Source organism: Pipistrellus kuhlii, unplaced genomic scaffold (genome assembly GCF_014108245.1).
Source record: "Pipistrellus kuhlii isolate mPipKuh1 unplaced genomic scaffold, mPipKuh1.p scaffold_m20_p_12, whole genome shotgun sequence".
Lineage (NCBI taxonomy): Eukaryota > Metazoa > Chordata > Mammalia > Chiroptera > Vespertilionidae > Pipistrellus > Pipistrellus kuhlii.
The window spans coordinates 46934056-47006144 of record NW_023425427.1 but is presented as its reverse complement, the minus strand read 5'-3'; positions in this window follow the sequence as shown (position 1 = coordinate 47006144).

Here is a 72089-nt window from a genome sequence, read left to right as displayed (position 1 = left end):
ACTGAAAGGTCCCAGGTTTGATTCCAGTCAAGGGCATGTAGGTTGGTTGCGGGCACATCCCCAGTAGGGGGTGTGCAAGAGGCAGCTGATTGATGATTCTCTCTCATCGATGTTTCTAACTCTCTATTACTCTCTCTTTTCCTCTCTGTAAAAAATCAATAAAATATATCAAATAAATAAATAAATAAATAAGGTGACCAGACGTCCCGCTTTTGGTGGGACAGTCCCGCCAAAAGTGGGACTTCTGGCCACCTTATTAAAAACCGAATCAAGCCCATGGAGTATACAGAATGAGTCTTTGGGATTAAATGCCTGAAAACTAGAAACACCTGGCTGGGTGTGTGGGGGCTGAAGGTGGCGATGACAGTGGGGATTCACCAGGTGCAGCAGGAAATCTCCCCTAAGTGGCTGCTCAGGAGCCTGCCTGTGGTAGGCCGAGTAATCCCCCCAACACATCCCCAAGAATGTCCGCACCCGAAATCCCAGAACCTGGGGAAATGTTAGGTGACACAAAGGGGAATTAAGGTGCTAACTGATCTTAAAATAGGCAAATTACCCTGGATTATGTTTCGGACAAAATGAAAACAGCAATGGCAAGGGTGGGAGGAGGCAGGCAGCAGGAGGCTGGTATGATGGGAAGAAGGACATTCTTGGAAGGGAGTTTGTGGGGGACAGCGCTGGGAGGTAGGTTTTGTCTTCCTTGTTTTACTGGTGAGCCGACAGGAGCCCCCGAGAGGCTGAGTGACTTGCTCAAGACGCGCCAGCTGGGTGAGAAGGGAAACCCGGGTGAGAACCATGCTCACAACAGTTGCAAACAATCAGAGTGGCAGCTCCCAGCTCTGAGCTCCAGGGCCACAGAGCTGAAGGGACCCTGGTCTGAAGTCCAGGCTGATCTTCTGGCCACAGTCTTCTAAGTGGTGTGTCTCAAAATGTGATGTGCGCTCAGATCCCCCAGAGCCTGTTCATGTGGGAATTCTGAGCCCATTGATCTGAGGGGTTGGAGGGGATGTAGAGGGTGGAGTGTTGAGAGTCTGCATTTCTAACAAGTTCCCAGGTGATTGGGGAGGTTGGGGGTGGGGTGGGGGGTGGGGTGCAGATCTTATAAGAGCCAGGTTTGAGGGTTTTCTGATTTGAGAACTGGGTTAGCTATTAGCTAAATAAAGGCAGAAAAGGAAGGGCCTGGTCAAGCTTGTGGTCAAATCCATTGCCCCAGCTGAGCAAAGAGAGCAGCCAGGGGTCTCTTGTTCCCTGCAGAAGCGGATGTTATCCCAGCACCCTCTGCAGCCTGGTCAGAGGCTCAGTCCCGGAAACACGGGCCTAGCATGTGTGTCTGAACCTGGGTTCGGTTTCCAGTTGTGTAGCACTTGGCTCAAGACCAATGAGGGGGCTGAGCCAACTACAGAAAGCCATCTCTTTCGCAGTCAGTGTTTCCTGCCCGCCCCTCCTCCCTGGGTTTGGATTGCATTCCTGGACCCCAAGTGCAATTGTCCGGCTCTAAACTCCAAGTGTGAGGCTTGCTTTAAGGTTTCTGAGTTTCAAACAGAGCCTGGGATTTGCTGGAATTTTCTCCATTTAGAAAAGAAGTGCAAAGTATCTGCTCTGCTCCTATTAGACTCTAATAATTAGAGGGTTATGGTGAGAGTGCTTTGAAAAGGAGAAAGCAGCATTTCCCAAATGTGGTTGGAATTGGCTGAATGTGGAACAAAGACCCTGAGAACATTGACCAGCCAGTGGGAGGGTTAATCCCTCTAAGTTTCTTTCAGCCTTCCAAGTAATTTGGAAGAAAATCTCACTTCAGTGCTAGCATTCCCTAATTTCTCTTCCTCTCTCTCTCTCTCTCTCTCTCTCTCTCTCTCTCTCTCTCTCTCTCTCTCTCTCTTTCTTTCTCTCTCTATCTCTCTCTCCTTCTCCCTCTCCCTCTCATTTTAAACACAGAGAGGCAGCAAGCCACTATATGTACTTAGAATTTAATAACATTGTTTTGTTTTGTGCTTTTTTTGTAGTTGCCTTTAAAGCATAACGTTTTTAACTTAAGACAATCATAGGCTTCCCTTTAAAGGTAAATGTAAATAAAGCATGGATGATAACTTTTAGAAGTAGTAAGTAAATACTTGCATAGGCTGAATGCGGAGAGGGTAGAAACTAGGATGTGCAGGTGAGTCCATCTCCGATAATAACACGTGAAGTTAGAGGGTGGAGGCCTGTACTCCCGGGGAGACAAAGGCAGCTGGCACAGACATCTGGCCCCGGCCCACCCATCTATGGGCCCTCCATCTGACTGACAACCCCTCCCTGGGGTCCTCAGGCAGGACACGGAGATGAGTTGTGATTCCGGCCAAGAATATGCAGCTAAATCTGGACCACGGGCTGGTAAGTGTCTGCAGGTCCTTTTCTCTCACGGAGCCTTCGGGGGAAATAAACAAAGCAGCTATGTACCAGTAAAGGCTCATCACCTGTCCATGCCTTCCACAGAAACAAATCCATCGCTGTGCTTTGGACCTCAGAATTTTTTGTTCGCTAGGGCTAAAAGAGCTTTAGTGATTATAAACAGATATTGTCTATGTTTCTGTTCCTTTTTTAATTCCATGGGAATAGGCCAAAGGAGTTAAAGAAACTTTCTGAATTCTGAGACATCACAGAGGAGCGGAAACAATACCGGATCCCAGCCCCGCAGATGGGGATCAGCGCCGTGGCTCAGGCACTTGTGGGGTGACTGTGTCCACCCCAGCACCTCAGAGTGACTGCCTTTGGAGGAGGGTCTTTCCATGGCAGTTAACTTAGAAGGAGGTCTTTAGAACGGACAGTCCCTAGTGCAGTATGATCGGGGAGTTTATAAACAGAGGAGACGAGGACACAGACACACAGGGGAATGGCCATGTGAAGACACAGGAGGAAGAAGACTATCTACAAGCGAGGAGACAGGCCTCAGAGGAAACCAATCCTTAACCTCAGATTGTGGCCACCAGGACTGTGAGAAAATCGATGTCTTGTTTAAGCCACCCAGTCTGTGTCCTCTGTTATGGCAGCGCCAGCAAACTAGCCCCAGCACCCGTAGCCTTGGATAGTTTGCTCAATACCCCTGAGTCTCAATGTCCTCATCTGTGGACAGCAGCCACAGTGTTTGGACAGGTTCAAGCCTCGGACTAATGAGAGGGTATAGTCCTCTCATGGCCACAGGCAAGTCCCAGCTTGGAGGGCAGAGCCCTCCCAGCACAATGATAGCCAACAGCTATAGTTGTCAGCTTGAACCGATGGTCCGAACACCCGGCCCCACAGGTCTGGGTGATGTGGGCTCGATAGAGTTCAGGTGTGTGTAATTGAGTAGCTTCGAAACCCGAGAGAATGTTGTGACCACACCCTTACTTTGCCTTGTGGAATCTGGCTATTAAACAGACAGCTTACAGGCTGTGGCACTCACTGTCTCTATCAGCGTCCACCCAGACCCTGCTGTCTTCTCTTGGCTGTGCTGGCATGGCACACTCATCGGTATACAGGCTGGGGCAAAAGTGGGTTTACAGTTGTTCCTTTGGAAAATTATACAACAATAATAAATAATGCAAAAATAAACTCACATACAACTGTCCACCTACTTGTGCCCCACTCTGCTTAAATATGCTGATTCATGTAAAACACTTAGCACAGTTCCTGTTTCACCCTGGATGCTAAAATCATTGATAACCATTTTATGTTTGTTTGCTTATTCAGATCACTCTCCCTTCCCCTCCCATTTGAAAAAGAGCTTAAGGCCAAAAGTGATAGCTATTATTAACACTTCTTGGCCTAAAGCTTGTTAAAAATGCTAGTAGCTAGTTGCTATCATCATATAGCACCTTTACAAAGACAGGTGCTCACCTACACAGACCCTTGTGAAACTATTAAATGGCATCTTCCTGCTTGATAGAGCGCACTTGCTTTAAAAAGCATGTCTTCTCTGTGCCCCAGCGAGCTCCTGCTGAGGATGTGTGGAGTTATGGAAGGTATTTGAGGGGGCATGGCATGGGGTGGGGGGGGGGCGCTCTGTGTGGCCTGGGAGACACTGGATAGGTACAGAGATCTGTCAGTCACCACAGGGGAGCTGTAAGGAGCTGGGACAGGTGGCCAGTGACTCTGGGATCACACCTGGGCCCACACCCTTCCTCTGTTGCTCAGTCTTTCTGAGATTTTCCCAAGACTTCTTTTCTCTCTGTGTAACTTAGTTTCTTCCTCTATGGAATAGAAGGATAAAAACAATTCAGGGCTGTCTCATTTTTATACGGATTGTGTTCCTGAAAACCTAGGATAATTCAAAACTTAAAGGAGCCACTAATTTATAAGAACAAGCATATAGTGAGGTGTGTGAGAGAAACATGGATTGGCCCCTTCCACGGGATCAAACCCACAACCTGGGTATGTGCCCTGACTGGAACTTGAACCCATAACCATTTGGTGCTGAGGGTGACTTTCCAACCAACTGAGCTACCCATCCAGGACTGTATCTCTGAATTTTTACAAAATGTAAAAACAAGTTTGAAATGTATTTAGCACAATTAAGTCTTCCTAAATATCTTCTTTTGTTTTCAAAAAAGAGAGGACATTCAGGCCAGATGATCTGTTTCCCACTATGCTTTATGGGTCTTTGCTGGACACACTCCCAGCGGGGTGGGCTGCCAGCTGAGGGGGGGAGCTGGTACCCAGCAAAGGAATAGTTAATGTGCCTGTCACTTAAGTGGGGAGACCCAGTCTAAGCCGGGCGTTCAGAGTGGAACTGAAGCTAGCCTCTTTCATCAGAGATTCCCAATCACTCAGCATAAAACCCAAGTCGAACATATTCACCCTGAAACTTGCACAGCCATGTCAGGAAACGAAGCTGAGGGTCTCAGTAGACTTGGAGACACCTCTTGTGTGGTCACAGTCAGTTAGGGACAGTAAGGGGCAAAGTGTTTCCTAAGTTTTGCCCCATCCAACTCCCCAAAGCAGAGGATGCCCAACCCCTATCTCCGCATTGGCTGCAGGTGGGATGCTAAAACCTGGGACACTGTGAGGTTATGCTAAGTAGGCTGCCCCCCACCCCCACCCCCGCCCATGTCTCTAATTAGGAGATGAGTTCTTCTGATACCTGTGTTTCCCTGAAAATAAGACATCCTCCAAAAATAAGACCTAGTGCATGGAAAGATAAGACATCCCCTGAAAATAAGACCTAGTGCAACTTTGGAAGAAAAAATTAATATAAGACACTGTCTTATTTTCGGGGAAACAGGGTAGCAGAGCTCAATTAAACTTTAAGATACAGCTACAGTCAGGTAGGGGGAAGACTTAAACTCTTGTAGGAGGGAATGATTGGGCAGCTAAGTGCTGGAAGATCTCCAAGGCTCTGGTGCGCATGTCCTTTTGTTTGATTGTTTTAGCCAACTTCCAGTTATTTGAACTACCCCGGGCTCTATGGCAGAGGGGGGAGGGGGGCGCTATCATTTTTTGTGCCCCCAAATCTTGATGTTGGAACGTGGGAACTAGATTACTTCATTCTGCTCCTGGGAAAGGGAACAGACTTGTGGGATTTTAAATGAATGCATTAAATTGGTTGATTATCAAAAGAAAAGTGGGGAAAAAAAATAAACAAAGTCTTAGAAGATTTTGGCTGCCGTACAAGGGCCAAAGTTTAAATCCCTGTTCTCAATCATGTTAGATTTTGCAAAAGACCCTCAGTGTTCCCTTCCAGTGCATTCAGGTGGAGCAGGGTGCACCCTTTGTTGGGGGGGGGGGGGAGCACGCTCCTGGGACCCATTTCCTCCGGGACTCTCTTCATGTAGAGGGAAAGGCAAGAAGAGAGGTGGTAGCATGAAAAGGGGCAGCAGTCTCAAAATATTTTTTCTGCTTAAAAAAGTAGCTATATCTATACATCTTAGTAATAAAAAAGAGAGTGGTAAGATAGATTTCCTCATGTAGATATAGGACTAGACTGGTGCAGCCTTTTGGGAGATCAGTTTAGCAAAAACGTATCAATCCTTTACAAGCATACATGGACTTTGAAGAAGTTTTTCCCTCTTGGGGAGTCCATTTGAAGGAAATCGTCCAAAAGACAGACAAAGACTGACGTAGAAAGATGCTCTCGCTGCACTTCCTACAACGGAGACAATCTCAGAAATCGAGGTGTATTATCACATGGGAAATAATCGGTTATATTCCTGTCCGTCTCGCCCCACAGCAGGACCCTCTGTGGGTGATTAGAAACAGGCCGTGGAGGGAAACACTCCGGGTGTAGAAGTCGGCGGAGAGGCAGGAAATGAAGCGTATGCAATGGTAACAGGTTGTGAAACCACACACACGGGAGGACTGGGGTACATCCCCGTCACCTCGAGGTGGTAGGGCTCCGATTCATCCTTTCTCTCCTTTGGCATATTTTTTGCGGGGCAGTTGCAAAGTTTTCAGGATGGAGCCTGCCTTGTTTTTATAAACAGGAAAACAATTTACTTCCCAAACAACAAAATGCAAACAAATAGCTGCCAGAGCACAGGAGGCTCAGTGCTTTCTAGGAAGGCAGGGCCTCTGACCAAGGCGCCTGCCTCTGCGAGGCTGAGGAGCCCGGAGGATGACGGAAGGAGCAGAGCAGGGAGCTGCTGTGGTCGGCTCCTGTGCCCATGGGGAATAGTGTGCCTCTGTGGCCTCTTCAGTGGGGAGATGAGGTAAAGGAAATGCTCATCTAGTTTTAATCCCATCGGCTAATTACCAGACCTTTCTTGTGGTTTTACTGGGGCTCTTTTGACTAAGTGGGAGGATTTACACTGTTTGTATTTGTGTGTTGTACTTGGATTATGCCTTAATGTGTCACTCCGATGACAAAGGGGCTTCCAGCGGTGGGCAGGCAAGCTTCCCGCTTTAATGGAAAGCACATTCCAGCGCTTTATTTTATCTGTAACACGTAGAGCTGCTAGAACAAAGCGTTGCCCCTAAGACATGATCCCCGAGAGTCTTTAATAGGGACCAGACCCCTGTGAATGTATTAATTAAATATTTGAAGCAGCATGGCGTTAGCCGGCTGGGGCATTTTTATGAGGGGAGAGAATCCATTTAAAACCAGGGCTGTTTCGGTAACAAGAAGCTGTTTTGAAGGAAATGTTCTTGGGTGGGACTCTGCAGGTACCGGGCTGTGAAACCCCGGGACCAACTGGATGTCAAAAACAGACGCTTGGAATGTTTCAAATGATGTTTGAGCTGGTCCTTGCTGTGGACACAGTGCGAAGATGATTTTAAGACGGGGGAGAATCTTGAGTCTCTGATTCTACCAGGCTTTGTTAGAATTTCTCTCAGTGGTCCTGTGGGAGAAGCTGTGACCAGGCCATTTTACAAAAAATAAACTATGTAAATGACCTTTTCCAAGGGCATAAAGTTGATGGAAGAGCTAAGAACAAAACTCGATTTAAAGTTTATCCATTCTATCATATATCTATCATCTATTTATCCATCCTCTCTCTCTATCTATAATATATATATTAGAGGCCTGGTACATGAATTCATGCATGGGTGGGGTCCAGCCAGCCTGGCCAGGGGGAGGGGACATGAGCGGTTGGCCAGCCTGCCTACTGGTTGAACTGGTCAAGGGGACAATTTGCCTTTTATTATATAAGATATACACTGAGTGGCCAGATTATTATGTGTTCAGAGATCATAATAATCTGGCCATCAGTATGTGTGTGTGTTTGTGTGTGTGTGTATCATAATACTGTACTCTTTCTCAGAAAGTACTAGAAACAAATATGAGCTTACAGAGAAGAGCCTGGTCCAACTGATGAGTATTTTTTTCTAAATTCGAAGAAGTCAGAGGTCTTAGAATAAGGTTTACTATAGAAGCACAGAGTTAGCTGATTTCTCTGAGAGGTGGCATGTGAGTACACGGGAAGTGCACCTGGAGGAAGAGATCTCATCTTGGGTCCTGGCTCTGCCCCTTTCTGGTTTCTGTTACTTAGAGCAAGTCCCCCCCTGACAAGTTCCTTGTCTTCAGAATTAGAATCCCACTTAGTATCACTTAGGTGCTCAGGGAAGGCGAGGGAAAGCTGAGTTTGGTCCTACTGGTGGGGGTGAGAAGTAGAGAGAGGATTGTTCCCCAGTGCCCTGGGGACCATTCAGGTCTTCAGGAATCAGCAGATCAATGAGTTCCTAAGGAGCCTCCCCTTCCTGGCCAATGATGGCCAAAGTGACGACTGAATGAAGACATGTCCACATCTGATACTGGACCCCGCTCAAGGAAGTAATCATGTTATAATGAGCATGAGAACGTGGCTGGACATGGCTAATGCTGGTGTGGCCCCTTCTGGCATTCACTGCATTCCCTCCAGAGCCCATCTATCTGCTTCCTGGCATGGCCGGCCCCTGGAGGACCACCTGCAGTGTGTGCCCACCTGCCCACCAGCGTCCTTTTGTGTTCCCCAGCTACCCCCCCCCCCCCCCCACAGGCCATGATGCCTTATGCAGGAAACCTTGGAAGTCCTCTAAATAAAATATGCATTCATGTCGATGAAGGTCCTTTATGACCTGGAACCAAGGGCCACCCATGTACACGGGCTGATTTGTATTGTCCCTTTGATGGGCCTGCTCTGGCCCACTCTCCTCTGAGTCTTTAGAGACCTCCAAGCTTTCCCATTCAGCCATTCTTGATTCTTCAACTCAAGACCCCCTCCATCCCTTCTCTTACCCTTTATTTCTGCACTTTCTTTAGGCCAGTGGTCAGCAAACTCAGTCAACAGAGCCAAATATCAACAGTACAACAATTGAAATTTTTTTTGAGAGCCAATTTTTTTTTTAAACTTCTAATGCCACTTCTTCAAAATAGACTCACCCAGGTTGTGGTATTTTGTGGAAGAGCCACACTCAAGGGGCCAAAGAGCAGCATGTGGCTCGTGAGCTGCAGTTTGCCCACCACGGCGTTAGGGAGAAAATTGATGGGGATATACTATATATACATCTCAACCTCCAAATCCTCTCTCAGGCACTCCAGAACTATACACCTCAGATGCTCCCGCCCCCAGCAGGAGGCCTTGGTTGAGCTATTAAGCATGTGAAGTCACACCAGGAGAAGGGCAAAGGAAATGAATGTCAGGTTTGGCTTTGCCTCACCTTCTCATGCCTGCTAACCACCATGCCTCGGACTCTCCTCTCTAAGATGAAGTCACAGCTGTGTCTTCTCAGTGCTCTGTGGAAGGATTAAATAACTGAATACATACAAAGCACTTAGCGTGGTACCTAGTCCACAAGCTGCCGTGCTGTTACGACTGCTAATAAAAATAATTGGGAACAGAATGGTTTGAGATGGAACATTGCATCTCAGAAAGAACATGTCTTTTGAATCTCAGCCGCCTCGCTCATTTTAGTGTTTGTGGGAATCAACCCCCTGGAGCCTGTGTCCTTAACCTTCTAATGGACAGGATGGAAAGTCTCTAGGACCATGTCTGGCACGCACTGCGCATCCTGGGTATTTATTAGTCACCTACTTCTGCGGTTGCCTTGCCTGATCTCGCTGAGTGTCCGTAGCTGCTGCCTCCCCTGTGGAGTTTGCCTCCCCGGGCACGCGGAGCGGCAGGTATGCAGGCCAGCAGATGGGGGTTAAAGCCGGGGAATGTTGTGTACTTAAACTGACAGTGATTCACAACACATCTGCACAAATTGCTGAGAGTCCAAGCCTTTACCAAAGGGAGGGAGATGGGAGGTGGGAGGTGGGGGTGGGACGTGGGGCAGTGAGCAAAGGATGTTGCATCCCTGGGAATGTAAACACAGCGCTGTCCGTGACCTAAAAAGGCTCGGTCGTCGGGAAGGCCACGAAGCCTGCTGTCCATTGTTTGGGCTGCGCTCACCCTCCCCAAGGAAGCGCCCAGACAGCTACCTGTGCAGTGTCTGAGCTGTCACGGGCCGGATCCCACGGTGGGGGACTCTGCACGTGGAGACCCACCCCCCGCAGCTGCCACAGCTCTGTCTTGGGTAAGTGGCTCTCCTTGCAACAGAGGGAAATGTGCTTGGGAGGAGCCAGCTCCCTCTAACAAGGCCCAGTGAGAGACCTGGCCAAGTGCCCTGGGTCTGGGCCTCCCCTGCGCCTGTCCCTCAGGTAGGCAGGCCCACCCGCCTGGAGAGGGACTAATCAGAATAAGCCTGAGACCCTGGCCTCTCTCACACTCCACGTGCCAGATCCTTCCCCAGGCCCAGCTTACCTCACCTCCCCAATGTTTCAGACCTTGTGACCTCCTCCACCAGGCCCCTCGACTCAGATACTTTGGTCTCCATGTCTGGTTTCTCTCCTTGACCAGAATTAAGGTTGGAACTGTGGTGATGCTGACATGGTCTCGTGAATCCCCCTGGAACCTTCCTTGTTTTTAGAATGGGACAGCCCCGGATTTGAATCCTTTCTCTGTCCTTTAGTGTGTCAATTGCTCATCCAGCTTTAGTTTCCTCATTGGTAAAATGTAGAAAACTATACCTTTTCAAAATTGAGGTGAGGATTAAATGACATAGGCCAAATAACATTCATTAAATGATAAAATGTTGAAAAACATAAACATAATGCAGACACTGGTGTGTGTTCATACAGCAGCTATTTGTGTGTGTGTGTGTGTGTGTGTGTGTGTGTGTGCGCGCGCGCGCTTTAAAATATTTCCCTTTTGGTCTTTATGCACAAAGTAGGCAATGGACTAAAACATATTCCTTTTTTTCTTTAATGGTAGTTTTTAAATTTTTATTTTTTAATTACAGTTTACTTTCAATATTATTCTGTATTAGTTTCAAGTGTATAGAAAGTGGTTTGACAATCATATACTTTACGAAGTGGTCCCCAGGTATTTCTCGTACCTACCTGGCACCATACATAGTTATTAAAAATTATTGGCTATATTTCCTATGTTGCACTGGATTCTTTTTAAAGTTATCCTTCTTAGTACAGATAAAATGCCTCTGTTTTCTCCATGTGACTTTCCTGGGCCGTTTCACATTCTCACTGACTGTGATTCAGTTTGGGATGTGAGTGGTTGTGGTAAGATTGCTATTATTTTTTTAAAATATATTTTATTGATTTTTTACAGAGAGGAACAGAGAGGGATAGAGAGTTAGAAACATCGATGAGAGAGAACCATCAACCAGCTGCCTCCTGCACAGCCCCCACTGAAGATGTGCCCACAACCAATGTACATGCCCTTGACCGGAATTGAACCTTCAGTCCACAAACCGATGCTCTATCCACCAAACCAACTGGTTTCGGCGATATTAATTTTTAATTCCCACTTTATTTTTTTTTAAATGCATATACATTATATTTGCATATGTATATGTGATATATATGTGTGTGTACATATACATGTATGAATAAGTCTTTTTGCTTTTATTTATATTCTATATGAACCCTCCATCTAAAATTGGAGTGTTGAATGAGTGACACTGGAATTTTGCGGGTATCTGAACAGAGTAGTCCAAATGGGGTCTTTGGTTGGGCAAGGAAGAGCTGGGGATTGACCTCCTAGCACTGAACCCCATGCCCCATGGCCATGTGTGTTGTGCTGTCACCAACACGCACTCCCTGATGCTGAGGATGGCATCTTATTTTTCTTGTATTCTTTGTGTCTGAAACCTAATATTTGTCCAGCAAATGTTGCCTGATTTAAACAGTGTCCCTTGTATAATGACAAGCTTCTCTTTTCAATGAATGCATACTTTTTCTTTAAGAAAATCATAAAGTGATTTCTGATGTGTCATTAATAGAACTCAATGGAGTATATTCATTAAGGTTTTTCTCTTAATACCAGCATTGTGGCTTTCAACATTGACCTTAAGACAGAGCACTTGTTCGTGAGCCCTGAAAGAACTGGGGTGGTGGGGGGAACATTTGCAAGCTTTCAGAGACAAGTCACAGCCCAGGTTTTACCCAGAATGCAGAGCAGCAGCTTGCCTAGACTGGTCAAGTTAACCTGTGTTGCTTTCCAGGGTCACGTGAAGCAACCAGTCCTGTAGAAGTAATTTCTTTTGTGGCTGGTGCCCTTAGAAGAAGCCGGCCAAGAAGGCAAAGACACACAGGGGCAGTACCACGTGAGGGCCACAGCAGAAACTGGCCTTATGCACCCACAGCCAAAGAGCCCCAACAACTGCCAGCAAACCGCCAGAGCTAGGAAGACGATTCAGCCCCTGGGACCCAACTCAACACTGTTTTTACGTTTCTCACCTGGTGCTTCTCTTACGCTCCCTGTAGTTTCCACTCTTAGTCCAGCCTTGCACCTTCTTGGATCATGGAGCGGCAGGGTCTTCCTCACTCATCTTACCTCCCTACTTCTGAAGGTGACATCCTATGCTGCCTTTGAACTTCTCTGTCCAGAGCCTGCGTGTCTGGTCGCACAGAACCCCTTCCCAAAAGCGGCTGCTTTTTAAAAATTCTCATGAGGATGCTGAATGGGCCGAGATCTTCTCCTGGGATCAGCTGTCCTCTGCCTTCCCCATGCCCTCTGCCCTCAAGGTCACGGTGTCCTCTGTGGCTCCCTCCCTTGCACACAGAGCCTCATCTCCATCTCTGCCTCACCTGGCCCCACTGTGCTTCACAGTGCTAGGCCTTCCAGGGCCCTCTGAATGGATTCCTATGGCACCTCTTTCCCTGGTCGCTGGGGGACCCTCTGGGGCAGCTCTCTGTAGCATCCGAAACAATGTGTTCCTGTTCTTTCTTCTCACCCCAGCGTAAGCCTGCAGGTGTTGGTGCCACCACAGCTTAGCATCCAAGAGATTTCATTGCAGCAGCTAAAGCGCTAAGCTTTGCTTGTGATCACACATTTTTGCACCAGCCAGAGCCCACACATGCCTCCACAGCCCGGCAGTCAGCGGCATGTGGAGATCGGCGGCTGCTGATGGCGCTGGCCAAGGCGGGCCCGATGAGGGACGAGGCAGGGAGGGCCCGGTGAAGATCAAGATGAGATGCATCTGAAACAACTGACAAGAAGCTGTCCGTCGGAAATCAGAACAGCTGTGGGCAACTCCACGCAGCAGATGGGTATGCAGAGAATGCTATGCAGCTTTAATCCCATTTAACACGCCTGTCAGAGAATTGGGTCCAACGCAGTATTAATTTGGGTTTTAGGCATTGTGTGCTTGACAGAGTTCGGCCTTCCCCTGCATGCTGCGCTCAGCATGGCTAGAAAGGAGATGATTTCTGGGCCCTGTTTGCAGCAGAGAGCAGCCAGGCCACTGTGCAGGGCTGGGAAAGCTCGGAGTTCACACCGAGGCTGGTGCAGGGCGCAGGAGGCCCGGGGAGCTGGCTGAGAGGGCAGAGCTCAGCGGGGCAGTAGTGCTCCAGCAGTGGACATGCAGCCCTGATTTACGATCGCAGTGGGATGGCACCCGCGGGGAGCTGCGGGCTCACATTCTGAAGCCGTGAGTGCTTCTAGGAAGGCTAGATTCTTAGAAGCCCAGGGGAAAATTAAATATTTCCATTGTGGGCCAAGCCAGCGCACAGTTTCTGGCCAGAAAAGGCAGCTCTGCTGGCTGCAAGCCTTCAGAGGGACAGCATGATGGAAGAGGAGGTGGGGTTTGGGAGGCAACAGACCAGAGTTCGATTCCTGCCGTTTCCTCATTCATTTTTCCATGACCGTCCACGGAGTGCCGATTCTGTTGAAGGCATGTACTCTGTGAGAGGGAAAAACAACCCTTTATTTGGTCAAGCCAGGGTGGCTGGGGTGCCATCCCCACCTGTTCCTAACTGATACAGAGCCAGGCACACCCCCTGCAGGATATTGGTCAGCAAACTCATTAGTCAACAGAGCCAAATATCAACAGTACAACTATTGAAATTTCTTTGGAGAGCCAAATTTTTTAAACTTCTTCAAATGCCACTTCTTCAAAATAGACTCGCCCAGGTTGTGGTATCAATATTTTGTGGAAGAGCCACACTCAAGGGGCCAAAGACCCGCATGTGGCTCATGAGCCGCAGTTCGCCAACCACAAGCCTAGGATAGATGAGGCTGGTAATAGCAGGAAAAGCATGCTGGGACAGGTAGGAATAATGGTTAGCAACAACAAAACTGCTTGCCCTGCCTTCTGTTTCTTTGGTCTCCATGCATGACCATGGTATGCCACCTTCTGCTCATCCTCCCAGCTCCGGGCTCTCGTCTGGGCCCTTTGGCCTGTTGGTAATAAGCAAGCTCCTTGTACTATACCATTTTAAAACTGCTTTGGAATTAAGTTTTAATTGTTTGGCTGGCAAAGAGTAATAAAAAAAAAAGCTTGTTCTTAAACATAACTGCTGTGGGTTCATTCCATGTTTAAGATGACTTTTTTAAAACGCTGCGGGACACGGGACAAATTGTTAAAAATCGGGACTGTCCCGCCAAAAGCGGGATGTCTGGTCACCTTACCCTAACACTGCCTGTGAGGCATTGAAAACAGAAATCAAATGCCCAGAAATGTGTGCACGCTGTCCTCAGAGAAAAACTGTGCTTTTGTTTCTCTGTGATGGGACCTAGGGCCGTGGAGGGACATGAAAGAGGCAAGGCTGAGAGCACTGCCTGTTGTACTTTCATCTGGCCATGGAGAGCTGGCCCTGGGTCACAGGCTCCTTTGCTTGGTTCTCTAGTTGTATCCTTAGTTTCATAGCGTTTATAGCACTTTTTGTTTTATTTCAAAAGAAAAAATGTGCCCAGCCGGTGTGGCTCAGTGGTTGAGCATAGACCTGTTTCCCAATCAGAGCACATGCCTGGGTTTCGGAATCAATCCCCAGTGTGGTATGTGCCGGAGGCAGCCGGTCAATGATTTTCTCTCTTATCACTGGTGCTTCTATCTCCCTCCCCCTCTTACTTGATTTCTCTGAAATCAACAACAAAAAATACATTTAAGAAAGAAAAAGTGTAGCTCCTGCTTTTAAAAAAGTTCTCCTTTGCCATCTAGTTAGCATCCTAGTGCACACAGATGCTGACTTTGCAGTCACTGACTTGACTACGCCACCAGAAATGTGCTGTAAGTTTATTCACATGGGCAGGTTCAAACCGGCACATCTCGCTAGGTCTCTGCAGCTGTGAATGTACCTGAGCGCGCATTTGAAATTATTTAGAAGCAGGAGCTTTGAGTGAGGATGATTGCTGATTTGACTTGCAAAGGAATGGAGCTCTGGCTGTGTGTTTGTTTGTTGTTTCTGGGTGTGGAATTGGCAGAGTGAGATGGAGGAGGGCAGTGGTTATCACGTTTAGTTCGCACCCAAGCAGTCTAATGCAGCTGGTCCAGAGACCAGTCTGAGAAACGCTGATGTCCAAGGGAGATATACAGGGGACCAAGACGTAGATGCTCAAACCCACTAGTATTGAAAGGAGTTTGAAGTACAATAATAGTTTTAACCTGTTCAACTGGAAAGTATTTTTCTAAATAATAGCACCCAGTACAGGGAGAGACACAACTGGTGGCTGCTCTCTCGTGCTAAGAGGAGCTGGAACTGTGATCTGTCTCAGGGCACATGGCATGAGATAGGGCAGGAGGATTTGGTCCTGTGCGTTAAAGAGCCAAAACAGGTTTCCATCCCTCTAACCCAGGACGATGCTTCAAGGAATTTATCATAAAGAAGTAATCATAAGTGTGTGCCAAGTTGTACTGATATAGATACAACATTCTTTGTAGAGTTACCTATTTATTATATAAAAATAGAAATACAATAGTTTAAGTGTCCAACACAAAATGTGTTTGGTGAAACAATCATGGTGGAAGCCCTGAACAAGTATCTCAGTTGCTTAGAGTGTCATTTCATACTCCAAGGTTGTGGGTTCAATATCATCCGGTCAGGGCATAATATAAGAAGCCACCAATGAATGCATAAACAAGCTCTCTTTATCTCTTCCTCTCTACCAGTCCTCTCTCTAAAATAAAAATTTTGAAAATTATGGTAGATGAAACTGATGAAATACTATTCAGGTGATAGAATTATGTTTGTACAGTGAAAAATGTATCTTTAGAAAAATAATTTGTCTACACTTTTCCACATTTTTTTCAAAATCTCTATAATGAACATATCTTGACTTTTAATAGTAAGATACTAATGTGACTTTTAAAAGGGGAGAAAATACCTTTGGCATCTGTCAGGTCTGGATTTGCATTTCTATCACTGAAGGAGTGTGATTTGGGGCATTAATTTTGCTGTGTTTCACATTTCTCAACTGTAAAATTGAGTAAATGATAGCGGCATATGGGTTTGTCATGAGAATTAAAAGAGGTAATTATGTAAATGCACCTGACACATAAGAGTGAAAATGAAGGTTGGATTTTGTCTCCCTTTTCAAACTTTTGAAATCAGAACATATCCTAAACTCTGGCCGAAGATTAGAAGAACCAATTTCTGTTACACCAACTATGGACTTTCAAGGTGTTGTGGGGGTTTTGGGATACTTTTCTGGGAAAGGGCTTCGTAGGGCATTTTAGATATTGTTGGAATTAGAAACTAGAACTTGTCCCGACACCCTAATTGGCTAACGGCAGCCCCGGCCCTATTTATTCTCCTTTTGGTCAGCTTTAACAGCTTGGGAGATTTAAACAATTTTCCTTCTTATACAATTTTAATAAACAAAAATCTTCTGATCCTTTTCTAGAGAGGCAGTAAAGCTCAAATTATTAAAATTTTCAATTTCCTTAAAATCTCACAGAGTCCCTGAACCATTTACAATAGCATAAAAAATGTAAAGCATGTAGGAATAAATTTAATGAAAGATGTGACAGAATTCAACAAAATATTATTGGGAGAAAATTTTAAAAACACCCAAATAAATAGAGGGATGTACTATGTTTATGTCCTGAAAGATTTAATACTGTAGAGAGATCTGTGTTTCCCAGATTAATCCATATGTATGCTTGCCAAAAGATATAGAGTGTTTACAGCAGCATAATTTGTAATAGATAAAAATTGACAACAACCCAAAAAACACATCAGCGGTAGAATAGATAGCCCAACTGGAGTACTTTCCCCAAATAGAATGATATACACCAAAGATAATGAGCCTCCTTGCCATTCTCTGCGAGTCTGCTCCCTCATCACTTGCTTGCCATAAGCCTTAACCCAACTCTGTGTCTGTATTTGCTGATAGCTCCAGAGCCCAGTGCTGAGAATCTCTGTCTGTTGAAACTTCTCAGTTCACGTTCCAGAAGGGAAAGTCGACAGGCCACCATCATCATCTATTTCATCTGTGTCAGCATAGCTTACTGGCCGGACTTGGGATTCTGTGCCTTGGGTCAGGAGTCCACCCCTGATCCTGCCCTCGCAGGTCTAACCGAGGTGTGGGCTGAGGACAAAAAATTGTGTAGCACAAAACATAGCTGCGTCTGGCTGCCTCTTTCCACAGCTGGTGGCTGGGGCAGGAGCAGGGTCTTCTGTGTCTAGTGTCGTGACCTAAGTTTCCACACTGAAGGCTGCTCATCCCATAGTGTGAGACAGAAGCCCACCAAGGGCGGTCTCTTCATCTCTAAGAGTATAAAAGGATGAAGACACCACAGCCCAACATCCTTTGGCTCAGGGAAAATACCCAGGCCCACATGGGAGGCTGGTTCTCCCTCAGCCCTGGCGATGAAATGTAGTAGGCACTCCACATTTCTGAGCTTCATCACAGTTTTGACTAGACCCTCCCCGAGGTCCCCTTTGCCTATAAACTAGGGGTGTCGAACTCAATCAGAGAAGGGGCCAAAATCTAAAATCCAGCCTAAATCGCGGGCCGAATGGTTTCCTGAACAGTCATAAACTGTCATTGTGATGGAAACGCAGTGGAGTGCAGTGATGACAGCGCAGTGCGGGCCACATTGCAAGGCCTGGCGGGACGGATTTGGCCCTCGGGCCTTGTGTTTGACACATGTGCTATAAACTCTCCCACTCTACAACTGTAGTGTTGTGGTCAGGAGAGAGACCTGGCCTGCTCTCTGTTCCTCTTGTACCTCAAAAGTTGTTTCTTAATCCAGCAGACCAAGCGATCCTATTAAAATGTTAGTTGAACCAAGCCCATCTTCTCATCAAACTCTCTGAGGGCTTCTGAATTCATATAGGGTCAAAACCAAAATCCCTCATATGGCCTGGAATGTTGTGCAAGGTCTTGTCCCCACACTTCTTCTCTAGTCTCACCATCTGCTGCTTTCTCCTCACTCCCCTCCAGCCATAGGCTCCCTGGCTGGCCCTCAGTCAGGCCCAGTGTGCTCCTGCTTCAGGCTTGTTACACTTGCCCTTCCCTCGGCTCTTCCTGCACAACGTTACCCCCTCCCATCACTCTAGTGGTCTAGCAGCCCCCACAACAACTGCCATCTGTATTTTTTCATTGTCTACCCACTCCCACCCACACACTACAATATAAGCTTTGGACTTTGGTTTGCTCTCTCTCATCTGCTCAGTGCTCAGAATAGTGTCTTTAAAAAACAGCAACAAGCCGAAACCGGTTTGGCTCAGTGGATAGAGCATCGGCCTGTGGACTAAAAGGTCCCGGGTTCGATTCCGGTCAAGGGCATGCACCTTGGTTGTGGGCATATCTCCAGTGGGGGATATGCAGGAGGCAGCTGATCGATGATTCTCTCTCATCGATGTTTCTGACTCTGTCCCTCTCTCTTGCTCTCTGTAGAAAATCAATAAAATATATTTAAACACACACACACACACACACACACACACAAACAGCAACAAGCTGGGCTGGCAGGGCTCAGTGGTTGAACCAGGAGATCACGGTTCCATTCCCAGTGTGGGGCATGCAGGAGGCAGCCGATCAATGATTGTCTCTTATCAGTGATGTTTCTATCTCTCCTTCTCACTTCCTCTCTGAAATCAGCAAAAATATATTTAAAAATAAATAAAGAACAAGATGGAGTTCAAGTAAATAATGTAAACTTATAGGATCTTATAGGATAGTGTGTTGGTTGTAGATAGTTTTCTTTTATATGCGACATCTGTGCCAGTCTCTTGCTTGAGCTTTTCTTTTCTAAGATGCTGCTGGAATAAAAGCCCTCATAGACCCACATCTAATTCTGTTTGTCTGTGGCACCTGGCAGTGCTGTGAGACGGGCCTTCTGCGCGCTGATCATCTCAGCCAGTTGTAAAGGAACTCTTCACAGACGATCTGCTGGGTATGGGCAGGAGAAATAAAAAAGGAAATGCCATAAAAGAAACAGCAGCATCTCTCTGGTGAAACCCACTAGCCCAGGAGGAGAGGGAGAATAAAGACACACAGTCTCACTCTTGAAACTGCAGGAGAGCATATTCTGGGTAGGATATAACTCCCCAGACATCTGTTGGTGACATCTACAGTCAGGCATGCATCATTGGAGGGATCTGTAAATTACATGGGGGACAGTTTAATGATCTGCAAAGCAGTACATCCAGCCAGCACAGACAGCATCTCGAAATGGGGTAAGATAATTAATTTAGGTGTGAGAAGAGAATGTTGAGGTGGCTCTACAGGAACAACCCTTGGAAATATTAGCCTTGAAGGTGGGGTGGGATGGAGTGAAGAAGATGGTGCCACTTTATGTGCTTCAAGGAGGATTAAACAGGAGACAGGATGAGGCCAGCACAGCCTAAGGGGACAGAGGAGGAAATGATCCTTTCAAAAAGGAGAAAAAGAAAAGGGAAACTGGATTCTAAAGAGCAGAAGCCAGTTCCTTCCTCGAGCTTCCCTTCCATTTCAGAGGAATAAGCAGGAATAATAGCAGCCCAATGTGGTTGTCTCCAAATGCTTTTTAAAAGACATTCTAAGACATCAGTTTTTCAGGCTTTTATTGGGTTGGAATGTTTTTATTTTTCAAATGAGATTTATGTGGAGTTCCATAGGATATATGCCCATGAGGTCAGGGACTGTCCTGTTGTTCAGCTTGTATCCCTAGAGTTTGTTATACCTAATAGGCACTCAATAAATACTTGCTAAATGGATGAATGGATGGATGGATGAATAGGTATATAGTTGAGCTGAGAAGGTTCTTTGCTTTCCTAGCAGATATCAAAGTTTCTTAGGGAAAGAACCTTATGTTAGGAAAATACTTCAATGAGTCACTGGGCAACAAAGAAACAGCTAGTGGCTTTGTGTAAGTAATAAAACTGAATGTGATGATGGAGAGAAGGGTAACAATGAGAGAGGGGAGAGGCTGAGTAACAGGTTTTGTCATGAAAAGTAAAGACTAATACTTTTCAATTACAAGGTGTGTGGTACTGTGCGGAAACTTCTTATCATTATCCCCAATTCTTCAGTAACAATACAGTCCACACATCTTCCCATGTGTAAGATTGGGGAGGTATCAAGAGGAAAGTCAATACCAAGAAGATAAAAACAACAGTTGTATAGTTAGATAGTTCAAATCACCAATCAGAAAGAATGCAGCACAATTTACATTAGCTAAGATCTGGAAACAGCCTAAGTGCTCATCAGTAGATGAGTGGATAAAAATGCTGTGGTACACTTATAAAATGGAATAGTATGCAGCTGTAAAAAGAAGAAGGAGAAGAAGAAGAAGAAAAAGAAGAAGAAGAAGAAGAAGCATCTCGTAATCTTTAAGACAGTATGGAGAGGGACCTGGAGAGTATTCTATTAAGTGAAATAAGCTAGTCAGAGAAAGACAAGTAAGACATGATCTCACTCATATGTTGAAACTAATGAACAAGCAGAAACCAGTTTGGCTCAATGGATAGAGCGTCGGCTTGGGGACTGAAGGGTCCCGGGTTCGATTCCAGTCAGGAGCATGTACCTTGTTGTCGGTGTATCCCCAGTGGTGGCGGATGTGCAAGAGGCAACTGATTGATGGCTCTCTCTCATCGATGTTTCTAACTCTCTATCTCTCTCCCTTCCTCTCTGTAGAAAATCAGTAAAATATATTTTTAAAAAAGAAACTAATGAACAAGATAAACTGATGGACAAAATAGATTCAGAGACATAGAAGCATGGGACAAACTGAAATGATGAATCTCAGAGGGAAGGCGAGGGTGGAAGAGATTAATCAAAGTACTTATATGCATACATACATAAGCCATGACACAGACAAGTGTGGTGTGGGGTCAGGGTAGAGGAGGTAAATGGGGAGAAAGGGGGAACAACTATAATACTTTCAACAATAAAGATACATTTTTTTTAAAAAAACATAAAAACAATAAAAAATTGTATGGCCCAGAAGTATGAGATAAAGGTGACTGGGGAAAGGTAGGCCTCTAAGACACATGTGTCAAACACAAGGCCCGAGGGCCAAATCCGTCCCGCCAGGCCTTGCAATGTGGCCCGCACCACGCTGTCATCACTGCACTCCGCTGCGTTTCCATCACAATGACAGTTTATGACTGTTCAGGAAACCATTCGGCCCGCGATTTAGGCTGGATTTTAGATTTTGGCCCCTTCTCTGATTGAGTTCGACACCCCTACTCTAAGATATTGAAGATATCTTGAGAGGAGCTTGAATTGTCTCCTGGTTGTAGAATGGGCTTCGGGCTGCCCTTGTCTAATGTTAAGGGATAGCTGATATCAGGGACCTAGAGCAGTGTGCCGCTCTGTTGACTAATGAGTTTGCTGACCACTGGGATAGGGGCTTAATCACAAGGAACAACAACAGCCTGTAATTATTGGAATTGAGATTCTAGGCCAGTGGTTGGCAAACTCATTAGTCAACAGAGACGCAGTTTGCTGAGCACTGACCTAGAGGAGGAAGCGGAAGCAGAGCTGCTGGGGATGAGAGCAAACAGCCAGGACTCTGCCCCATTCTCCTGTCGCCTTTCTCACGGTGTCCTTCCCACCTTTGGGACTTTTAAGACCTGAGCACAGAAAAATGAGAAGCAAGTTTGAGAGAGCCAGTGGTGGGAGAAGGAGATGAGCTGAGGAATGAAGTAGGGGGATTTGGATCCAGAACCATGGGATAGTGGGGACATTCCTGAGATAGTTATGTCCTCAGTTCCCGCAATTAAAGATGTGTCTCATTTTCTGATCTATGCAACCTACCCCAGAGGGTGGTCAAAATGTAGTCACACTAAAAGAGAGCCACAAAATGGTTCTGACTTTGTGATGTCTGGGCCCTTCCCTGGCTGACTCCTTACCAGCCTCAGTACGTGGAGCCTTGGAATTCTTGCCTCCGGCAAATTAACAAATGACTCTTCTCCCCGAGTGCACCTTTGGGGTAACTTGCAATTGTCAAAGCAGCAAAGTTGAAATGTTTAGCTGCAAAATTATACCTAAAAAATAAGTTAAATAACAAAACAAAAATTACCAGCAGCAAAGCAGCCATATCGAGTGCCATTTTGCTAGCTAGTTGTTGGAGAAGATGTCCCAGAATGGCACTCTCCTAAGGGGCCTTTTTTTCTAATCTTCCCCCCTCCTTGCTCCTCGCCACTGCCACACACACACACACACACACACACACGCACACATACACCACACCACACAACACCAAATTCTGGTCAGAGGCTGTCTACTGTGATGAAAGGGCAGATGAGGGAAGTTCTGAACTAAAGACCTTCAATTAGGCCCTGGAAGGGGCCTGAATCTTTTAGGGGCTATACAAGGCACTGTGTGACAGGGAAAGATCCAGGACTACAGTCATTGTCCGTGAAGTAACTCCCCTCACCCCAGCTCCTCTCTGCCCATCAGCTTCCCTGTAAAATCTCTGGTGGTGCAGTGTAAAGCCTGAACCGGAGTGTGAGAGCTCTAATCCCCACGTCCTGCTTCTCAATCAGCATCAGTCTCTTCAAGCAAAGAGGCTGGAGTGCTTGGCTTGCCTCCCAGGTGGGCCACTTCCCATTGCTTCTGCCTGGGAAGCGGACAGTAGGCAGAGTCCCTGGTGGAGGAAAAGGAGTGAGTGGCTGGCATGCCCAGAGGGATGGGGAGTTCAGAGGTAATCAAGAGAGGGTTGGGTGGTCCCATCTCTTGGCACTCAGAAGGAAGGATCAAAAAGAAGCTCAGAGTCATTACTTTATTCACTCAGCCACCCACCCATTTGTTAAGTCCAGGAACCAGGTCCATTACAGATATTGGGCACACAAATGAAAAGAAATTGCATCTCCCCGTAAGGAGTTCACAGTTGAGAAGCAAAGATTCTCCCACAAATGGACCGTTGCTCTGCAATGTGCCAAGTGCAATGCATTCATTTATTGATCACCTCCCATGGGCAGACACTGTTCCAGGCTCCGGGAATGTGAGTTCCAAGGTGTGAGGGGAGCCTGGGCGGGTGGAGCATCTAATGCCTGTCTACTCTAGGCCCCGTTAGAGGCTGGAACCCCTGAAGTGGCAAAAAGTGGACACATTCTCTAACAATGGTGACTCCATGTGTCATCTTGAACTCAGAGATTTATGTGTTTTAGAACCCACAGTCCCCTGATGGCCATTGATCCCAGCCTCTCTATGTTACAGGTGTGACAGTTTATAGAGATTAAATGACTTGCCTAACCTCAGTTCCTGTTCTCAAGATTAGGGGGGAAATTCAGGCCAACCCTGCAAAGTAGAAAGAGACTGTGACAGTAGAAGAATGTACAGACTCCAGTTTGGATACCAAGGCGGGCAGGGCAAGGGACATGGGATGGGAGGGAGATGGGTGAAAACATTCCAGCCAAGAGAGTCCACTAAAGGGGACAGCCGTGAAGCACCAGATGGCTGATTCTAAACACATTCAGTTTGATGGTCACCACTTTATACCAGGTGCTGCCCAAATGCAGTATGAGAGAATGCCCATGACAGGGCTTTCCAAAGTATGTTAAAGAGCAGTTTGATTGTAATATGTTCACAAGTACATGGGTGTGGAAGAAAAGCCCCTGGAAGCTCATGGAAAGGAAAAGGAAAACAGTCACGTGTGCAGTTTGGGGTATGAATGATGACTTCTGGGCTGCACAGAGGCAAAACACAGGCCCTTTGCAGGCAGCAGAGTGGCAGGTGGCTCAGGCATCGGTGGCTAAAAAAGCTATCAGAAAACCTGAAAGACTCTCCTTGATAAATTCCTGAAAAATGTCTTTTGGCCCAACAATGACCACTTTCCTTTATTGAGCACCAAGACTCCGAAAGAAATGCCAAATCAAGATTCCAGCTATGCTCATCTGATTCCAATAGGACCCTTCTCTTTAGGGAAGGTGGTTTTATGTCCTTACCAGTTTGATTCTGAGCAAGCTTTGTCAGAGAATACTGAGACTACAGGGTTATTTCTCCTCCTCCTGTGGAATTGTCATGTGAAAAATGCTGTCTTTTGGTTAGGATGATTTGGAAAAGTGATTTGGTGTTTTTTATATTTTTCATCATAACCAGGCTTTACCTTACCAATAGAAAATAGTAAATGTCACCTGAAAAAGAATACAATTATGCCAGTATCTTAATCCTGACTTATATCTGGTAGGTTTCTACAAAAAAAATTGAGAATTGGTATCTTATTGTATTTAGCTAAGAAGCCAAGCTCTCTAGTGGGACAAAATTATGTCCCTCATGCTCCTTATGACCCTCAATCTTACAATGTTAATTCTTCTTTAACTTTCTCAATGAGAAAGCTTTCTTTTGACTGACTGGGGATCTTTGGGATTACTTCAAAGGGTTAAGTTTCAGATAATGTGTCTAACATCCCAAATAGTAAGTAGATCTATGATTCATTCATCTTTCGATGAGCTTCCAGGAGCTTTTCTTCAATACCCATGTACTTGTAAACATATTAAAATCAAACTGCTATTTAAAATACACTGAGAAGCCAGATTATGATGATCTCTAAATGCATAATAATCTGGTCACTTAGTGTGTGTGTGTGTGTGTGTGTGTGTGTGTGTGTATGTGTGTATGTGTGTGTGTGTGTATTAGAGGCCCGGTGCATGAATTTGTGCATGGGTGGGGTATAGCCAGCCTGGTCAGGGAAAGGGGATATGGGTGATTGGCCAGCCTGCTTGCAGTCGAACTCCTGGTCGAGGGGACAATTTGCATATTAGCCTTTTATTATATAGGAATATACCCTGAGTGGCCAGATTATTATGTGTTCAGAAGTCATAATAATCTGGCCACTCAGTGTATTTTGGTTAAGGAAATTTTAATCCTCCTATGGTATGGCATTAAATATGATTTTCTCTGGGGCTAGAGTGGTTATTTTGCCAAAATAGAGTATCTTCATGTATTAGTCTTCTGTTGCTGCTATAACTAATTATCACAAATTCAGTTGCTTAAAATAACACAGATTTATTATTTTACAGTTTCAGGGGTCAGAAATCTAAAATGGGTGTCACTGGGCTAACATCCAGGTGCTGGAAGGACTGTGATTTGTTCTGCAGGCGCTAGCAGTGAATCTGTTTCCTTGCCTTTTCCAGTTCTCAGAGGTGGCCCACTTCCTTGGCTCTCAGCCCCCTCCCTCCAGCTGTAAAGCCAGCCACATCCAGCTCTCTCACTATTTAATCTTTCATGGTCACATTTCCACTGACTCTTTTCTGTCTCCCTCTCTACTTTTAAGAGCCCTTGTGATTACATGGAGACCACCCACATAATCCAGGATAATCTTTCTATCCCAAGGTCCCTAACGTAATCACATTTGCAAAATCCCTTTTGTCATGTAAAATAATGTATTCCCTGGTTCTTGGGATTAAGACAGGGGCATCTTTGGATCTTTGGGGGGCCATTATTGTGCAACCACACTGTGTGTGTGTGTGTGTGTGTGTGTGTGTGTGTGTATGTGTGTGTGTGTTGGGGAAAGGGAAATTATAGTGCAAATGAGTTTTAAGGCAAGGAAGCCATTGATTCTTTTCTCACCATGCAGCTTACTCTTCCAAGTTAGGTTTTGAGGCTCTTTCTGGATGACTCTCAGACTTCCTCTTAATTACTCATTCCCAGACTCCATGATCTGAGGGCCCGGGCCAGGGTCAGAGTGGGCAGTGATCCTTTCTCCGTGGTGATGCAGATCCAATGGTCCCACTCATTTTTGAAAAGGCAGAGGCCCAGGGGAAGAGAACTGTCATTAACTAAGGGTTTGCTCTGTGCCAGGTTATTTTCTTTATTTAATTGTCACAGCACACTGATGAATTGGGTACTTTTGCCCTCATTTTTCAGATGAAGAAAAGAAAGCCAATGATGTATGTAAACTGGCCAAGTTAAAGGAATGGCAGAGCTAGAATGTAAATTCCTTTTGGTCTGGTTTAAAATCAGCTCCCTCTCCACATTTATGTATGCGAAGTGTCCCAGAGGCTGGGGGCATATTGCTAGTTTAAAGTCAGGGGCCTAATCTCACACCAGTGTGTGTGTGTGTGTGTGTGTGTGTGTGTGTGTGTGTGAGAGAGAGAGAGAGAGAGAGAGAGAGAGAGAGAGAGAGAGAGAGAGAGAGAGAGAAGGAGAGGGAGAGAGAGAGAGAAATGAGGGAGGGGCTGTATTATGCACCTGGCAATATCTGAAGAGTTCAACCACTGGTACAGATTAAGTCAGCTATAGAAGAGGAAAGTAGACCAGGCTCTTCAATTTGGCTAACAACTATAAAGAGGTAGACTTTAATCTCAGGAGTTTAAAATTTCCAAAGGTGAGGTGAGTGTTTCTCTTATTTTTGGACTCTGCTTCTACATCTCTAAGCCTTAACAAAGTGCTTTAACCTTACCATGTATCTATCACTAATTCTAATTAGGATCAAATCAGCCTGGTCACATAGACGGCAGGCCAAGGGGTTTGGGAGAACTAGGCATTGGGGTTAAGCTGAAAGGATACACCTCAGAAAACCCACAACCAATTTTAAAACCAGGCCGAGAATGCCTCTAATTGATACTAGTGGAAAGTGCTGGAACCTCTGGTTATCAGAAATGATTAAACTTTTGGTAACCAAAGACAAATAGAAGGATCTTTTTATTGGGCAAAGAGAACAATAATACTGACTGTGTATGCTCATTCACTTTAGGGAAGTGTGTGTGTGTGTGTGTGTGTGTGTGTGTACACGCCTGTGCACACATGCTAGGGTTTTATTATTATGTTTTTCTTTTCAGCTTCCTTTCTTCCTTTGGGAGACATTTTATGCTCAATGGACATGGCAGAAGCAAATAAAAATAAAAAGAGCCACAAGCTTGTTTGGAGTCATTAACTCCAAAGGTTGCTTCCACTGCGTGGATGAGGTAGAGGAAGCATCCCCAGGGTCCTCAGAGAGCCCTCCCTGAATGCATTGCTCCAGACAATCGGAGCCCCAGCTCCTCCTGCACAGCTGGATTTGGAAAAGCACAGCATTTATAATGCTGATGGCAGAAGCTGTAAGTGTGGAAAAAGTGAAGAAGAAGAAAAGCCTGGGGACAATCACCCCAAGAGATGGGGGTTGAGCAGAAGAAATAATGTAAAAAATTTACGCCTCAATTGGTAAAGGAGAGAAAACAAAACAAATAAAAAATTATAAAGAACAGGCCCAGACACCCACCTCCTGGGATGCGTGGCAAAGGCGTGGCAGGACTCTCTGTCTTCCCTATGTCGCCTATGGAGCTCTTGAGCATGTACAGGAGAGCAGAAGCTTAGCGGGAAGGACACATCAGAGCAAAGCAGAGTTGATGGCAATGGCACGTCTTGCATCCCAAACCACTTTCCCCAAGCCTTTCGTCCTCACTTTCCCCGCACACTTTATTTTAAAGTTAGTAAAACAATGGAAGCTTGGGCTCAACTTCCTTCACCAACTACAACAGCGTGGTGAATTAAAGATGGCTATACTTCTTTGACGTTCTTTTTGCTCCTTTGAACCTGAGCTGGCTCTGTGACTGCTTTGACCCATAGACTATGGCAGAAGTGATGTTGGGCCAGTTTCAAGAACTAGGTTTTAAGATATTAACAGCTCCTACTTCACATCTCTTGGGACCCAGCCACTATGCTATGAGGAAGCCCAAGCAGCCCCAAATGAGGCTCACCTGGGGAGAAACTGAGGCCGCCAGTTGGTAGCCCCAGCTGAGCAGCTGGCCATTTGGCAGGACCCATTTACCAGCCCTGTGAATGAACCATCTTAGAAGTGGATCTTGCAGCCTGAGATGAGCTGCCCAGCTGATGCTGTTGGTCAGATAGGAGCTGTCTCCTCTGGACTCTACCCCAATTTCAAGTTTATTGGGAAAATAAAGGACTGCTGCTTTAAGCCATTGTTTAAAGGACTGTTTTGGGGGAATGTTTTCTTGTGCAGCAAGCAACTGGAACAAAGAAGAGTGATGCAAGGGAAGGATGGAAACTATCTTCTTTAATGCAACCCCCCCCAGCAGACATGAATAATCTATCACCAAACTTTTTGCTTCTCTGAGTCCAGAAACATTCTCAGCAGTACTCTAGTCAATAATGACATGAAAAGCGAAAGCATTTGTCATTTCTGGTCTAAGTGGTGACTGGCTGAGGAGAATGCCATTGAGATTAGATGTACTAAGCCCTGAATTGGGGAGTTCTTTTGGTCACATTCCATTCAAGAGAGAGAGAGTGATACCTCCACCCCTTCTCCAGGAGCCACCGGGAAGCTGACTGCATCATGAAACTGGAAGTTGTCACCTTTGCCTCTGCCTTGGCTCACTAGGTGGTGGTCAGTGCTACTGACTTAGTTCAGGGCTCCTAGGGTCAAGCATGACTGCATTTGCCATTCTCTCCCCTTTACCCCTAAAGGATGCCTGACAGGTTGTACCCAGGTGATCCTACTATACAATTAATTGCCTGTATTCCTGTCAATCTTCGAAGGATATCCCACCCCCATAGCACCACATAGGGTGCCTGGAATACTGTTGCTGCTGAACGTATTTATTGAATGGGTGTGGCCAAGCTATAGGGTCAACCCTTCTCATCTATTTCTACTTCCCAGCTCTTAATACGGAGCCTGGCACACAATGGGTGCTGAACAAATGCTCATTAAATTGATTTCGATGGCATTATTCCCAAAATAGCTGCTTGATGAACAAGCGTAGTCTCTCCCTCCCTAAAAGATCTCAAGTCCTAACAGAAGCATAATAGAGCCAGAGCTCAAAGCAAAATTATTCACAAATTCCAAGTGCCTCAATCCACGGGGTTTAATGAAAGTCATTCTGCAATTGAGAATGTTGTAGTAATTACAGGCAAGTTAATATCTCCGCCATATGGTTAGAAAGCAGGTCTCAATTCTGAACGCCACTATCAGCACTTTTATTTTCTGCTGCTGCTTCTCTGCACCCCACCCCCTTCTCTCCCTCTCTCTCTCTCTCTCTCTCTCTCTCTCTCTCTCTCTCTCTCTCTCTCTCTCTCTTTTTGCTTTCATCTCTTTCAATCTCAAATTCCCTCTCTTCCATATGATTTTCTTCCTCATTTGTCCCCTCTTCAAGCCCCAAGTCACATTTTTTAAAGCCTTTGAAGTAAAACCTCTAGAGGTGGAGAAGTAATTGCAACGCCAGAATGGGTCATGACAGAGCATCACCCGTGCTGACCCACTTGCCAAGAAAGAGCACCGAGAATGCTCTGACTCTTTGTGAATCGACTGTGTTGCTGCATCCCTCAAGTGTGGTTGTGTGATTGAGGAAAAAGACTCCAATTAATCTCTCTCCTGCTGAATTGCCCTAGCACAGTGGTTCTCAACCCTGGCTGCAGAGAATCACCTCAGGAGCTATTAAAAGGTACTGATGCCTGCACCCCAGCTCCTCAGAGATTAGATTCTGAATTAATTGTTTGGGATAGAGTCCAAACAGCATTGCCTATAAGCCTCTCCAGATGATCCTAAGACAGAGCCAGGGTTGAGAACCCTGCTCTGGAAATGTAGCCTTCGATAAATAGCCCTGGGATCTAGTCTTTCCCTTTTTGTCTACCTGTTACACTTGGAAGTGAGATAAACAATGACTACTCAAGTAATGCAAAATTACAAGGCACCCACTCAACTAGATGCAACTATTTAATAAAACAAATAATATCTGGTTAGCTCAAAATGTAATCACAGCCGGGACCGGTTTGGCTCAGTGGATAGAGCTTCTGCCTGCGGACTGAAAGGTCCCAGGTTTGATTCCGGTCAAGGGCATGTACCTTGGTTGTGAGCACATCCCCAGTGGGGGGTGTGCAAGAGGCAGCTGGTCGATGTTTCTCTCTCATTGACGTTTCTAACTCTCTGTCCCTCTCAATTCCTTTCTGTGTAAAATCAATAAAAATATATTTTAAAAAAATGTAATCACAAATACTCTGATGAAGTCCTATAAAAACTCTGGGAAGTGGGCTGGACTGGAGGTCATACAGTAGGCATGTCTTCCTCAGTTCAGGGCCCTTTCTACTGTGTTACACTGTGCCCTTTGCCCTCCTCTATGATAGTTACAAGAGGAGTGGGCCTGCTCACCCACCGGCTAAGGGTGAAGGCTTCCCTGCTCTGAAGTGCTCACTACTGACTGGGATAACTGGTTTGGGATAGACAACAAAAGTGGGTGCCTCCTGCTTAAGATGCCATTGCTATTCTTCCCTGAAAGGCCAAGAGCCTGGAGATTCCAAATCAGCTAATAAGATTAACTAAAGGTCTCAGGAAAGGCCCAGAGCTTTAAGGTAACAATAAAAGGGGAGATTTCAGGAGACCCCATAGAAGCAGAGGGTACTGAGTCAGGCATAACAGAGGGCTGGGAGAATGGAGTCAAGAGTGGAAATTTGAAATGGGGTCCCATGTTTTTTGGAGACATGCTTGCTGACTTAGGACTAGGTGTTGAGAGGTAGCTAATGGCATATAAGAAGGAAATAACTGCCACTTGGTAGTAAAAACAAAACAAAACAACAAAACCACTAATTCACCTGACCCTGAGTTTTGTTTTGCTGTCCTCCTGCCTGAGCCTCCATTATTTGCCCCTCCTTGGGATGTTTCATGATGTTCTGAGAATCATGAGAGATCATGTGTGTGTGCAGTTGGGAAAAATCAGGGTGCTCTGCCCTTTTTAGGGAGTTTTTAGAGAGAGTAGTTTGTTGCAGCAGGAAGACCTATGAACTAGGTGTCAAAGGCCTGGCATCCTGACCCCCTCCATCTCTGGCTAGTCATTAGACACCAGGCGAAATGCTCAACTGCCTCCTTCTGTGTCACATGAAATAATCGTTGCAGCATTATACCAATGAAGAAGCTTATGGGGGAAGTGCAATACAAACTATAGAATGCTGTATACATGTCAAGTAACATTAGGATTACAACCTAAGTGCCTTTCCAGACATACCTTTCAATTGAATAGTGACTTTTTTGTGGACTTTGAACTCTTCCTTTATACTGATCTTACCACTGTTCACATTGGTCTACCTTTATTTACCATGTGAACACAGTGTCTTGTAGTTCTTGTTACTGGCTCCCCAATACCTGTTTCCTATCAAACAATGTGCCCACACTATTCACAGCAGTTTCTCTTTGCCATTTTCTGGTCTTCGAATCAGCAGTGATTCAAGTTCTGGCCACAGAAGCATGTGATGGAGTCTGCTGGGGGCTCTGGACCAGTTGTCCTTGCTCTCAATTTGAAGATAGAGGAAGGAGAATCCCTTTCTACCTCTGGACTTGTGGTACTTGCCTAAGATATTTGGAATGGCAGTCCATGAAGCAAGCCACCGCCTTGTAGTACAACTAATACATTATGAGTTGCAGAGGGAAGACTTAGAAAGAATCTAAAATCATTGAGAGTAGTTGAGCTGTTGACTTACCCATTCCTTGAGCCAAGTTGTTAGACCCCCCAGAGCAAGGAAGATGGGCCAGGTACAGAAACTCACCAGGGCAGAAAGCTCCAGATGCCTAGCAATAGGCAAAACTGAGGAAACATGAACCTCACCCCCAGGTTAACCTCCGTTCCCCTAGCATATCACTGGTCAGATGATTGGGACCTCGAATCTTTCATATCGCTGGTCAAGCGGTTAAGACTTTCTGACCTTTTCCTACCTAAAGATAACATCTAGGCCTCAGTTGTATTTCTTGGCCAGGCCCAGAAAAGCAGGCAAGTGATGCTATGGCCCCAGGACCAGCTTTTCCCTCCCAAGTCACTCAAAATTGAACCACACCCTAAAGAAGAATATAACCAAACTGTCAGAGGACTCATCTGCATTGGGACGGGTGTTGCCAATTGCTCATCTCAGGATTAGAGTAGCTCCCCAAAGTGGATTGGTTTGAGTCCCTACAAAACAATATATGGGCAACCATTTCAGGCTGCTATAGGAACAGATGCATATGTAGATCATGATGTTAATTAAGAATTACATGTAACATCTTAATCAAACACTGACTGGAATGAATGATTTGGCATGTGCTAGGGATTTTTCTGTCACAGGCCTGCTACATCCTTTCTTAGCAGGAGACAGGATCCCACTCAAAACATGGAAAACTGGATCACTGGTCAACATGAGTGAGACCTTAGGACTGCTTCTCACCTCTCCAACAGCTCTGAAGCTGGCTGGCTCAAAGCCCTGGATCCATCACACCTGCGTGAAGAGGGAGTCAGAGGGCAAGAATGGGTGATCAAGCCCAAGGAACAGCTCAAGGTTGTCTTTCAAAGGCAGCATTTGTTATAATCGCACTTTTGGACTACTGGTGATCTGGTTGAAGGAGAGCTAATTCCGTCCAGAAGAGCTAAACATATTTGGGTGTATTTAGCAAAAAATGTTCTTAACACCTCTGACTTTTGCCTTTCAGAAGGAACCTTTATATCTTGTCCAGTAGGAGTTGGGACACCTATTGCTAATGTACAGAATTATATACTCTATTCATTTTAAGAAGGAAGTCACATACAGGGACCTTTATGCGTTGGGGCCCACTGTCCAGGAAAAGGACGCAGGATGTTTCCTCTAAAGGTTGCAACAGTAGCTTCCTGTGGTGAATGACTGACTTTTATTGGATGTTCTAGTTATTGTCTTTCAGTATCTAATAACCACAGTATGAATTGTCCTGATAATTTCACCCTCCCTTATAGTAATGGACATACTAAGCTGCCAGATGGGTGGTTTTTGATTCCCTAAGAGTAATTACTAACAGAAGAGGAGTGAAATGTTAGGACTATAGGGCAATACAATCCTTAGTGGCCACTTGTAAGTACCCACCACAGGAAACACTTGCTAGACACCAGGAGTCAGACCATATAAGAACTTAAGACTGTCCTAAAGGCACCTGTTTGCACACCTGCATTCCATCTGCATCCCAAACCTACCAGCTCAGTCCCCACCCACTGAGGACCAGAGCTTCCCACCAGTGACTGCGTGTAAGATGAGACCCCAGCTCCTGGGTGCTGCCATCATCGACGACCCAATGTCCCCTTGGCTCTGTGCTGTGCAGCCCTTCCCTTGGGATATCCTATTCCCCACCTGTTCCCTTAAATAAATTCAGCTTTCTTTAATCACCATCTGAGATGCTGTTTTGCTGCTCAGGTACCACCATGCTAACCTTTCACAAATATCATACATTTCCTTTTTGAGTTAATTTGAGGAGGTTTTTAAAATCGCAGCAGCCAAAGGTATCTGAACAGATAGACCGTGTAATGTGACCAAAAATCCTATGTAAATCTTGATACTTACTTTTATTATTATTTTCTCTTTATGAAAAATATCTCCCATTTTCCCCATTATAAATGTGATGATTGTTAATGATAGTAGCCTTGGCAAAGATGGAAATATTTAATGAAGAAAATATAAATAATGGCCTCCCAAACTGGAAAAGCCATAGCTAAGACTTCGGCCAATTTCTCCTTGGTGGTCACTGTAGCATGATTTTACTTATTGGGAAAGATTGGAGAGGAGGAGGAAACTCACATTAGACTTTACTAGATGTGTGTCCTTCTAGAAAAGATGCCCAAAAAGGGTGGGGCAAATCTGGGAAACACTGTTGGGAGGAAATACCATCCTGCATAAGAGGTTTGAGAAGGAGTAGCAGAGAGGAAGTTCTGAAAATCAAATGCAGCCTTCAAGATTCTTTCACAGGTTAGCTGTGCTCCTGTTCTTGGCTGTTCTCGCCATGGTAAAAAAGGGCCTTTACTTTTTCACTGCCTTCTCCTTCTCCGCGGGCTAAGCCGGCAGAGACGAATCCTGACCCTCCTGTTTACTTAGTTCCATGACCAGCCTGGTCCCTGTTGGAGGAAATGGACTTTTCATCCTGTCAGGGCTAGTTCCCTCACTTGCCGGATTTGATCAAGTGCAATTGGCTCCTGGAAGGGCTGTTGGTAACGATTCTAGGGCTCATCAGAAAAGAGCCACAGATTGGTGTTGCCATGAGCACCAGAAGAGCATTGTCACCTGGAGTCAACCACTAAGCATTTTACAGAGAAGACCTGTAGAATTCCTTAAATGAGGTAGAGAATTGCTTTTGGAAAATGTGGAAGAAACAGTGGCCAGGCTATCTGAGTCCTAGATCTGATTCCACTTCTACCTCGCAGGGCAGGACAAGTGATCATTCAAGTTCCCAGTTCCTTCGCCTGAAAGAGGGGATCAGTGACCCTTTCTCTCCCTCCATCTCAGGCCCGCCATGGGAATAAAGTATGGTGCTGTGCACACAAGGGCTGGGACACCCACAACAAGTGTGACTATTGTTGTTCTTTGTATTTATTTGATTTAAAATCCTTTCGGCAGGGTGCTCATTGTTTAGCAAAATTTGGAAGTGGGCCTCTATCCAAGACAAGTTGTAGGTGTAACTTTTATTTGTTTTAGTTTCTGAGTTGCTAAGGAAGTTCTGTCATACACATTTCATTTTATTGGACTGTGGAACTGGGGGAAGAACCTCTATATGATGAATGTCTGTGGAAGGCCTATTTCCTGATTCTGAGAAGTCAGTGTGGGGAGTCAGCTCAGATGCTGTGACCACCCCTTCCTTACTTCCCATTAGGCATACTAATCACCACAGTCATCATGAAAACTGCAGGTATTTTCTCAGTGCTTACTACTAGTGAAGACATTTCGGATGAATTATCTCATTTAATCTTTAAAATAAGCCTATAAGATCTTTACTGTGACCCCTATTGGAGATTAGGAAACTGTTCATAGTTCTTGGCTGTAAAATGACAGAACTGAGAGATTAGGATCACATCTAACAATTACTGAGCACTCACCGTGTGCCTGACTCTATTCTGAGTGCTATTTTTTATTGGATGTTTGAGATCAACAGGTTACTTTACTATCCAGGTTTTTATCCCTTGATAACAAACAACAACCAAGACTCAGGTCAATCAGTTTGTCCAAAGCCACACAGCTTTGGAGGCCCTACAGGAGCTTTGTCATGTCAGTGCTTCAGGAAAAAAGTGCCTGCAATGCAGTTGTACCTCAGATTGCTGTGGGAGTCATTTTATTTCTAATAAGATAGAAAGTAAATTCTCAGAATTCTGTTTATGAGACAGAGGCCATGAAATGCTTTTTTTTTTTTTTGCAGGAGAGGGTGGAGGGTGCATGGGGATTTTTCTCTAACATCTGTTATGCAAGACAGAATGTTACTGGCCTATAAGATACACATTGTAGACTGGTGGGCATGCCCTTAGGGGTCCATTGCACTCACCATGGTCCTGGTGGCTGCCACTTCCCCACAAGCAGTTGCATAGAACATTCCATCCCATGTCAGGAATCAGCAGCTGAGTCTCAGAGAGGTCGAGTTTGTCAAGAACACACATCCAGTTGGTCTGAAAGCCTCCAGATTTTCTGACGTCCTCTTTTATGCTCTTTGCTTTACACACATGTGGACAGACAGGTGGGTCTAATCAAGCCATATTTATTGAGGGCTTACAATGTGCCGGCCTCATCCAAGCACGGTGTGTGTAAAAACTCAATTCTCATGAGCATATTGGGAGCATCCCATTTTACACACGAGGAGACTGAGGCTTACAGAGGTTGGAAAACATTCCCACGTTCACGCAGGAAATGAGTTTGGCTTCAAGCCCATGCTCTTGACTTGCATGCTATGTGGCCCGTGGCTTTTTGGGACAGTCACCTGAAAAGGCTGTGAATCTGGGAACCAGTGGATGGTGAGAAGCTTGGAGGTGGGTGGGGGAGGTAAGACTGGATGTGCTTGGAGCTTGTGGTGAGGGCCTGCAGCTGCCGAAGGGAGAAGGACCGCTCCATGCATCTGGCTTGAAAAGAAATGATCTGTTGATTCTCCGGTGGGTGAACACGTCGGTAACTGCTCTCACCTGGGGTACATAGTCACAAAAATGCCTTGATTTTTATGCCACTGATGAAAAATATTTTTAATATTGAACACTGTGAAGATTTAATGACATAATAAAGTCAGCTGAGGTACTTAGCAGAAGGAGCGATTTAAGTTCAAGGTATAAATTGTCTCAAATGTTGCTTTCCTGGGAAAGGAATCTCACTTGATGATAATGCAGCGCACTGCAGAATGGCCTTTTGGCACAAAACAAAAACAAAAACAAGAAAGCCGTGCTCTCTGGAGACAGATGGGGTCCCAGGGCTCCTCTCCCTTTCAAGGGGGAGCCGGAGCAGATTTCTCTCAGCAGCTGTGTTGGGGGGCAGCTGGAGTGGGGTGTGGCCACCAGGTCTGTCTGTGAACAGTGGGACAGGAAGTGCACACAATCTAACTGAGGCTCAGAGACAGGTGGGCCCAAACCGGGCTCATGTCCCCATCCTCCCAGGGTTCTTGGTGGTGAGTGAATTTCTTCCCTCTCTTCCTGAGGCGGGTCTGCATTCTGTTTACCTGTAGGTAACTGTTCATTACTCCCATCTTCCTGTTTAATTCCATGAACACAAATGACTGAGATATATTTATTTTATTATTTCCCAAGCCCACCACGTGCTGAGTGGGTCATAAAATTCAAATGAACTCTTTCTCCCTGACGGAGTTTTTACTCTTTGATGGGGTGTTTTGTTTTAAGAAAAGCCAATGTGATTCCAAAATTGCAAAGATGGGTACTTAATGGGTGGTTTGTTTTATACAAGGACCTACCTCCAAGTTATTTTAAAGAGTATGTGTTCAACTAGGTGAGGAAAATTATTAGCTTTACTAAAATGTGATACACAAATACTTTGTCTTTGGGTGCTCAGTAAATATTTTGCTGATGTCCTAACTCCAGCCTGACACAGGGTCAGATAAGCAATAAACGATCACAAAATATTTGTTAAGTAAATACCAGATCTATTTCTCCAATTATTTAGTGGACATCTGTCTTGATAGCCTGCAGCAACTTCAAAATTTACATACACAAATCACCTCATTTTTCCCCCTAAAATATCCTATCTCTCTCTGTGAGGGAGACTGGACAGCCTCCGCTTGAATTACGGCTTCCTTATTTACTAATCTGTGACCTTAGAACATTTACCTCTGAGAATATAAACTTCCCTTTGCCTCATTTTCCTTATCTGTAAAAATGAGTCTACTAATAGTGTCTACCTTGTAGGATTGTGGTGAGGGTTCATTAGGAATGCCTGACACGGGTCTGGCACACACCTCACAGTCAATGGCAGCTATATTTCCAGTTTTAGCAAATACCTGGTTAGGAACTTTACAACAAACTTTGTTGTCAAGCTCACCTCCCTTCCTTTCCCCAGAGCTCACCTGCCTCCATCACCCCCTGTTTTCATCCACCCTAACACTGTCATAGTCCAAGTGGTTCTTACTGCAAATCTTGATCCCCTTTCTCTTTCACCACAACCTCTGCAGACCAGGGTATTCTTCCTAAACTGTTTATTTCCCTCCCCATTGTGAGTCCACCTTCCTTCCTACAGCAAGCCCAGCCTCAGGTGAACGGCTTTCTGGCCCCAAACCCACATGCCTTGCTCACCTCCGGCCATTCCTTGCCTCTCTCAGTCTCCATACTCCAGCCACACTGGACTCTACTGCTCTGGGAAATATCAGACTTCCATCCTCTTGCCTTTATGACCTCTTTCTGGGGGTCCCTTACTGTTCTTGTGTCACTAATACCATCTAGGTGCAGTCTTCCTTGATCCAGTGAGAGGCCTACAGAAATCATTGTCTCTGCATATACACCCCACAGAACCCCCTCCCCTAGCTGGATTATAACACCTCTCACTTTGTGAAAGTACAGTTATTGGTTTACTCCCCCCTCTGTCTTCCCCATAGTGTGAGCTCCTCGAGGGCAGGAACCACAGACCATGGATCCTTATTCATTGTTGTGTTGGGCTGGGGGCCCAATATATGAATGTAGTTCAATAGATTATTTTTTCTATTAACATATTCTTATGATAAAATATATTTCTATATCTGCTCAGGAACTTAGGATGTGAAAGTCCCCTGTAATCACTTCGCCCAGTGCTAACGCCTGCCCCAGTTTATGTACATCATTTCAGACATTTGCCTAGCAAATACACAAACAAATGTTTTAAAGCAAAATGGGCACAAATAATCCTGCTGACACCCCACCAACACACAGATGTTTTAATAAGAGAGGTAGAGTTGTGCTGTGTGAAATGATTTCGAAGCAAGGCACGTTCTCTGTTCAAAGAAAATACGGAAAGGCTTGCTTCTGTAGGAAGCAATAATGTAATTCTGCAACACCTGCTTTTACAGGATGCCTCCCTCATAATTTCTCCTTTTCACTTGGAGGAAAATAGTACGAATGCACAGAGAGACGGTGGGGATATTAATGTCTCTTTTGAACCTAAGAAGAAAGCACATGCTTCTACCCAGCTTCCATTTGGCTTTGAAGACAGAATCATTTTTCATTTGGAGCCCGAGCAGAATGCCGAAGATGGTCAGCGGGGGTGCCCTCCCTGTGGCACCGCTGAGGGTGGGGTGTAAGTGTGGCAGGAGCTGAGGGCTGTGCGGGCACTTTGGGGAGGGCAGTGCGCAGGGCACTCTGACTGGCCTGGGGCTGCGGCCATCTTATCTCCTTTATCCATCATTCTGCCTCACAGGCTCCCTTTCTGACGCTGCTCCCTCCTTTCTGCTGTTCCCAAGGCTGAACTCATCGGATTCTTCCCTTGCTCCCACTTCCCTTAATTGTCCCCTTGGCAGCTTACTTGGGCTCATTTTGCTGTCTGGCCCATCGCTGTTTGAAAGCACATGTTTTCACCTGGTAGTTTATTTTTCTTTTTAAAAAGAAAATAAAATCTTAGATGTTTCTCCCCAGTTTATTGTTCTTCTAAACCACCTTTGCTGGACTGTGAGAGCCGGGGCGCTCCTCGGAGGTTTGAGCCTCTCGCAGGCATGGGTCCAAGGCGGCCCAGACTCCGTGGGTGAAAGGAAGCCTCAGCGTGGGCAGCAGCAGGATGTCCTGCTTCAGTTTAGCAATCCAGCCTGGTCTGCTTCTTCCCACTCCTCTTCCTCATTGTCCCTCCTCCAGCCCCTCAGTAAGTAAACCTGAGAAATACTCAGAAAGAAGAGACCTCTCAGGCCTTGATTGTCACACTGGCCTGGAGCCAGCTCTGAGCTGCCCCATGTGAACCCAGGAGGGGGGCTGCTGGAAGGCAGTCAACCCCCCAAAGCGACGTCAATAACCACCCCCACCCTCAATAAACCCTCATGTGCGCTGCCTTCCTTTTTATTTAAAGGTAAGGAGCATGCAGGAGGCAGCCAGTCAATGATTCTCTCTTATTATTGATGTTTCTTTCTCTCTCCCTTCCTGTCTGAAATCAATAAAAATATATTTTTTTTTTTAAAGAAAAAGTCGCTGAAACTGGTTTGGCTCAGTGGATAGAGCATCGGTCTGTGGAATGAAAGGTCCCAGGTTCAATTCCGGTCAAGGGCATGTACCTTGGTTGTGGGCACATCCCCACTGGGGGGTGTGCAAGAGGCAACTGATGGATGATTCTTTCTCATCTATCTTTCTAACTCTCTATTCCTCTCTCTTCCTCTCTGTAAAAAAATCAATAAAATATATATTAAAAAAAAAAGAAAAAAGGAAAAAAAAGTCTTCTAAGACATTCTCCAGAGCAGTGTTTTTCAACCTTTTTTGGGCAAAGGCACACTTGTTTCATGAAAAAAATCACGAGGCACACCACCATTAGAAAATGTTAAAAAATTTAACTCTGTGCCTATATTGACTATATATAAAGTAATTCTCTTGAATAGGAATCAAATAAACACAAAGAAAGTATTTTATAATTACTTTATTATGAAATATTAAGTAAACAAAATAGTGAAAAATTATAAAATTCTTGTCTTGTCTGCACCTACGGCACACCAGGCAACATCTCACGGCACACTAGTGTGCCGCGGAACAGCGGTTGAAAAACACTGCTCTAGAGTAGTACAACTCCAGAACACTTAGTTCATATACATACAAAATTGAGAAAAAATATGCGTGTTCATGTGTGTGTGTAAGCATGCTTGGAACCTGGCTAGTACAATGACCCTGGGTCAGTGGTCTTTTCAGTTAATGAAGGTGATGTTTATCATTTCTCAGCATGCCTAAATATATATTTACTACTCATGTATGCATGTATTCAAAACAGTATCATGTACTGTTTAGTAGGCTATGCATCTCAGTGTATGTATGGAATATTTCATAAATATAATCATAAAAACGGAGCCAGTATGTTGGCATTCTGCCCATGTGCTTTTCTGATTGGGATGATCTCATGAGAGATTTTAATGCATTCTCACTTGAAATGCAGTAGGCATTAACCATGAAGGAATGAAGGTGTTAATTTATATATATTTTTTGTTTTGTTTTGTTTTGTTTTTTGAAAATTGGGCAAAGGGAAAGTAAAAAAGAAGGTAAGTACAAGTTTAGGCAATAAAAGGGGAGTGAGACCCTCAATTGGGGGAGGGGAGTGGGTGGGAGTAGTGTCCTTTCCCTCTAACCAAGGAGGTCTTTAAGAAACTGCGGGAGCTTTTGCTAATTTGAATTCCACCAGCTGAGGAATAAAACCCTGCTGGTTATTGAAGAAAGGTCTTTGACACCTTCAGCACCGGAAATGAAACTTTTCATTCTGCACTGACTTGTAGATTTGTTATAACCGCCTCCCTCCCATCTTTCAAAGGCTGGGGAACATGCTGGCGTTAAAGATGTGATTTGCATACATTGCCTAGGATGACAGCAGATCCACAGTGAAAGACTAACTAGAGGAAAGCAACCAAGAAATAAGGTTTTGGCAACTGACAAAGCCACTCATGGAGCCATGTTTACGTCTGCTTCAGCAAAAACCCATTTTTAATTAGCATCAGGATGTTTTTGTTGGATTCTTTAGGTAGAGGTTCTTTCCCTTGTCAGATGTTGAAAACTGGAGTCAGGTCTGGTGAGGGAAGAAAACCCCAATACACTCACCCCTCTTTCTGGGATCCCCCTCTCGTCTGTTTGCTCCTCAGTGCAGAACCACCATGGCCCTAGGGATAGTCCAAGCCCTCTACCAACTCGGTAGACCCTCGTTATTTCAAATCCCGCTGTAATCTGTGCAAGCCAGGAGCCTGAATGTCCTACCAAAGAGTTAAAAACATTTCTACTCCCATTAAATCACCGGAGTTCAATAGGAAGCTGCTCAGCTTGATCCCGAGCCAGTTCGCCCTCACCCCCTACCTTTCACTCCCGACTTTTAAGCAGAAAGACACCCATCCGAGCTGGATTCCACAGGGCTGTGGTTAGGAATGAAACAAACCCAGAGGAGTCTTAGCTTTCATGAGGTTCCAAGTTCATTTACATCTTTCCGCCAACACTCAGCACTCTGCTTGGGGAGAGCTTGTCTGGGCTGCCTTTGTGTGCACCCAGGCAGCCACCAGTTACAATAACAGGGATTAAACTCTCCTCTGGGGAAGGCTCCTCCCAAGAAGAAAGAACAAGCTTGTGGAGGAGGAGAGTAACTACCTCATTGCACCTCAGGCCAGAGGAGGTGGTGGCTCTGCTCACTCCCTCCCAGCCCCCTCCTTCCCTTCTCCTTCCCTACTTCCTTAGAGAGGACAGGGCCCCACCTACACACCAGGCCCCAGAGATGGGCATGAAGAACAGTGCAGGAGAAAAGGGGAGAGAGAGAGGAGGGATTCCTTGGCCAGAAGGTACCAAGTCCCCACTTCTCCAGGAATATTTAGCCCCATGCTCTCTCCTGAAGCTTCCCTGCAGCTACCAATGAACAGAATGACCCTTTTCTAACCCGGATGTGGGCAATGGAAACATATCAACATCTTTTCCCAGCTCAGCTGAGGTAGATTAACTCAACAGAAAACAGAAGGCAGAAAAATTTAAAGCATTTTCCTACCATAGATCTCTCTTTCTTTAAAGGTCATAATGAAAGCTGCTGGTGTTTTTAGTCCTATTGAGTGCTGAGCATGGGGCTAGTTTTCTTGCAAATGTTAGTCCATATAAGTCTCCAATTTAGACACAGTTCAGATAACCAAGGCTGAGAGAAATAAGGAGACTTTGCCCAAGGCTTATGGTGGAGCCCAGGTCTCTTTGTTCCCAAGATTAAGCTCTGTTACTCACATGTCCCCCCTTCTAAATCTCTGGCTACCAGGACCGCCCATAGTCTGGGCAAGAGGGGTCCCTGCCCTGGGCTCAGAGCTTTAAAGTGACCAGGAGGCTCTGTCCCCCTACCTGCCCTTTAAAGTTTAGACTATTGTAACCCAAAATTCCCAAAGTGCCGAAAAGGAGCGACTTTAGAAAAAGACAGACTTCATTTTGGTGAAACAGTTTGTAAAACAGAGAATGGCAGCCCCAGTGAAAGTGCAAGTTACTTCACTGGGCAGGCTGCCATTTACTAAGGTCCTGCCCAGGTTCCCAATTGATCCCTTTTTTTTTTGTTTTGCAAATGAGGTTTTCAAATTCTTATAGTTCTGATTTATCTGAATCATGCAATTCTGATTGGTCAGTATCTTGCACTCTGGTCATTATAGGGCAGTTCTAATTAGTTGGTACAGATGAAAATGAGGGTTCTGATGGGATGGGGCAAGTCTCAATCCATCAGTTGAAAGAATGCAGCAATTCCCGGCAGCGGTTGATTCAGACTGTGTAACCAAGGAGGGCATAGAGCAGGAACCTTAGAGTTCAGGCTAAAGTTGTTGTCTGTATATTGAATACTTGAGAAGCCCCTGTCAGCAAATGGCTGCTAGAATTTATATATATATATATATATATATATATATATATATATGTATTTAATTTGGGCCTTTGGTTGACCATGGGAATTCCATCTCTGCATATACATTCATTCTTGGGGTTCACATCAAATGACTCTTCTTAGTGTCCACACTGCACTCAGAATACTCAGGCCCTGGAACTCTCTGACCAGATGACGCCAGCTGGGTTGAAAAATGTAGCAAATGAAAACACAGCATGCTCACTTCAATTTGAATTGAAGATAAACAGCAAACAATTGGTTCAGGGTTGCATGAAAACGTAGACCCTACCTAATGTAAAAAAATTACTCATTATTTATCTGAAATTCAAATGGAACAGAAAATCCTATGTGTCTTCTGGCAATCCTAGCCCCACCTCACTTCCAGAAGCTGGTGGGCTTCTTGCTGGTAGTTGTTTGACTAGGATGTGCATAGAGCTCAAACATGTATACGTGGTTGTCCAAAGGTGGCAAACAAGGCCCTTTTCAGGGGTAGAAGGAGCCCCAGGAGGGAGAGAAGGGGATCTGACAGATGCCCTTCACCTGGGCCCCTTAGGGGTGTCTGCTTCCCAGATCCCACTTAAAGCATCGGCTACTTTATTTCCCAATTAGCTAAATTTTCATTTGTGATTTCTATAGTCAGTTTTGTTCACAGAACATGACCCCTTTTATTTTCCTCGCCTCCAACTTGATCTGGGATGAGGTTGTAGATGCTAAAAAGAAGTTACTCAGAATTGCCAGTCCCAAATAAATTTAAATGTTGAAGCAGTTGACTTAATGGGTTTCTCAGTCTATGAAATGGAGAAAAAAATCTTCTGGATGTGAGGGCAAACATTTTAAAAATATATATGTTCTTATTGATTTTAGAGAGAGAGGTAAAGGAGAGAGAGAGAAAGATTGATGTGAGAGAGAAACATCAATCTGTTAATCACCCCCCCCCCCCCAACCAGGATTAAACCTACAACCCTACATGTGTCCTGACCGATAACTGAACTGGCAGCTTTTTGGTACATGGGACAATGCTCCACCAACTAAGCCATTCCTGCCAGGACAAAGGTAAAAGTTTTGGGCTTTACTATGTAATAAGGCACCTGACCATGATTGAGATGCTTCACTTCTCTGAGGTCACTTTTTCCTCATAACATGTGAAACATATCCCAATGCCCAGGGGTGTGTGGGAGGGTGAAATGAAATAACACATGAAAGTACCAAAGTACATGGCAGGTGTCAAGCCCCATAAGTGCGTTTGAGTCTGAATAGGCCGAAGCCCTGGGCATTCTCCTTCTGTCCAGGTCAGCAGGACTACCCACACCTGTCCGGCCTGGGGCTCTTGGTCTTCTGAGAAGCCAATATGAGATGGCCCCTGCTCCATGGAGCAGGGATGTCACCTCTAACCAAGCTCTTTGGAGCATTTTGGATGAGGGAACCCAGGGGTATGTCCTTTAAGAACCTTCTAACTCTAGGTCTGCAACTCAAAATTACTCTGTAACATGAAAACGGTGAGACTTATTCTGCCTAGAGGGTGAGAAGGACCCAGCCCACCGAGAGAGGGCTAAACCATTCATCAGAACAGAAGTCTGAATTATTGCCCCGAATGTTATTGAGACTGCTAAGATCAAGAATTATACAACAAAAACCCGACTCCTTTCCGGTGCCAGGTGAATGCTCTGCTTTCTCTCAGATAGCAAATGATGGAGAGAAACGCACATCATTCCCAACACGTGGCACAACAATGTGCTCAGTGCTTCCTCAGCCTCCTCTAATCAGAGTTCACAGCGCCTTCCAAATCCTCCCTTCGCTCCTTTCCCCCATCAAATTAACTCCTACTCACCTGCCAGCAATCCTCAGGAACTGCTCCAAGAGGAAGGTGATGTGTTGTGACCCAGAAAACATGGACTCTGGTGTCATCTCCAACACCCGCCCTGCCGTCTCCTGGCTATGCAATCACAGGTAAGCTACTTGACGTTTTTGAGCCCCAGTTTCTCTTTTAACAGTGAATTATACAATCTGCCTGGCACCTGGAAAGCGCTCGTTGAGTTGTGGCCATTATTATTATTGCACATGATACTTATCTATAATAATAAAAACGTAATATGCAAATGGTGAACAGAAGAACGACCATCCGGACAACCACGCTATGACACTCACTGGTGCCAGGCCAGTCAAGGCGGGTGCGATGTGATTGTTGGGGGGGGGGGGGGCACCATAGCCCCATAATCACCCCACAGAGGAAGGCCCAGGCCACCCTCTGTGGAGCGATTGATTGGGGGGCTCTGTGGAACTGGAGTGGGGGTGTGGTGGTGGGCAGCACCAGGCCAAGGTGTCGGGGGTGGGGTGGGGGTGGGGCCATGGCTACAAAGCCAGGCTGCAAAGGTATGTGTGGTGGGGGGGGGGGGGGGGAGAAGGGGAAGGCCTACCCTTACAGGAATTTTGTACATCGGGCCTCCAGTTGTATATATGAGATTATACTTTTTGCTCAACAAATGAATGGGATACTTTCTGAAAAGTTCTCTTTGCAAAAACTAAGTTTCACAAAAGCAGAAATCTGGCAAAGGCGTAACCTGGGAATTTTTCTCTTGCCCTGAGCCCCCAGCTCGGAGGGCTCCTCTGAGTCTCAGGCATTTGCCATTCAGTCTCTGGCTTGGCTTGACAGGACAAGACACACCTTGCTTCTGCTGGTTCACTCTGCTTGTCTGTCCCTACCGCCTCTGCTCTTCTTTGACTTGGGTCATGTTTACTTGTAACCATGCCTGAGTATCTGCAAGACCAAACAAGTAGGCAGCCATGATTAAGAAAGCGCAGGCACATACCTTTCAGATAGCACAAACACCCCACTGGCTGGTAGCAGTGCCCCGACACGCTTTCTGCTGCCAGCCACTGTCAAACGGTTCTGCCCACTGCGGGTGGGAACAGCTCTCTGTCCACAGCTGGGGGAGCCTGATTTTGTGAAGCAGAAGCCTTTCTGTTATGCAGGATGCCGGTGTCTTTCGTTACTTCAGGGTTTTCTGAGTCCATGATTGTAAATTCAGCATGTGTCAGTCCTTAAAGCTTCGGCTTGGTTGGTTTAGATCTGATCTGCTCAGTATGTCTGAAACGTGACAGGAAATATGGACAAGAGAAATGGACAGCCCTTTATCAGAGAATCTCTAATAATAAAAGGGTAATATGCTAATTAGACCGGACATCGTTCTGTACATCCTTCTGGATGAAGCCGGGGTCCCGGGTGCCGGAGGGAAGCTGGTGCCAGCAGCTGGGGGAAGGAAGACCTGCTCTTGCATGGATTTCGTCCATCAGGCCTCTGGTCAGATATAAAGGAAAATTTATCTTTGAAAAATCTTGAGTCACAGCCTTTCACCTCTGTAAATGGAGTGCTTCCTTTTCACTTTCAGGATGATCCCTTTAAAACCAACACTGGCAGAAAGAGTTTTGGAAATCATTTAACAGCAATTTGTGTCATGAAAACATTTATTTCAGGTAAATTTCCCTCTCTATATGCACTCAAATAGTATCTAGGTATCCTATCTTAAATATTTACTAGTAAAATTGAGGAGAGGCCCTAACCTGTTTGGTTCAGTGGATAGAGCGTCTGCCTTCAGACTGAAGAGTCACAGGTTCGATTCTGGTCAAGGGCATGTACTTTGGTTGCAGGCACATCCCCAGTAGGGGGTGTGCAGGAGGCAGCTGATCAATGTGTCTCTCTCATCAATGTTTCTTTCTATCCCTCTCCCTTTCTCTCTGTAAAAAAGTCAATAAAAATTAAAAAAAAATTGAGGGAGGCTACCTGCTTGCTATTTTTTCCTGTTTCAGATGAGAAATCAACCTCTGGATGAGACTTAAAGTAAAACAAGGCATAAGGAAATTGATTTTTATCATAGGCTAGCTGAGAGATTCCTATGGCATATCTCTGGTCACAAAAAAATCACCAAACTTTTAAATAAAGAGCCAAAACACTGCTAGTATTAATCATTGAAATAAATGTGAGCTATACATTCATTGAATAAAGATTAATAAAAACAAGTGAGATAATCATTTCCAACCCGTTAATTCCAGTTCAGGGTTGAGGGTGGCTGGATCCTGTCCTAGCAGCTCAGGGTCACAGGTGGAAACCCACTCTGGACAGAATGTCCTTCCATTGCAAGGCACACACACTCCCACACACACACACACACACACTCATACACACTCATTCACACTCATTCACACTCATTCACACACACACTCTCACACACACACATTCACAATGGGACAGTTTAGATTTGACAATTTAGAAACAATATAAAGTCACATATTTGGGGTGTGGGAGGAAACCCGAGTCCCCCTGCAGAGATGGGCAGAACATGCCAAGTCCACACAGACAGTGGGATTCGTATTTTTTTTTCTCATGGTGACTTTGAACAAATTATGTTATTCAAAAACCTTCTGTATTACAAATTCCATGTTCTTCTTGGAGAAATGATTTATTCAGCACAGGGAAGCATGTGGCTTATTTTAGGAAAGCACATCTTGACTACTGGTGGTAAGATGTTTATTTAACGTTCACCACCTGTCTCTTTTGCTGTGCTGAATTTTAATGAGAGCTTTTAGAAAGTGATACCTAGTTATTTTTCTTGGTTCAGGCATTCATTCACTCAACAAATATTCATTGAGCATCTAGTATGAGATATTGGGTTGGGCAATGGGATACAACAAGATAAAGAAATCAGTCCCTGTGCTTGAAGAGCCTAGAGACAGGTGCAAGAGATAAATATTAGTTTTTTTTTAATCACAAAAAATAATTTTGCACTGTGATAAATGCTGTGATTCAAAAATAAAAGTCTAAAAGGGACATTGATAAGGAACCCAGGATAGTAAGATGCTACAAGGAGATGATGACAAAGTCATGGGCTGGGTAATATTATTTTTTGTATACTCAGGCCCCTGCCCAATGCCTGGAACATTGCCAATTAATTGTGTAAATTAAATAGTCTTATCTGAGGCCCCCTTTTTTTTTGCTCAAAGTCTCTAATTGCAATAAATAAAAGCTGTACATACTGTCTATTGAGTGCCTAGCATGGATCAGGCATTGTTCTAATTCTTTGTGTATATTAGCCTACTCACTGTCCCTCAAAAATCTAAAGTAGGCACGAGTACTATGCCTTCATTACGTAAATAAGAAAATCAAGGCACAAAGAAGTCAAGGCATTTGATCAAGGTCATACAGGTAGAGTCTGGATTTGAACTTTGACCGCCGAACTTTAGAATCCCATCGTCAACCACTGTGCTCCACAGCTTCCCAAAAGTTAATGGGTTTCGCATTGACTATATGTGCTGAACTGTGATGAAATCGGAGAAACAAATGGAAATAGAAAATAGATAGCATGCATTCCCCCAGGGAGAAGCACTCCTGTGGTTATAAGAGAACAAGAGAATAATAATGCAACTATATCACAAATCACCCCCTCTCACCTGCCCCCAGCTTTTATAGCTTTGCTAAATCCCCTTCTTTGACCTAAAGCAGGCATTTTCCTCCATGACTCCACAGATGTCCCTGTTGTCAGGGGTGGCTGGTCCTGGTTGGTGGCTTTTAAAGCTTTTGGAAGAATCCACCTGCTGTAGTAACCACCATCCCTTTACCGTTGTCAGATGCCCCTCCTCCAGAGCCAGCAGCCTTAGCATCACCCTCATCTCTCCTTTCTTTGCTGGGGCTCTTCTCACTTATACGTGCTTCAGGCGTCGCATGACATGGGGGATACAACAGGTTAGGGCCTGGGTGACAGGCTGAATTGTACCCACTTTGTGGTCATCATAGTCTTTGCTTTTCTTCTGAGCTCTACCTGTTTTATCCCGAATCTGGGAGAATGTGGGTTCTCCCTTGCTTCCCTCTCAGGGCAATAGAGAGAGCTTCTGAGAAACCCGTCATGCACTAGCACTTCAGTCTCCATTCCACTTCGAGTTACTCTAACCTCCTTGCTCTTTAGACTCAGATTGGTTTCCCATTGACTTTTTTAAATTTTATTTTTAATTTTGGGTGCCTACTTCCTTACTTGGGGATTCATGCTCCACCATCAACTTTTCTGCTCTGGGGATTCAGGAGTTTACTGTAGAAGGCTGGCAGGGCTGGAGCCAGTGCTCTGGGCCTGACAGCAGGACCTGGGCAAAAGCTGTATCTTGGGCAGGAAGAGGAGAGGAAACATGACAACTTTGACCATGAGCCCCAAGGTCTGATCCTTGGAAAACTCTGTGTAGAATCTCTTCTGCTTATAAAGATATTACATCCAAGTAGGTCCAGATTCCATTTGTTCTCAAATCATATGATAAGAAAGCTTTGTTTATAATATTTGAAAGTTTAGTAAACCAAGAATATGCAAGTGAAGGACTGTGGGATTTCAAAACTTCTAACATGCCTGTGCTACATGAGGTGAAGATGGAGGGGAATTCATTCCACCAAGGGGAAATGGCAGCCTGTTTTATGGACAAAGGGCCATATCGGGCCTTCTGATTTTGCAAAGGGAAGTAAAGCTCCTATTTTGGAAGAAAAAGTGTCCAGACTTGAACTCCAAGAAACTAAACTGGAACAGGGTGTTGTCAGGGTGATGGAATGAAATCTCTGCAACCATATTTACTTTGGTGAAGAAATATATGTACCTCATACCACAGCCCTGAACATTATTGTTAGTTGGTAGGAGATGTGTGTGAGGCTGTTGGGTAGAACTTGAGGCACAACTTTGAGAGACCAAGTCTTTGGGCCTGAGCTCAGGTAGTTATTGAACATAGCTGGCTGCCGAGACTGTTCTGGAATGCACCAAGGCCACACTGCTAGCTGTGTGTGGAAGGGTGCAGGGGACGCTGTGTTTGTTACAGTGTGTTACAGAACCACAGCTGCTGCATAGCGCCAGTCACCTTCAATTCACTCTGCTGGGGCTTTCTGTTAGAAATGCTTAAGCTTGCATCAGAGAATGCTTTTAGTTCTCCAGGAGGCCTTCCACTCAAATGGGTAAGCTGTCATTCACTATTCTTATGGCTGACTGGGTATTAAAATTCCTGGAAGATGATGCGAATAGGTATGGACCACTTTGCCAGGTTGTACAGCTTCCCAAGCCTGAAGGAAAAGGGAGGTTATACACCATCACACAACAGAGAAACCAAGCACAAACCAAAGATTTTCACTGGGCAAGTATACTTAAAATATGTGATTGAACTCAGCAGCAAAATTAGCATAGCGTATATATATTTTAAAAGCATATGTGAAAATCTGACCACTTGCAGAGAGGAAACATTTCAAGGCCATTCAGAATAAAAAGGGGCTTCTTAATAATGCAAAAATGCAGTTACCACTGGTTTTGGATTTGTAGAATGATTAATGCCATTACTCTATTTAAAAAGATTTGGGAATTTTGTTTTGATATAAGGGCAAGGAAGGCAGCTATTCAATTAGGTCCTTACTCTCAGGTCCCCCGTCACTCCCAGGCATTCTATTATTATAATTCAAATCGGAACAGATACTCGAGTCCTAAATTATTTCCTTGACATTAGTCAAAGCCCACCTCACTGGCTAGATGTACCTACTTGCAAATGGTCAGGTTTCCCCATAGGGGCTGTAAGACACACACATGGTTGATAGAGATTATAAAGTTGCATAGGCCCATGCAATATATAAACATGTGTCTGTAATGTGTTTAAAATAAAGACAGATGGAAGAATGTGCCCCCTAGATGAGGAGACAGGAATATGTGTGTGTGTTGTTCCAGATCTTTATCAGTATTGCTTCAGCTCATGTCAGGTATATATCATAGCCCACAGAGAGTGTGTGCACACCCTCCTCCCCAAGGGAGCCCCAAAGAAAGGAAATTGCAGTAGGCACACAATTCATCTCTCGACACCCACCTGCCACATGTTGGCAGACTACTCCGGATCACAACCCACATGTTGTGAACCACAATCTTACCTCCCTGGGTAGCATGTGGTTTTGAAAGGCAAAGGCTGGGAGTTTATGTTCCCCGATGCCATATGTATGCAGTTAGCGGACAACTATGGTCTCTTTATATGTACACAGCCACAAATCATTACAGATTGATGCCTGGCTGATGGACTTGATCTCCTGCAAATTCCCCATATGCTTCACTTTATTCCAAATGAGTTGGAGGAAAACATGCAGTATCTTTGACAGAAAAATGGGCAGCCTCTATTTTTGGTGGAACTGTGGCATAGGAAACTGCAATGGGTGTGGAGGGATACAGTCAACTTTTTCTGTATGTCCTTACACATTCAAAAAGCAAATAGAAAGGAAGAAAACAACCTGCAGTCAAAATGTAACAGCCACCCGGGCTTCCTCTAACTGGAACGGGAAGGAATGGCCATTGCCACACGGACAAACGGTGGGGTTTCCGGGTTCTTTTAAAATGGTCTTACTTTCCTTTTGTTCTCTCCCATACACCCCTTTCCCCCCTTCCCCTTCCTGTGTGTGTGTGTATTATTTTGTTCACATCATAAAGGATTTGAGATGGTCAACGAGAACAAGTGCAATCACACGTTACCCTCAGCACCATGGCAATGAAGAGCACACGCGGCCCATAAAACCAATACAACTTCTTTATCGTCGAGCATCACAGAACATAGTTCTCCTATAAGTGTCCTCAGAATAAAGACCAAAGGAGGGGAACATACCTTACATCCTGTTTGATTATCAGAGAGGAGGAAACAAATCACTCCCTCTTGTATACGTATCCATGGGAGTGTGTGTGTGTGTGTGTGTGTGTGTGTGTGTGTGCGCGCGCGCGTGTGTGTGTGTGTGTGTGGGGGGGGGGTGGGTGGAGGAGAGAGAGGAGGGCAGTGGGACAGTGTGAGTGAGGATGGAGGGCCCTCCTCTCTTGCTTTCTTTCCCTATGAAATATTCCAAATAAACAAGTAAGCACAGAAAGTATCAGAAACATCCAGTGTATACCCTCACCTCCCAGGTTTAATAAAGCCAAGTTTCCATATTTCTTCAATATTTCAGATATAAGTGAAAATTCCTGCCTACTCCCCTTCCCTTTTATCCCCTCCACCTCTCCAATGGTGATTATGAACATGGGATTTGTTTTTCCCATGAACACTTTATGTGTGCTCCTATTGGTTAACATGTACATGGTTTCTGTTTCCACCACAACAGAACAACCTACATTGATGTATGTACCGCCTCCTGCACATTTTTAAGAGTCTCCCTAGAGCAGAAACATTCAAACTTTAAAAAACATATTTTACATTATAACCCACAATACACACACAAACAAACAGCCCACCCTTCTGTCTTAGGTCAGATCCCCCAGCAGGAGAGACCCAGTGAGAACTGCTTGTGCGAGAGAAGGCCTGCTAGCAAGTGAGGGGAGTGTGAGGGGAAGCGGCTAAGCAAAGTGTGTGCTTTCTGGGGAATGCTGGTCTCAGCCTGGCCCCTTAGGGAATTCTGGGCTGTGGAGGGCACCACAGGGTTTCCCACTAGGACAAAGGACTTGGCTTTTTTTTTTTTTTTTTTTTTTTTTTTTTTTTTAGATACCTTCTGTGTTTTATTTTTTTAAAATTTTTATTAAATTATTATATGTGTATATATTGATATGTTACCATTACTCCTCCCCCACTCCCATACATTCCCTCCCTCCCAGAGATTTCTGTCCATTGATTATACTTATATGCATACATACAAGTCCTTCAGTTGATTTCTTATCTCCCCCATATCTCCCTACCCTTCCTGCTGTAATTTGACAGTCTGCTCGTTGTTTTACTGTCTCTATATCTTTTGGTTCATCAGTTCATAATGTTCTTTATTATCCATAAGTGAGTGAGGTCATGTGGTGTTTCTCTTTCATTGACTGGCTTATTTTACTCAGCATGATGTTCTCCAATTCCATCCAGGTATGTTCATAGCAGCACAATTTACAATAGCTAGGATTTGGAAACAGCCTAGGTACCCATCAGCAAATGATTGGATCAAAAAACTATGGTACATCTACACAATGTAATACTATGCTGCCATAAAAAAAAAAAAAAAAAAAAGGACTTGGTTTGGCTCAGTGGATAGAGCGTCGGCCTGCAGACTGAAAGATCCTAGGTTCGATTCCAGTCAAGGGCATGTACATTGGTTGCGGGCACATCCCTGGTGTGGAGTGTGCAAGAGGCAGCTGGTCGATATCTCTTCCATTGATGTTTCTAGTTCTCTATCTCTCTCCTCTCCCTTCCTCTCTGTAAAAAATCAATAAAATATATTTAAAAAAAATAAGGACTTGACTTTTACACCTCTTATTTGTCAGCCATTGGTGGCTCGCCACCTGAGGTAGAGGTGGTGACCTGCGGTAAGGAGAGTGCAACCTGCCAAGCACTTCCAGTTGAAGTGGCTCTGATCAGCCAGTGAGAGCTCTCTGGAAGAGTGCAGCTGTGACAGTTCACAGCTAATACAGCAATTGGGGTGAGCACACCAGCTCCACAAAGGGGATCTGGGCAGGGCATCACTAGCGTTGACTACACCTTCCAACAAGTGATACATTCAGATATATTTTCTTCCTCCCCACCCCAACCCCCTCACTGTGTCCCTCCTCTTCCCTCCATTCCCCTGGCCCTTCCTTCAGTTTATTGCCCACCAAACCGATTTCATTAGTTTAGTGAATTAGTGAGGATAAAGTGGATGATTCAATAAGTGGTGCTAGAATAATTAGCTATGTATGTACAAAGTAAAAAAAAATTATTTCTCTAATTTACACACACACACACACACACACACACAATTCTTAGGTGAACGAAGATCTAAGTGTATTGTCACTTCCCTCTCCTCGCTTTGCCCTGCCCCCTTCTGTTCATTGCCCAGTCCAATTGATTTTATCTCTTAATGGGTCACAACCTGAAGTTTTAAAAACACTGTTTTAAAAATATTGGAGTAATTAGTAGATGGTACCACATGGCTCTATAAAGCATCAATTTTTCCCTGCCAATAGTATGAGGGTTCTAGTTTTTATCACCTCCAGTTAGATACTTGACATTATTTTCAGACTGTAATTTTTACCAAAGTTATGGCTGTGAAATGGATATATCATTGCTGTTGTAAATTGAATTTCTCTGATTACTACTGAAATTGAGCAACTCATATTTATAGTTCAATAAAGTTTCCCTTTTGTAACTTGACAATTTATATTTATTCTTTGTTATTGTTGATTTCTAGGATATCAACATATCAATATACATATTGTGCAAATACCTTCTCCCTGTGTATGACTTGACAGTGTAATGTCTTTTTAATTTTTAATATTTCTTTAAAATTAAAACATTTTCAATTACTATGGACATGCAATATTATATTTGTTTTAGGAGTACAGCATAACTTATGAAATAAGTCTAGTACCCACCTGACTGTTTTCTTTTGATGTGCAGTTTTACATTTTTAAAAAGTCAAATTGAACTATATTTTCCTTTAGCTTTTAGGCTTTTTTGTATAGTCATTATTAAAATCTTCTCTAGTTTGGAGACATAAAGATATTTTACTCTGTTTTTTTTTCTAAACAATTTAAAAATATTTTTATATTTAGGTATTTATTAATTTTGGGTGGGTTGTAGATTAGGGATATATGTTTGTTTTATTTTCTACACAAATAGCTATTTATTGAATAACTCATCCCTGGGATTTATAATGTGCCAGTTTCTATTGTATTCATCATGTGTGAACTTTTCTTACCTACACATGTCTACTTTTAGGTCTTTCTATTCTATCCTATTAATCTCTTTGTCTATTCACTTGTACCAATATCATACTCTTAATTATCAGAGAGGAGGAAGCAAATTGCTCCCTCTTGTATATATATCCATGGGAGTGTGTGTGGGGAAGGGATAGTAGTGAGTGGGACAGTGTGAGTGAGGAAGTAAGGCCCTAATCTCCTGCTTGCTTTCCCCATGAAATATTCCAAATAAACAGGTAAGTATAGAAAGTATCAGAAACATCCAGTGTATAGCCTCACCTCCCAGGTTTAATAAAGCCAAGTTTCCATATTTCTTCAATATTTCAGATATAAGTGAAAATTCCTACTTCCCTTCCTTTTTATCCCCTCCAACTCTCCAACAGTAATTATGAACATAGGATTTATTTTTCCCCTGCACACTTTATGTGTGCTCCTTTTGGTTGACATGTACATGGTTTCTGTTTCCACCACAACAGAACAACCTACATTGATGTATTATCTCCTCCTGCACATTTCAAGAGCTTTATTTACTCCCTTTTCTCTCCTTTTTATTCTTTTTTATATTGAATTTATTGGGGTGATATTGGGTAATAAAGTTATATAGGTTTCAGTTATATAATTCTGTAATACATCATTTGTATATTGTATTGTGTATTAATTGTGTAGTTTTATGACAAATCATGATATTTGATAGGGCCAAACTACTCACTTTGTTCTTCAAAAATTTCTGAGATTTGTTTGTCCTTTTTTATTTTATAGAAATTTTAAGACTAGCTTTTAAAATTTAATGAAAATGTATTTTCTATTTTATTTTTTTCTTCCAGTTTATTCTTCTTATTGAAGTAAATCACTTAATACTTCCCTTTGTGAGGGCCTGAAGGTAGCAAAGGCTCTACGTCTGTTTGTGGTGAAAAGTTGAAAGATTGGTCATACGTTGTAGATTGACAGGTATTTCCTGTCAACCCTGAAGACATTCTGTTATTTTTTGTCTAAAGAAAAGGCTGCTGAGAGCTTTGAAAGTCTTCTTGTTTTCCTTGATGTTCTACAGGTTCAGCATGATGCATCTACATGTGGATGTATTTTTACATATTCAGTTCAAGACTCGGGGATGCACTTGTAACCCAAGGATTTGTGTCTTCTTTCAATTATAGAAAACAATTTATAATAGTTTTAGGTCTTCTTTTCTCTTCATCCTGCTCTTTCCTAAGTTACTATTTCATACCTTCTCCTCTTTTTTCAAACATCTAATACTTCTTCTGCCTTCATCATTCAAAACAAGTCCTTCACCTTCTATGCCAAGTTAACTTCTCTTGCGTTAACTCTCTATTCTTTCTTTCATTCAGATTCAATCCATTAACAATCCTCTTTAAAAATAAACCCCAAAATGATCACTTTTCACCACCCTCACTGTTCATTGCCCAGTCCAATTGATTTTATCTCATTGTCACTACCCTATAAGCTACCATATCTTTCTCCTTTTCCGTTGTCCTCCGTAGTCTATTCTTAGCATTTAAATTTTAAAATTGCATCTTCACCTTTGTCCTTATCTTTAATTTTCCTTCATGGTGCTTATCACAGTCAACATCACATATAAATAACTTTCTTTTTCCTCTATTAATATTTCCACTGTTTCTCTTTCTCACTAATATGTAAGTTCCGGTTAGATAAGAATAAAGATGCTTAAAAGAATAAAGATTTTTGTCTATTTTGTTCATTATATGCTGAGTACCCAGAACAGTATCACACACATAATTTATTTCACATTTGTGAAATACATACATACATTTAAAGAAAAATTTATCTTAGATTTATCTAGTCTTGGGCATATCTTTTGGGCTAAAATTTGTGGTCGAAGAGAGATGGAAAACTAAAATAAATGTTGAGAAATAGATCCCACATAAAGAACACGAGATTGTTTCAGATCAGCATTCCATCCTGGCTCTTAGCATTGATGTGAATTTTAAAATGAGGGCATCATGATTGCATTCTAAGTGAGAAGATGGTGAGACAGGCAGAAGAAAAAGAAATAGGAAACTTTGCAACCACCTGCCCAAGTGAAAGCTAAATAAACAAACAAACCAAGCCAACTGTCTTTCTGCGCTTATGACTGAGGTGCCGGAATTCACGGGAGACTTTCCTGCAACATGTGTTGTGTAACAAGTCCCGACAAATACATGGATCATCAAAGAGATTTCTATTTTATATACTGAGAAGCTTTATGATCCAGGAAGTGGTCAGGCCATCTGGGATCTCCTGCTTCTCCATATGGAGCTCTGACTGAATATGTGAGAATAAGGGGAAAACTCAATTTTTGTGAACATGAGCTGTTTGGAGTCAGCATGGAGGGGGTTGCATCAAAGGTGGTGGTGAAACAAAGGGATTACTTTCCCACCAAGCCCTTGTAGAGGAAGACAGAAGGTAAGAATTCATAACAAGAAGGGAAAGAAGAAGCCCCATTTCTCCCAGTGGTGATGTTATGGGATGCTGTCACAGATTTAAAGAACCAAGAGTTTTATCAGGATGGAAATCAGTGAGAAATACATGGAAGCAGCTTGTCACCAGGAAAACAAATTGTTTTTAACTATAGGAACCAGCATGTATTCTTTAGGAAAAGTAATAATAACTTGCATTTATCTAGCACTGAGCCACTTTTTTCAAAGCATATAAACCTCATAATTTGATATTTTCACCTCTCTGAGGTAGGTAGGACAAACCACTTGAAAAGCAGGAACTGAGCCATAATTCTTTCACGACAGTCTCCTGCCCTCCTCACCCTATCAGGATCTAGTATAGCGCTGGATGCATAAAGAGTTCTTAATTCCTCTTTATTACAGCAAGTCCCATTTTACAGTTAAGATTGAGAGAAATTGTGAAGTTACTAGTTGCCAAACATCACATGGCACAGCTGGACCCAGGAGCACATGTAATATAACTTTTAAGCCTTGTGCACTCAATATCCCATCACATGCCCTGCCAAATGTGCCAGTAGCCAAAGGCCACACAGATACAGGAACAGGAAATACAAGTGTTCTTGGCAGTTATCTTGTGCCAAAGGTCACTGACCTTCTTGATGAAGAGCTACCGTTGACTTACCTAAAATGTAATAATCCACCAATGAAGTCACTATTAAGAATTGCTCAACAAAGGCACAACTTGCCAGCTGTGAGGAGCTTGGCACAGCCATTGTATTGGCCGAAATGCTCAAATTCAATCGTCCCAGAAAGTTTTATTAAAATATCTAAGACTGGCCTAACCTCGGGGGAGTAGTGCCAAAGAGGTTCAAGAACAAAACAGTATTGTTTTTTTCCAGCCCGAGGTGACTGACTCAAAAAGCCTCCTTCTTTTTTTCTCTTAAAGTCAGTGTCCAGCTGCAACACAGACATGAGGAGCAGGCCTCCTCACTGCAGGTTTCCAGTGTGCGTCCTATAGCTAAATGGAGACCCATCCCATGTTGTAGGCATCCACCTGCTAATAGGAGACTCTCTCTCAGTTCATGTCACCAGCAAGTGTATGCAGTCTTCTCCATGCCCTCTGCCATGCATGTTAATGTATCCAGAAACCTACCAATTATGGAAATATATGGGGCCCACCAAATCCCATTGGATGAAAACACAGGTGTCTCTAAATTCTCTTCTCTCGCTATCTCCCTAATCTATACATATACAACACCAGAGGTAATATCAGTCACGAACTCTTTTTCTCCCTCAATTCCCTAACCTTTTTATTTTGTTAAAGTGGATTAAGTGACTAGCACATCATCATTAGGAGCCTGCCATACACAAAATCATTTTTCTTGAGTCCCAAATGATTCTGGGTTACTTTGGCTCCACTAAAACTGTCAATGGTTAAGAGTTGTTGCCACTTTTCACCACGCATTTACATAATAAGAGCTAGGGCTTTCTATCTCCCCACGCTTTCCCTTCTTTATCCTGCTCTGGAGGGACCTATATGTCACCATAATGCTATTTAGTGATTTTGGATAAAAAGCTAAAGGGCTCAGTGGTGACTATCTTCCCATCAGCAGTAAGGAAGAGACTGGCTTTGGACTAACATCTCAAAAAGTGAGAATTCTCAATTGATAAGCTGAGCCTTGCTTTATCTCAATGGCCAGTTGACATTAAGAAATCTTTTATAAATGAGAAGGCAATGATTTGATAGGAGGGATATATTTAGAAAGTTACCAAATTACTTTGCTTCTAGGTTTTTACTTTGCCTCCTATTGGTATCTAGAATTAAAATATTGAGTTTTATTTATTGAAATTTTATATATTTTACAAAAGAAATGTGAAGTTGCCTGCCACAAAAGATGTATTAGCTTACTAATGAAATGAATATTAAAAAAATAGACCCCAGCACTGCTTTTCAAATCAGGATAAATGTGTTAGAAGAAACAGCATATCTATGGTGGCAAGAAGTCAGAGTTACAGAAGCATGGCTAAGGTTTTTAGAGCCCTAAGGAGAAACAGTTAACTGAACAATAACTCAAAGATTAGATGATGAAAAAGCCAGAAGCAGACCCTGGCCTGGAGGATACCAGAGGGCTGTTTTTTGGTAGTGACAGTTTCTTTGTAAGGAGGTACCTTGGAGTGTGAAATTCCTTCATGGAGGTCTAGCCAACACTGTGCTCTGATCAAGCCAGAGATTTGGCTCTGAGTTTCCTGGCTTTCAGAGAAAAGGAACAACATGGTCAGTTATTCAGCTTTTGATAGCAGGATAGAGGAAACCTAATAGGCCCTCAAGCTTATACATTTTTATTTTGGCAAAGAAAATGTCTCTTCTTTCACTTCCAACATAAAAAAATTCTGGGACCTAATGTATGATTATAGCTAATAATATTAAATGCTTCAGAGTTGCTAAGAGATTAGATCACAGATGTTTTCACCATGAAGGCTACCCATAATGTTGAATCTTGAGTTGGAATGGGGGTTAAGTATTTGATATATTGGATTACTGAAATATATCAAATATATCACAACATATTAAATCAGCATACATTATATATCAATTATATCTCAATAAAACTAGAAAATAGAAAGGAAAATATCTCTTCATTGTTGGCTTTGAAGAAGTAGGCTATTATGTTATATATGAGCACCCATGGCAAGAGCACATGACAAGGAACATTGAGCATCTTCTCAGAGTTGAGAACAACCCAGCAAGATGGGGGCCTTAGTCCTATAACTGCAAGTAGATGAATGTCAAAACCTGTGAGCTTAGAATCAGATCAATCCCCATTGAGCCTCTGATGATACCTCAGCTCTGACTGACACCTGGATTTCAACCTGGTGAGATCCTCAGGCGGAGAGCCCAGTCATAGTATGGTCATCCGGACAGTCATTCTGCTGTTCGTCCCTTTGGTCAATTTGCATATTATGCTTTTATTATTATAGATTATTCTCAAATAAGTCATACCAAGATATTCATTTATTTTTCTCAGAAGCAGGATTACAAGTGAAATATGAAATGTGTACAAACCTGTGAGAAACCTTTGTTAAAAAGTTGAGCCAGTTTTCTGTTCAATCATGCTACTATAAAAAACAGAGGGATCTCTGTCTAGTGAACCTACCACAAAAGAGGCATTGGATGCCACCACTGCCCCAGAGGAGACAAAGAAAGGATTAGAACCCAGGACTCCCTTCTGAGAACTCCATAATCAACTTCACAGAGGTTGACCAACCTCTGTTCACCACAATGTGTATTCAGATATTATCATGGTCTGTGTACAACATAAAATATAAAAAGAATGGGTTGTTTTTGGGTTTGTTTTTTTTTTGACACTTTAACAGAAACACTTGATAATTCTTCCTTCTGTAATAAAGACAGTAGAGATTTAATGCCTGATGCCGAGATTTGTATAACACAAGTATCTTACATACTATTCCCACCACCACTTCTTGCCTTAGAAGAAATTTGTTCTCCAAGGAAGGCTAAGGGTGCTTCTCTGTTTCCTCTTTGGGAGAGAGGACAGAAAGAAACCAAAATTAAGTTTAATCTTTGACAGGTCAGCCTGTTCTGGTGCTCACATTCCCTTGAAGCAAGCATTTTCCTGAGGTGAACTGGATACAATATGATTCATTATTTAGGGGAAACATTTTGCAGAAGACTGATGTCCAAGACATCATTAACGTGAGGAGCTATCCGTAGCCAGTTTGGCTCAGTGGATTGAGTGTCAGCCTGCGGACTGCAGGGTCCTAGGTTTGTTTGATTCCCGCTAAGGGCACATACCCAGGTTGTGGGCTTGATTCCCAGTAGGGGGTGTGAAGGAGGCAGCCAATCAATGATTCTCTCTCATCATTGATGTTCCATCTCTCTCTCTTTTTCCCTTCCTTTCTGAAATCAATAAAAATACATTTTTAAAAAAATATGAGAAACTAACAGGGCAATAGAAAAAAAAAGAAGTCTTGTTTTGTTTGAATGGCTTTATGATTTAACATTGAAAGGTGGTTCTATCAATGGACCCTCCCTGTAATTAACAGAAATGGTTACAGACTAACTTGAATATCAGCAACAAAAAAGATTTACTGGGAAAATATTGAGACTTGAAGTAATGGCTGAACAGAAAGATTGGAACATGCATGAAGAACCAGCATGCTTTCTGTCCAGGGAGAAGGACCACCCAGTTTGGATTAGTGCTCCTTCCTTGGACCAGGCACTGTGGCTGGAGTTGGGTGGGCTGAGGCAGCCTCGGGGACTCAGCCTGGGTCATGGGCTCGCTACCTCAAGGGCAGATCTGTTACCAGAAAAGACTCAGAGGAGGTGCTGGCAGACAAAAGCAAGGGTGATACAAGGGTGACAACTGAAGTCATCAGCTTACTGATGGAAATAGTAACAGAAAAAGGAAAAGTGGTCTGATAAAGGTGCTAAGGTTGGGAAGTGTGTGTAAAAAGTCCTGGGCTAATGACAGTGTGGGAAGGTACAGGAAAAGGCTTTCCTGGGCATATATCATAATCAGAGGCTAGATTAGCTCAGTGTATCTGATTGTTATACCTACACATTTTTTTCTATTTAAATTTATTATTAAACTTTCTATAGGAAAGTAACTTGTTATTGTGTTTCCATTGAAATAATTGTTTTTATAACAGAGTTCCCAATAATATGAGGTTTCTTAAGAAGCTGACTACTAAAGTTGGTTGGGGTTTTTTGTGTGTGTGTGTGTGTGTGTGTGTTTTGTTGTTGTTTTTTTGCATTATGGTCCATGAGATTGACAAAATTTCTGTTTCTCTGTAAACATCTATGTCCTCTCTATACATTTATATATTCTCTTTATAAACATTTTAATAAATATTTATAAATATATCTATTTATATACATTTTATATAAACACAGAGTCTTTGATATTATTGATCTATCTAAAATGGAAAGGGTATTTTTCATTTACCAATTCTATTTTATTTTTGCCACTTTCTCCTGATATTTCAAACATTTTCCCTTTGTACATTTGCATATAATGAGTTTTTGGTATAAGAAACTTGTTAATTTTTATCTTTGATATAAATTCAACCACTTATCAACATGAAATTATACTTTTGTCTCATGCTTTTTGCCTTGAATTTTCTTATATCAGTATTGTGACATCTCTATTTGGGGGGGGATATGTTTAATATTTTTATATCTTTTTATTTAGATTTATCACTTTTAATAAACTATCATTGAATTTTGAAAATTTATTTTGAAATCTTTGCATTTTAATTGGGGAAGTCAACCCATTTATTGACATAACTACTTCGATCTTACTTCTAACATATTTTAATTATCCTCTCTAGGCTCCTTTGTTTACAGTTTCTCTCCCCATATAGACTGTAATGTACTTTTATCTCCTACAGTGTTCTAGAAGGTTTATTTTCTATTTGAATTTTATTTTTAAGTTAAAAATTGTTCTTTGATCAGTATCTTTTTAAATAATAAACATAAAAAACAAACATGAATCTTTTGAAACCCCTTATTTAAGATAAAGAATTTAATATTTATTTAATATTTAATTTAACTTCATGCTTTCTTCCCTACTTATTTTCCAATGTTTGAAAATATAATTTGGGGGGGGTAGCACTAGCTTATTTTATTTAATTATTACTATAAGAATTAATTTTTATATTTATGTCTAATCTTGTAAGAATAATTATGGAGGCACTTGCTTTTGCAAACATATTTAGTACAATTATTTATTTATTTACTCAATTAATTAGCTTTTAGGTTTAAATTTGAATTTCTTCAATGCATAGTTTTTTTTCCATCCACTCATATTGCTTTATTGCATCAGCTCATAGAGCTTTATTGCCTCCCACTGCAACTCTTTTTGCCAGACTTATTTGCAGCTATAAATGACCTACATGTAACCCAAGAATTTACACCTAAATCCACTGATTAGGATTATAGAAATGCTTTTATTTTATTTAAAAAAATTTTTATAGAATTTTTTTGTGGAGACATTGGTTAATAAAATTATATGTTTCTGGTACACAATTCTATAACACATCTTCTGTAGGGGTGTCGAACTCAATCAGAGAAGGGGCCAAAATCTAAAATGCAGCCTAAATCGAGGGCCGAATGGTTTACTGAACAGTCATAAACTGTCATTGTGATGGAAACGCAGCGGAGTGCAGTGATGACAGCGCAGTGCGGGCCACATTGCAAGGCCTGGCGGGACGGATTTGGCCCGCGGGCCTTGTGTTTGACATATATTATAGTGTATTGTGTGTTCACCACCACAAGTCAAGTCTTCTTTCATCACTCTTGCCTACCTTCCCTGATCCCCCTTTCCTTCTGGTAATCCACATCTTAGTGCAATTATTTAGATGGACATTCATGTCCAACTGGTTTCAATACTCATGCTGAGTCTCTTAATTTTTCCAATTAACGTGTATTATTATTATAACCATTATTTTTAGAAGACATAAAAAGCAAGTGGCAGTACCAATCAGGATAGCAAATGCTTGTTAAAACTGTCCACTGTTCTCTTGCCTGTAGCCCCAGCAGCTATTTTTGAGGGATGTCTTATAAGCAGGTGTATGTTTAATGGCCATAAGACACGGATTCCCCCCCCCCCCCTTTTCTTTCTATTGTAATACCAAAATCAAGCTTCTCTTCATAAAACCAAAAATTCTGCCTGCTCTAGAACACACTCTAGATGCAAAGGGTTTGTGCTGACTGTTTTGACTAGGAGAAAATTAAAGGATCCAGGAACAGCAATGTTAGGGTGGTGATAGCCTTATTCAGATGTTCTCCCCTCCAATTACTTACTAGTATATGCCCTTTGCATCAACCTTCAGGGGCACAAGCACCCTCTGCAGGGAGATTTTGTCCATATTTTCTTCCTGTCTTTATTGCCACATAGCGAATATTTGTCTTTTGTCACTGCTTTCTATCACCTGGCATATTTTTTAAGAGCCACTTGTTTACTGTCACACATGACTTTTCTAGTTCCCAGCACTTGCCTTGCATTTTTGCATGTGATGGTAGTGGAGCCCTAACCTCAGGAGGCCACCTGCCTCTCTGCCATCTTATACTAGCTTCTGGTCTGCCTGTGTATGTAGGGTGTTAACCCTGCCCCTCAAAGCAAACCACTTCCGGTACTTTCTTTTTTTCATGCTGTGGTGCCTTTTTGTCTTCCTATGTGAATGTAAGCTTCAGAGCACTCGGTTCTTGGAATTCAGGAAGAAATAACACTTGCTAGAAACCTCTGATGACGCATTGCTCACAAGGCCCCTCAAATTACGCTGTCTGCAGATTTTAAAAAGTGTGTCAAGGTTCTAAGTACCTTTTTTTCATTTGAGATATTGAGATGGTCTTTGCAAAGGTCAAGAGTGTTATTTTAGTTATTTCACACTTCAGGCATGCTTGAACCAAATGTAGACTTTTGAAAGTCTTTCTTATTTCTTACCCAGCCCAATCTTAATGTGGTTTCTGCTGATCCTTGTCCCACTGTGGGTTGGGTAAGAAAGGGTCACTTTTCTCTCACGGACACACCTGACTTTCAGGGGGCTTGTTGTGGGGAAAATACCAGCCTTTGCCCAGTCTTAGGGGGATGTGGCAGGCGTGGTTTCAAGGTGTGACAGGAGGACTTGAGAGAGTGCTCAGAGTTGGAGAGGGGAGGATGGAGGCTTTGGGGCCTCCACAGGGGTTGTTGGTGAGTGACAGGACGGGAAACTGCTATTCCCCAAACTGCAGTGTCCTTTCAGAGCAGGAACGAACGGAAGCAGCTGGGAAATTCTGTGAAGAGAGGGCTCTCTTAGAACCGTGTTTGAGGTTTTAATAGAGAGGGATTTCTTAGAATATTCTTATAGGATACAGGGGTTCTGAACAATAAGGAAGTGGGAAGAAGGTAATTTTTTTACATGACTGGTGGGCTAGCATTTCAAAAAATGAGTGCTATCTGCAAGAAAACTAGAAACAGGGTGACTCATCATAGAAACTGGGTCCCTAAAATGTCAAATGAATGGTGGGGGTAAAACAAGCAGTTAAGCTGGTCTTGAGGTCTGGCAGGCCGAGGCTTGGAAACACTCTTGATAGGTTGATTGGCTGTGGATGATCATGATAATGGAGCTGCATGCAATGAATGTTTTGCTGAGCATGGAGGCTTACATTAGCTCATCTAAGGCGCACAGCAGTTTATACAATAGCTATTACTTTATTTTACAGAGAAGTGTACAAATGACAGGCCAAATAACTTAACCAAGTCACAGAGCTAGTAGATGGTTGAGTAGAGGTTGGAACTTAGGCATTGACCCTTAATTACCCAGCTGGACTCACGTTGCTGATTGGCCAGCCTCGAATTCTCCCACGCCAGCCCCATCTCTAACAAAGAAACGGAAGAAATCCTGGAGCTTTGCTATTATTCTTCTCACATGAGGGTCAGCCCTTCAGTAGGAGCAGGTCTCAGCTCCAGAATAGGTGTTTCTAATGCATGGTGTGACTGCGTCCAAGCAGTAGCCTGCATAGGGGGTCTAGCTACTCCTTCAGGAAACTACCATCGCTGGGCTATTTTTCTTTATTTATGGTTTGTGATCACTGCCAGAAAGTTCCTGGAGGAGTGCATTTAAATATGCCTCATTGGTATTACTATATGCGTATTCTGGGTGAAACATTTATGATAAATCAAGTTTTTAGGTTCCCTCTGAGGGAAGTGCTGATGGAGAAATACATGTGAAGAAAACTTTTCTCTTAGCAGTAGTTACTTGAGGAAACAGCTCCATTTATCTTGTGAGGGCTTGTGTGAGGGGAATACAGACCACCCAGAATTACATTTCTGCATCACACAAGAGGAAAACGAAGAATCCAAACTTAGCCCTAGGCTTCTTCAATCTTCTGTGCTGTGCCGTGTTAGTCCCTCTCCCTTTCCCCCAGCCTTCGCCTTCTCTACTGGCAAAATGGGCAAATGCCTACTTTCTGGCCAAGCCTTCTACCCCAGCCCAATTACTACCCTTCTCACAGCTGCAGGGCTTTTCTCAGCACTCCTCCTCCGGTTAAATCCCCCCCACACAGCTGCCCACAGGCACACGGAGTCACTGCCTCAGAAACACCTTTGCTGATCCCTTTCCCCTCCCCAACCTAAGACGGTGTCTTTTCACTGTTTTTACTTCCTGACTCTGCTCATCATTTGTAATTCCATACTTATTTGTGTGACATTGGTTTAATGCCTATCTTCTTCACAAGACTCAGAGTTTACTGAGAGCACACACTTCCATTAATGGCTCTCACGAGTGTCTTTTTGCCACATAGAAGGTGTTCTTAATATTTGTGGAAGGAATGTACTTCTCCTGGGATCACAGACATATGGGCACATAGCTTTGCTTCATATATATATGAAGCAAAGCTATGTGCCCATATGTATGTTCCTATCTACTAAGAGTGCCCATATATATATTCCTATCTACTAAGAGCAATATGCAGATTGACCATCACTCCAGCACACTAGATAGCTGCCCCCATGTGATCAAAGATCCTATCCCCATGTGGACATAAGATAGCCACCACAAGATGGCCAGCAGGGGAGGGCAGTTGGGAGGCACCAGGCCTGTAAGGGAGGGCAATTGAGAGGGACCAGGTCTGCAAAGGAAGGAGAGATGGAAGCACTCAACCCTGCAGGGGAGGGCAGTTAGGGGTGACCAGGCTGGCAGAGGAGGGAAGTTGGGGACAAACAGGCTGGTAGGGGAGCAGTTAGACATCAATCAGGCTGGCATGGGAGTGGTTAGGGGGTGACCAGGCTGGCAGGCAGAAGCGGTTAGGGGCAATCAGAAAGGCAAGCAGGCAGGCAAGCAGTTGGGAGCCAGCAGTCCTGGATTGTGAGAGGGATGTCTGACTGCCCGTTTAGACCCGATCCTGGTGGGATCGGGTCTAAACGGGCAGTCAGACATCCCTTGAGGGGTCCCAGATTAGAGAGGGTGCAGGCTGGGCTGAGGGACACCCCCCCATGCAAGAATTTCATGCACCGGGCCTCTAGTATGAAATTCATGGCTGGCAATCAGGGCTGATAGGACCTTCTGGCTTCCAGCTGGAGTTTCCCTTCCCTAGTTGCCAGCTGGGGCCTTTCTTCATTCCATGCCACCCCCTGTTGGTCAGCACACATCATAGTGAGCAATCAAACTCCAGGTCTCCTAGTCAAACTCCCATCCTGTTGGATTGTAAGCTCATGGACATAAATAATTATAATCCTCAATGTCCCAATGCCCATCATAGTGGAACATGCAAATGCTCAATATAAGTGAGTGACATATGTTGTAGCAATATCTTTACCAATACAGCTCCTTGGACAATGGAGACTAAGAAGAAAATAAACAAATGGGACTACATTAAAATAAAAAGCTGCTGCACAGCAAAAGAAACCATCAACAAAACAACAAGAAAGCCCACTGCATGGGAGAATGTATTTGCCAATGTTATCTTTAGTAAGGGTATAATTTCCAAAATTTATAGGGAATTCATACAAAAGAAAGATAAACAATCAAATCAAAAAATGGGCAAAGGACCTAGACATTTTTCCAAAGAGGACATACAGAAGGCCAAGAGACACATGAAAACATGCTCAAAGTCATTCATCATCCGAGAGATGCAAATCAAAACAACAATGAAGTACAATCTCACACCTATCAGAATGGCTATCATCAACAAATCAACAAACGACAACTGCTGGCAAGGATGTGGAGAAAAAGGAACCCTCTTGCACTGCTGGTGGAAATGCAGACTGGCGCAGCCACTGTGAAGAACAGTATGGAGTTTTCTCAAAAAACTAAAAATGAAACTCCCATTTGACCCAGTAATTTCATTTTTAAAAATATTTCTTTCTCATTGTCTTTAATTATTTATTTGAAACAGAAACACCAATCAGAAAGGATATATGCACCCCTATTGTGTTCATAGCAGCACAATTCACCATAGCTATGATTTGGAAACAGCATAAGTGCCCATCAGCAGATGAGTGGATCAGAAAACTGTGGTACATCTACACAATGGAATAATACACTGCTGTAAAAAAGAAGGAATTCTTACAATTTGCAACAGAGTGGATGGAACTGGAGAGCATTGTGCTAAGTGAAATAACCAGTCAGATAAAGATAAATATCACATGATTTCACTCATTTGTGGAATATAATGAACAACATAAACTGATGAACAAAAATAGAACTGGAGACATAGAAGCATTGAATAGACTGTCCAACCTTTGAGGGAAGGTGGGGGCTGAGGGGGTAAGAGATCAATCAGAGGACTTGTATGCATGCATATGAACATAACCAATGGACACAGACAGTAGGGGGTTGAGGGGATGTGCTGGGGGGTGGGGACAGTTGGGAAGAGGTCAATAGGGAAAAGGTAGACTCATGTAATACTTTAAACCAGAAGTTGCCAACCTTTTGGGCTTCACGGACCACCAGTGGCCCACTGACCAATGGTTGGCGACCACTGCTTTAAAGGTTTCCCAAGAATTTAATTTTCTTTTAAAAAGTGAGTGAAATTGAATGGGACTTGCATGACTTATATTTAAGCTTTAACGTCATGAATAGGAAGCATTTCAGTTCAGTCTAGTTAATATTTATTAGGCACCCATTAAATGTCAGACTGTATGTATCTATGTATAGTACTGAGGATAAAAATTGTGAGCTGAAGATCTAGAAAGGAAGACAGACACAAATAAATAATTAAAGACAATGAGAAAGATATGCACAGCATATTATGGGAGTTCAGAGAATAACAAGATGTCTCATTCCTTAGCCTTCTGTGAATCTTTAAAGTTCAGAGTTAGAATTGCGAAGTGTGTGTGTGTGTGTGTGTGTGTGAGAGAGAGAGAGAGAGGGGGGCGGGATCCTGGTGCTAGGGACAATGATAAAAAGTGTGATATAGTAGTTTCTTGATGCTGCTGAAACATGAAGCATTAGTTAGGGAATGGTAGAGGTGAGGCTAGAGGGGTAAGTCGTGGCTGATCTTAGCAGACATACATAATAATGGGTCTTCTTTCCTTTATGTTTTTCTCTACAACTTAAACATTGCAGTTACTGGTCTTTTTCTTGGTGCTGAGACCAAGGAGAATGCAGAAAAAAAATTGAAATACTGAAGTTGAATAATTGATTAATTAATCCCTTCATTGATTTGTTTACTTAGTATCTACTAAAAATTAAGCACTTGAGGATAGTTACAGATTCAAAAACGGTACAGTGTTTACCCTTAAGGAGCTCAGTATAGTATTTTATTCTTGTTTATGCAATGAGTTAAGTGTATCAGTGTCAGCATTTCTCAAACATTTTGGTCTTATGTTTCCTTTATTCTCCTGAATATTATTGAATATCCTAAAAAATTCTTGTTTATGAGAATTTGTAATATGTATATATATATATATGTATATAAAATTCTCATAATATATATATAACTTGTAATGTATATATTACAAGTTATATATATATTATGAGAATTTGTAATATATATATAACAAATATATATATATACAGGTGTCCTAAAAATGTATACACACACTTTGTATTAGAGATGTAAATTATATGTATACAGGTGTCCTAAAAATGTATACACACACTTTGAATAATTATAATGGCAATGTTTATTAAAATATATTTCATTTTTAAAATTGAGCTATCCTTTGTTAAAGTGTATATACATTTTGGGGGACATGTATATATAAATGAGAGTATTATTTATATACAGAGTGGGCCAAAGTTGGTTTATAATTGTGAGGATGCAAAACACAGAGTTTATTCATGTATTATTATTTATGTTATTATTTATTATATTATTTTCCATAAGGACAATTGTAAACCTGTATATATAAATTAAAATAGAACATTTAGAAAAGATGTATTAATTAAAATAATAAATTAAATGTTAACATAAATAACATATTTTCATGAAAATAACTATATCATCATTATTTTCCTTTTTCACACAAAAATTTAGTGAAAAGACTGCCAATGTTTTACAGTTTTGCAAGTCTCTATGCCTGGCTTCATAGATGTGGAATTCTCATATCTGTTTTCTGCATTCAATCTGTTGCAATCTGTTGTTTGGTTAAAGAAAATCCAGCCTCTACAGTTATGTGCTTGGATAAGGGTGGAATTATTTCAATAGACTTTTTAGATAATCATGGATATTCTTCTTTGGCACTACACCAAAACTTGACAAGTGGCAGTTTCTTAAAATGTAGTTGCAATGTGAAATCTGAAATTAATTAATAAACTTTTTCTATCTGTCATATAAATATTTATTAGTCTCCCTTGCATTTTGAATGAATTTTTTAACTGGGCATGATTTTATAACAACAGGTAGTAGTCATTTGAAAAATACTGGTTCACTGAATGAACCATAATTATATTTCATTGTAAAACATGAAATAATAATATAAATATGCTATAGTATAACAATAAAGTATCATAAGTAAACATAAGTAAAATTTATTAATATCATGACTGACCTCATCAGGAGAGTATAATTACTAGGAAGCTGTAAAGCTCATGCTGACAAGTTTACCAAAATTCTAAGTTTCGTTTGAAAGTCCAACTTTCATCACTGGCAGCAAAGGGTGCCATCTGTTTCTTTAAAGGGACAGGCTAACTTAATGCACCTTCTAGAAAATGTTGGCCAAATATGGAAGTCTAAATAGTCATAGTTTTTATGTAAGTCATTCTTTCAAGTAACAATGGCTTTCCATGAAAACAGTGAATACTTTAGCTTGTAATTCAATCACACTAATACTTTTTATCAAGACACCCATAGAAGTTAGCCAAGATCTGTACTTCAATACACAGAAGTACTGTGTGTACCTACCACTTTGTCACAGAGAGTTTAAACATGTGTACCGAAGGGTCAAGTTTAATAAAAGTAATGCTTTTTATTGCTTCTTCAGGATGACCTTAAGTAAAACAAGTGTTTGATTTTCCTCTAACTGTGTGGCGGTGAAGAATACAATAACTACTCAGTCTGGTACTGTTGCCATGATCTGTGCCAAGATGCCAGCGGTTTGGTGCGTCAGCACAGTGTCAACACGGATGTTCCAGGATTAACCAATAGATTTTTTTTAAAGGTATTGAACGCTGAATAGTTTAGTGTCGCTCATATTTGTCACCGAGCATTCACATAAAAGATAATCTTCTTTAATGACTTGTTGATACTGATATTGGACAAATAGAAGCAAAATAGCCATCCCTGTCTATAGATTCTTCCCTTCAAAGGTAAATTAACTACAATTCTGCAAAAGAGATAGCAGGTTAGTCTTTATGTTTCCAGCTGAATCGTTAACTCAATAAGTGAGTGTATTGTCGGAAAGCGGCAGGGCTGTGAACTCAGTTACTGACGTTTCACCCAGCAGGAGTTCCGCAGCGGAACTACCTAGGGCTGTGCTGTCTCTCAGCCCCTGCGTGTGTCTCCAGCTGATGCAGCTCAGTGGCTTACCCTGTGAGGTGCCTCTGGGCTTCTTTATTTCTAGTCAAAAGGAGTAAGCAATAATTTTTGGCTTTTAAGAGCTTCCTGCACCTATGCTTAAAACATTTTAAGTCCTTTATCTTTAAACTGCAAACTTGCTTTTCTCTCTCTCTCTCTCTCTCTCTCTCTCTCTCTCTCTCTCTCTCTCTATATATATATATATATATATATATATATATATATATATATTTCATTAAAAAAATCTATTTTATTTATTTTTTACAGAGAGGAAGAGAGAGGGATAGAGAGCTAGAAACATCCATGGAGAGAATTATCAATCAGCTGCCTCTTGCACACCCCCTACTGGGGATGCGCCCACAACCAAGGTACATGCCCTTGACAGGAATAGAACCTGGGACCTTTCAGTCCACAGGCTGACACTCTATCCACTGAGCCAAACCGGTTTTTGGCTCAATATATTTTGTTGAATTTTCTTTTGTGTATTGGGTTTAAGTCAGCCAAGGAGAGTAACTTAATAAAGTGAATCTGTTCCTGAACACATTTTTTTTTTCTTACTAGAAAAGGTTTCTGCTCATCCCCACTAAATACATGTTGAATAAATAGTCAAAGAATATGGATTTAAGGGGTACCACATGTGGTTCTACTAACATGTACATTCCACAGGTCATCTCAACAAACGTGAATGATGAAGCACCATTGCCCCAGAGTCTGAGGTGGGATGTATTGTATATTCTTTCCAGTTAGTGATCATGTATTTGCCTGTTGTTACCTGAGCCTC